At 37.9% G+C, this 72,089-nt stretch overlaps 1 protein-coding gene across 1 annotated transcript; it reads left to right on the top strand.

The window, feature by feature from the left end:
• Positions 1 to 20,361: 20,361 nt before the first annotated feature.
• Positions 20,362 to 42,359, top strand: LOC133857676 (uncharacterized protein At1g10890-like). The gene is made up of 4 exons (XM_062292972.1): positions 20,362 to 20,629; positions 21,201 to 21,416; positions 40,602 to 40,821; positions 41,989 to 42,359. The coding sequence occupies exons 1-4, from the start codon at positions 20,484 to 20,486 to the stop codon at positions 42,250 to 42,252; spliced, it is 846 nt and encodes a 281-aa protein (XP_062148956.1). The 5' UTR covers positions 20,362 to 20,483; the 3' UTR covers positions 42,253 to 42,359.
• The last annotated feature ends 29,730 nt before the right edge of the window (positions 42,360 to 72,089 follow it).

The following is a 72,089-nucleotide window of genomic DNA, read 5'->3' as shown; positions in this document are numbered from 1 at the left end:
GGGTTATATCAATTAGCCACGCATATAATTTTGTGTTTTCAATTGTTACACATGACTGATTGTGTTTTGTTTTGTCTTTTTTTTTTTTAAGGGTTCAATTATTGTCAACATGTTATTTTGATACACGACATGCATACATGTTACTTTTGGTTCAAAGCAGGCATACCAAATATACCAAATATTATTTGTGTATAGAATACCATTTATGATATTATTACAAAACTAAAGTACCATTTCTGGTACTTATTAAAACCACATGGGGCACATCATGAAATGTATAAAACCACAGGGGTATATATTGGAAAAAAAAAAATTGTAGTTTCTAATTTTAAGGTTTTTTTTAAAAAAAAATAAATAAAATAATTATAGCGGTGGCTCAGCCACCCCTTTGGGCCACTTGGCGTGGCCGAATCACCCCTTGACCAAAATGTGGGTGGCCGACCACCCCTAAGGGCCAAAGTGAAAAAATAAATAAATAAATAAAATAAATAAAAATTAAGTTTTGGTCCTTGGGGGTAGCCGAACCACCCCCATGGGCCACAACCAGCCCCAGACCCCCAGGCCAAATGGGGGTGGGTCGGCCACCCCCAAGGGCCAAAACCTATTTTTTTTTTTTTTTTTTTTCACTTTGGCCCTTGGGGGTGGCCAGCCACCCAAATTTTGGCCAAAGGGGTGATTCGGCCACCCCATGTGGCCCAAAGGGGTGGCTCGCTATAATTTTTTTTTTTTCAAAAAATTAAAAAAAAAACTTAAAATTAAAATCTACAATTTTTTTTTCCAATATATACCCCTATGGTTTTATACATTTCATGATGTGCCCCATGTGGTTTTAATTGGTACTCTATACACAAATAATATTTGGTATGCCTGTTTTGAACAAAAAGTAATATGTATGCCTGTCGTGTATCAAAATAACATGTTGACAAGAATTGAACCCTTCAAAAAAAAAAAAAAGACAAAACAAAATATAATCACTCATGTGTAACAATTGGAAACACAAAATTATATGCGTGGCCAATTGATATAACCCAAAAAATGGCTAAATGTTTGTTACTTAAACACGAATTTTTTTTCCCATATATACCCCTGTGGTTTTATAAATTTCATGATGTACCCATGTGGTTTGAATAAGTATCAGAAATGGTACCTTGAGGGTGGCTCAGCCACCCCCTTGGCCAAAATGGGGGAGGCAGCCACCCCATATTTTTTTATTTTATTTTTTTATTTTATATTGTTATTATTATTATTATTATATATAAAAAATCATTAAAATAATAATAAAAATGGTAACCACGTCAGCGCTGAGGTATGCCATGGGGACAAGTGTCACGCATGTACGCCGACACCTATAGGATGACGTGGCTGGACGTTAGTTTTGGACGGAGGTACCATTTCCGTCTTTTCCTATACCACAAGTATCAATTTTGATACAAAACAAAACTGAGAAGGCAAAAAATAAAGTTCGTAAAGCACAGGGGGTAAATATGTATTTAACCCTAAATATTAATCATAAATTCATAATTAGTAATTACACATTAACACAAATTACAATTAATCATAATTCATTAATTCATAGGCTCACAGCTCAAGAGTAAAACCCTTATTATTATTAATTATATTTAAACTAAAATAATAATAACTAGATACTTGATTATTATAATTTATATTAGTAACTTGGTGTGAATTGCATACTTTTGAGTTGTGACTTATATAGTTATGTAACTATGTCATTATGTGGCTATAAAAATTTATTGATATAGTTTAATTTTTAATTATATATAGTTATGATTTATGATTCACAGATTATTTATAATATAACATGAAAATTATGAATCATAATTCATTACTTATACCAACTTCTTTAGTATCTAATAATAACATGCATATGATATAATATTATTAATATGATTATTACATTATATATTATGTCATATGACATAAGATTTAATATCATATAAATTGTTAGATCATACTTAAATTAAATCAAATGAATTGTTAGATCATATACCTAACTATTGTTATTAGATCATAGTACATTATTAAAACTTGGATCACACTTAATTATACAATGATACAAATAAGTATTGTTGATATGATTAATTATTATATTGTACATTGTGTCATATGACATGAGATTTAATATCATATAAATTGTTAGATCATACTTAAATTAAATTAAATGAATTGTTAGATCATATCACTTAACTATTGTTGTTGAATCATAGTACATTGTTAGAACTTGTATCACACTTAATCATACAATGATACAAATAAGTATTTTTTATATGATTATTACATTGTATAATAAAAGATATAATGTACTATATCACATAAGATTTAATATTATATAAATTGTTAGATAATATGCATTTCATATAAATTCCTAGTGATAATACATATGATCATATGTATTTACAGAGCAAGCCTTTTCTAGATGATTTTATAAAAGATTTATAATTTATCAAAAAAAATAATAATATATATATATATATATATATATATATATATATATATATATATATATATATATATATATAATCTAATTATATGAATTCAAATAATTATACTTAATTTGTGATTATAAGAAACACACTGTTAATTTTAAGAGTAATGCTACACATCATCCCCTTGTCCTCCTTTTGTCCTCCCAAATTTGATGTGGCTCTTAAAATCACCATTGAATTTATGATAGATCATTATTGAATTTTGATCCAATGGTGATTTTAAGAGCCACATCAATTTTGGGAGGATGAAAGGTGGACAAGAGGATGATGTGTAGCATTACTCTAATTTTAATGCTAATCAATTGATTTAGGATTATACCAATTACAATGTCATTGTATATGATATGATTATTTGAATAATACGATTAAGTATCAAGATTTTCATTAAATCATATGATTAACAATTTATTGTTAATTCAACAATCTTTAGATATTAATTATCTTTTATAATTAAATTGTATATTATATAGATACTTATAAATACTAATAGATATAACGAATAATTATATATATTGTATAACAATAATTATATATTGTTAATTCATAAGTGATGTCCTAAATAAGTTATTTTTATCAATATATATACATATATTTATTAATAAACATGTATATTAATAAATATATACGAGTCGAGCTAATAAGCGAGCCGAGCCTTTTTACGAGTATGTTCGCGAACTTTAAACGAGCGAGCCGGGTTTTATTCGGGTATGTATCATTTAATAATCGAGTTTAGTTTTGTGTCCGCGAGTAGCTCATTTAATAACCGAGTCGCGCACGAGCCGAGTCTTATCGAGCCGAGCCCGAGCGAGCTCACGGGTAGCTTTGCTTCGTTTACATCCCTAAGTTTGGGGGAGCATTTTGCTACGTTACACTCGACTTGCGTCACCCAATTGGTATTGTATTTATAGTCACATTGGGGACAATGTGTCATTTTAGTCTGGGGGTGAAGTAGACATTTCTGTTTTTGTCTGTTATTTTGTTGTTTTTATGTAAATTAAAAAAAAAAAATTGCTATGTTGTTGATTGAGCGTGATTACATCTTACTATGGTTTGCATATCATTGGTTTGCTTAACATCCTGAACATTGCATATCATTAGAAATCTGAATATGTTGACTCACTTGCTGGATTAGAGAGACCTCACTTGTTTTAATTGAAATTCACAAGCACATTTGCATTGGTTCTGTGAGGTATAAAATTTGAATTGAGGAATGCGTATCATAAGATTTGTAGGATGATTTATTGATGAAACCTTGGCTGTTAAAAAAAAAAAAAAATTCATCAATTTGAGTTCTTATTGAGTAACCGAGCCTATTTCCTCACTAAGCATTGAGTGTTTGCGTAAAAAGATGTGGAATTTAAATTTGATTGATTGTATGGCTAATTTGGTTTCGTAGCCTTTTTTACTTGAGTAATTAAGCCCTTAGGATGTTTCTACATCTAGTGTCCTAAAACCATCTGGTTTGGGAGTCACTAGCCCAACACTTGCTACATAGGTCAATTAGAAAGCTTAAGGAAGTCAAGCATTGAACAGCTAATACACAAAAAAAAAAAAAAAAAAAAAAAAAAAAAAAAAGTTAACACATTTTAATTTAAGCCTTGGTTGTTTTCATCTGATAAAATTCCTATGAATTTTGGGGTACACAAACTTTGAGAAAAATTGAAACCTCTTGAGTATTTGTTACTCTCACTTTGCACTTATTGGAGTATGCATTGTCTCAATTTTCCAGCTATGAGTTAAATGATTTGTGATTGTGATGTTCACCTTGTTAAGCCTACTCATGATATAAGCACCATGTGTTTGTGTGGAAGTTTTTGTTTTGACAACAACATAGTGCTTTGAAATGTTTGTGGGTATCATTCTTGGCAAACCCTCACGAGACTTCACTCGTCCTCTTGGGAGTCCTGGGGGTTTAAAAGGCTTGTTGCATACGTTAAATACAATCGTCTCTCCCACGAAAGTGGATTTATGTTTCTTGCTTTGATTTTATTTTTTCATTTTGTTTTTCTAAAGGACTAGCAAAATGTAAGTTTGAGGGTATTTGATGAGTGCCAAATATTGTATATTTGTACCCCTTAATTTGCATTTGTTAAACCTTTAGCTTTGTTATTTTTTGATTTCTTGGTTAGTTTTGGTGTTTCAGTGTTTTGCAAGACTTTGAGATAAATTGCAGTATTTCTATGAGAATTGCAAAGAAACAGGAGAAGAAGTCTTTAGAGCCATTCAACGCACGAGTGTTAGGGCTGACGTGGCAGCATCTTTGGAGAATCAAGCACCTGGAAGGGGCACAAGTACTCGGGCACGATGTCGCTCGAGCGACCCAGATAATCGCTTGAGCGCAATGTCACTCGATCGACCCATATAGTTGCTCGAGCAATTATCAAGGCTGACGTGGGATGCACGAAATTTCAATGCTTTGATGACTACTGACACTCGTATTAGGGTTATTTAGGGGTAGAGGTGCCATTTTGAAAATATGGCCCTAGACCCTAGCATTCTTTTCTCCTATTAGGATTTTGAGGGGTAGAGATACCATTTTGTAAAAATTGGGTTTAACCTAATTTTCTACTATAAATACCCCATGCTAGTTACCACTCAGAGCATCAATTTTCTTCAGAGCATTTGTTTTAGTTATTGTCTTGTTCTTTTATAAGTTGATATTTCTTTTAATTTAAAGTTATTTAGTTTCTGTTCTTCGTCATTTTAATTTATCGCTTTAATTTATTTACAGTTATTTAGTTTCTGTTCTTCTTTCTTTTCTTCGTCATTTTAATTTATCGCTTTCATTTTTATTTCAAGATTGTTTGGTATTTTTAGTCATGAGAGGCTAAAATCCTCAATTAAGGTTGAGGATGAAACCTCATCAATGATAACACCTACATTCTTGTCATGATATTCGTAGATTCGATGTTTTTATTTTATATTCAAGTTCTATTTCAATTTATTGAATTATTTCTTTAGATTGAGAATTTTTATTTTAAGTGGATATTTGTTGTGTTTCAACCGATGGATACATCGATTGATTTCTTTGAGATTGGGATATCCATTGTGATTTGTTTGACAAATGGATACAATGGATGATTTCTACTCTAAGGGATAATCATTCTGATTTGTTTTGGAGTTGGGTTCATCAATTGTTTTCACGCTTTGTTATTTAAGAACTTGAATATGGAGCTCCTTTGAATCGAAATTATGAATAAAATGTAAGAGTAGGGTGTTTGATTTGATTTGGTGGATTCTGATACCTTAATGTTTTTCTTCTTTGCATTATTTACTCTTTTCCTCTTCTTTTTTTTTTTTTAATTTCTTTGTTCTTAAAAGAAATCCAAAAAACGTGAGTCTAGGTTAAAATAGAATTAATTTAAATAGAAATTAATTTATTTTTACACACACTTCCTAGTGGATACGATCCCGCACTTGCATGCACTATGCTACATACGATTTGTGCGCTTGTGAGTAAAATTTGCACATCAGCAGCTAGAGTAGTGAGTGTCACTCTCACTTTTAACTTTAATGTTGATTTTGTGATTTGTCTGACATCCAATGGACTTTGAATTCAGCTGACATCTTCTTATAGAAAAGCCTCAGAAAGTAATATTTTTGTCTAAATAGGTTTGTACTTAGCATATCAACTTGCTATTTTTCTTTTTGGGTTTAATATGATGCATTAATTTAGGTGAGTGAACGAGATGATAAACTACTTGTTGAGTACATGGCTAAGCTACGTGAAAAATAAATAAAATATGACTTTTAATTTACCGTGTGTGTGTGCACAATATGTAACAAAATATTGTAAATGCAGAATTTAAAGAACATACATATTTTGTTAACGAAGTGGAAACTTAATTAAGAGAAAAATCACTTTGGGACAGCCAAACCCAAGAAATCTACTACCAGAAGACAAAGGTAGTACAAAGACAGTAACACTCACATACCCGATGCAATGATCGTATCTTGCACTCTGACACGTAACCCAACGTGAACGCCTCTCAACTAAGTCTCCTACTTGAATGTGTTTTCTATGGATTCCTTTATCTTAGGGCTCCTCCCTAAGATAGACCTCAATTACAAGTGAAAATTAAAATGACTTCTAATTTAAAACAAGTGTGTGCAATTGTGCAACGGCACCAAAAACTTGATGTGAATTTTAATTGTACTCGCAAGTGCACGAATCGTTTGCAATAAAGGGTTTTGCAAGTGCGAGGCCGATCCCACAGGGAATTGTGTTTTTGAAAACAAATTTATGACTAAATTAATCAAATCCTAACCTAGTTCCAAAAATTAAGAGATTTTGATTTTTAATAAATAAAAAAAAAACATAAACTAAATAAAGTAAAATAAAACAAAAGAAAAGGTACTAAGGTTTTGGAATCCACACCCACCAAATCATAGCAACATATTATCATGTTCATCAATACACTTCCGAAGTTCTCACCATAAAAATCTTATGTATGCTTTACTATGCTTAAAAAAAATCATTAAATCATTCAATGAATCCGTTCTTTGCACAAATCACAAAAGATATCTGGTTTAAACCAAATCATCAAATGTATCCGTAGAACGAAACACAATGAATATTCAACGTTTTGATAAATAAAAACCCAAGCAATCAATTCAATGAAACTATCTCAAATCATCACATGTATCTGTAAATCACAATAGATATCCAAGAATCATTCCACAAATTGAAAAGAAGTAAAACATTGGAAAAATTAAACTAAATAAAATCGGATAGTATAAACTTACATGAAAATATTGTTGCTCTTCAATGGTGAGGCTTCATCCTCAACCTTAATTGAAAAATTAACTACACATGACTATGAAAAATAAATTCTAAACTAAAGAAAAACTAAACTAAAAAGAAAAGAATAGATTTGGTCTCTAGCTTCTTACCCTTTTTCTTGAGCCTTAGAGGTCTATTTATAGGGAGAAAACAAATCTTAGAAGCCCTAGAATTCCTAGAAAAATTGGAGGTTAGTCTCCTAGTTTGAGTAGGAAACTCAAAACACAATCCAAGAAGGAAAAGGACTCCAAATTCGTCTAGATTTGTAGCCTTTTATTGCGGGGTACTTTTGACATAGCAGACGTCCGAAATAGGAAAATCATATTTCACAATGATTTGTATAAAATTGAGTTATCTTTCCAACGCCACTTGATTCACCTTAATCTGATACTTGAGCTGAAAGTTATGGCTAAAATACTGTGACATATGCTGAATTTAAAATTTAGTCCAATCCGATTTTGACTCCAATTAGAGAAATTCCGATTTAGTCCTCTTCTTGATTTGGTTGAACATAATCACATCATCTAGGTCTTCTCAAAGTGTGCTTTCTTTCACCTTAAATCTATTGTTTTCTCTCAATGACCTGTAAAATACTAAAATACCAAAACTAACCAAAAACATTAGAAAATAACAAAACTAAAGGTTTAGTAAATGCAAATTAAGGGGTCCACATATGCAATATTTGGCACTCATCATGCAACAAAATATCATAATAAGAAAATTAAAGAGACAGATATTTTGTTGGTGAAGTGGAAACTTAGTTAAGAGAAAAACCACTCTGGGCAGCCAAACCTAGGATATCCACTATTCAAAAGACAAGACTAGTTACAAAGCAGTAGCACTCACATAACCTTATGCAATGGTCGTACCTTGAACTCTAACGTGCAACCCAACACGAACGCCTCCCAACCAAGTCTCCTACTTGAAGGGGTTTTCAATGGAATCCTTTACCCTAGGGCCAACTCCTAACATAGACTTCAATTCAGCGCAGCAACAACACACAACTGCAACGGCTTGAGAGAGACTAACTCAACATAGCAACTCCAAAATATAACTCTCTAAGCACTAAGGAATTCAAAACCGAATTCTTGCAGTTCTCAAGCCAAGGGACCTCTATTTATAGGCTACAGGTTCAAATGAGCGTCTGGCTTGAAAAACCTAGGTGTCGTCCGGACGGTAGACATAAGGCATTCGGATGGACAACTGTGCGGTCAGCTTTATGAAATTTCGCTGAAATTCTTTCCTGATTTAAGCCGCGTCCGGACGGTGTTGCCTTGTCGTCCAGACGGTCACACCTTCGCTGCACGCAATTTTCATATTAAGGCTTCGCGCATCCAGACCATATGAATGATCCTCCGGATGGTTGATCTGATGCATGCAATTTCCATTTATGTAGCTCACGCATCCGGACCATGAAGACTGGCATCAGGACATCTGAATTTTGAATGCACGACTTGCCTTATGGATGAGCGCATCCAGACGGGAATTTACATCGTCCAGACGATTGCAGCTGTCTTCCCATATCTGTGTTTTGGAAAGAAATCCATAGCTGGTCGAACACTGAGTGGCGTCAGGACGTGCTGCTCGACACAAAGGAAGGTCCAGACAGAAAGTTCTCGTTGTCCAGACGAATGATGCTTTGGACAATTGGGGGTCCGAACTGTATATCATGTCGTCCGGATGGTTGCAAGGGATCTGATTTCTTTGACTTGTAGACTGTGCAGAATCTTCTAGAAGACTTATGAATAGTTGAATCCCTATTTAAATGCATCATTACATAGAAGTAATTTTGTCCAACAGAATGTAGCCAATTACAAACTAATAAACTCCCCCTTTGGACATTCTGGGACAAAAATCACTTGACCGGTTAAAAATACAATCCCGGTCCAAATCAAAAATTACTCCCCGTTTTTGTCACAAAATGACAAAGGGTAAAATAGTGTAATGAGAAAAACTACACATCAATTACTCCCCTTAAATGTCTCAGAAGGACCAGGGCAAACAGAGTAATAAAATATCGAAGAGTTTTAAAAGTGTAACATAACATCCAAAACCAAATATCATAATGTCTTAAAAACAGCAAAGCAAAAAAAAAAAAAAATCAAGACGCATCAGCCATCGGCGCATCAACCTCATCATCACTGCTGGACATATGATGATGCCTGAGACATTCCTGGATGTCCAACTGGCTCTGTTCCACCCGGAGATTGATCAAGAGAACCTCCTGCTGCAAAGATGAAAGTGTCAGCAGCATAGCTCTTATGCCGCTCTGAAGTGCAGCTAAAGCCTCCAAAATCTGAGCATAGCTGGCATCCTGATGTGGAGGAGTAGTCTGTGAAGAGGATGCCATTTCAGGGACTGCTACATGGATGGGAGGGGGTTGTGGAGCATCATCTAGATCATCACGCCTTAGTTGGGCGTTAGACTTCATCAGCGTCTGCTTGTTGATGGGATCTTGAATCTTCATTTTCAGCTCTCCAGTGACGCCGATGCCTGACTGTAAAATAATCTGAGTGAGCAGGAAACCAAAAGGGAGACCAGTATTGCTCTCATCATGAGCCTCCAAAATAACTCCCAAAATATGCTTGCACAGACAGAAAGGCAAGTGAAGACAGATGGCATATACGAACTGGGCCCTCTTCAATATCAGATCACTGCGCCTAACAACTGGCCAGAGGTTGTACTGGACAATCTTGGCAAGCATGCGATGAGGGGCAGATAGGGCACCGATCCTGATGGTAATGGTGCATGAAAAACTTCTTGAGTGTTATTTTTTACTTCTATTAAAATGTCTCAAACTCTTAATACAGTTCCAACCTTTGACGGTACGAACTATGGCTATTGGAAGGCACGTATGCGGTTCTTTTTGAAATCTATAGGCTGTTGGAGTATTGTTGACACTGGTTGGACTAAACCAGCGAATGCAACCCTCGAACTAGTCCCTTAGAAAACTGCACGCCTTTCAAATGATAAATCCCTCCATGCTCTGTGCCAAGCACTTTCACCATCTGAATTTGCAAAAATTTCGAATTGCGAATCAGCTCAAGAAGCATGGTGAATCTTGGAAACAACATATGAAGGCACTAAACTTGTAAAATCTGCCAAACTTCAAATGTTGATTTCCAGATTTGAAGAAATTAAGATGTTGGAAGAAGAGACATTTGGAGAGTTTTACTCTAAGATGAATGACCTGAGAAACTCCATGGTGAGTCTTGGGAAGCCTGTCTCGGATGTAAAACTCATCCGAAAAATTCTAAGATCTTTTCCTGAGCGTTCCAGGATCAAAGTGATAAAGATTGAGGAAAGCAATGATCTTGAAGAAATGAAGATTGAAGAGTTGGTGGGATCTCTTCAAACTTACGAGCTGTCCCTGCGCCCGGTCAAGAATCTAAAGACCATTGCCCTGAAAGTTTCCAAGAAAAGGGTAGAAGCTTCATCTGAAGATGACTCTGAGGAGGAAGAAAAAGTTGTGGCTATGTTGGCCAAGAACTTTAGAAGACTAATGAGAGATGACCGATTCAAGAAGAAGTTTTCTGAAAAGATAAAGAAAGCTTCTAGAGAAGCTGAACTTGAGGAAGAAGAAAAGAAGGATCCCAAAGGCCCTAGACGTTATGAATGCTCAGGCTTTGGGCATATCCGAGCTGATTGTTGCAACCTTAAGAAGGGTAAGAGGAAGGCTTACAATGTGACTCTTAGTGATGAGTTAGAAGAAGAAGCTCCTGAGTCTGAGAAATTTTTGGCCTTTGTAGCTCCACTTGTTGAGGAAGAGGACTCATATTACTCAGAGCATAGTAATGATGGGGAAGAGCTTAAGGAGGTTTACAAAACTCTCTATGTAGAGTATGAAAACTGAGGGAAGGTCGCAAGCAGCATATTCATGATCTGAACAGTTTGCAGACTGAGAAGAGTTCAATGATGCATAGAATACAAGAGCTCGAGGAAAAGCTACTAGAGACGCAGCTCCAATTAGAAAGAGTCATTGATGAAAAGCTGACTCGCATGCTGTCCATTCAGAAGAGCCCAACCGACAAGTCTAGTCTCGGGTATGTAGCTTCCTCCTCTGATATTCCCTCTACCTCCAAGACCGTCCTTGTTAAGTCTGCAGTCCCAGAGCCTCCCCCCACTGTTGAAGATAAAGGGAAGGACAAGATTGATGGAGATGTTCCGGGCACTCAGAAGCCACTTTCAATAAGAAGATCTCATGTATGCCATCACTGCGGTCTAAGTGGGCATGTTCGTCCTCAGTGTTCCCTTTTGAAAGCAAAGAAAGCAAAGGCTAAGAAAGAAGTGCCCAGACAAGCTAATCATGGCACTAGACCTATGACTCAGCATCAGACTCCATGGTATCAGGCTCCTCAATATCGAGCTCCTTGGTCTCATGCACCACGATACCAGGCATCTCAGCATCAGCGGCCTCAACAACGATTTGTACCAGCCATCATAGTGGCACATCCAAGACCAAATCTAAGTAGTTTAGAAGGCCACAGAAGGTGGAAAATGATCAATACTTCAGAGAGCCACCTATTTGGATGCAGAGCATGATGGAGTGGATGGGTCAGCAAATGAAGTCCTGCTAGCAACCACCCACAAGAAGGCAGGCTTGGGTCAAGAAGAAGAAGGACAGTCACCCCATGAGGAGAAATGGACGCACCTAGCAGGAGAAGGTGTTCATGCCTAGGATTTGGTCCCTAATCCTAGGGCATCAGGTTTGATTGCTTGACCATTACTTGTTATCTTTTGTGCATCTAGGGACCAGTTGTGTTTTGCCCCCTATTTCTCTTGATAGAATATTCCAGGTACTATCTAGGGAAGACAGAAAAAGTAGGTCGAGCGATGTTTTTCTGTATTGGCAACATCGAGATTTCATAGGTTTGATCATGACTTTTATGTTATATGATGTCTATTGGTTTGTAATTGGCCACATTTTGTTGGATAAAAATCACTTCATTGTAATGATGTTGTTTAATAGAGATTCTGCTATTCAGAAGTGCTTCCAAAAGATTTTGCACAGTTTGCAAGTCAGAAAATTTGGTTCCTTGTCAGCCGTCCGGACGATGTGTCATCCCGTCAGGACGCCCAACTGTCCAAAGCATCATTCGTCCAGCCGACGTGGATTCCCGTCCCGACGCCCTTCTGTCCAAGCATCATCCGTCCGGACGACGTGGCTTTTCGTCCGGATGCACCACTGTATCGAGAAGCTTCTGTTCCAGCTTGCATCTGTCCGGACGTCTCAGCAGCTCATCCAGACGCTTCTCAGTGATCGATATGCTTCAGATTCTTTCCAAGTTCAATTTAAGGGAAGATTGCTTCAACCATCCAAACGATGTGGATTCCCTTCCGGACGTGCTCATACATAAGGCAAGAATCGAAATTCAAAAATCACCGTCCGGACGACAGTCAGCCTCGGTCCGGACTCGCGTTCATTAGTTAAGGAAATTGCCGATTCGACTTCAACCGTCCGGACGACTACCTATCATGGTCCGGACGCGCGCATAGCAGATATGGAAATTGCGTGTTGAAGATCAGCCGTCCGGACGCTCATCCCCCATGGTCCGGACGCACGAAGCCTTATAAGGAAATTACTTGCAACGAACGTACGACCGTCCGGACGACAGTGTCTCACTGTCCGGACGCGGCTCTTAAACAGGAAAGATTTCTCAGCGAAATTTTCAGAAAAATCTGTCGCACAGTTGTCCATCCGGACGGCCCATGTCCACCGTTTTGACGGCACCCGCATATAATACTACAGTCACCCATTCTGCACATCAGCCTATAAATAGAGGCCCCTGGGCATTGAGAACTGCAAGAATTGGGTATTGAATTTCACAAGTGCTCAGAGAAGTTATTTTGAGAGATCGTTTAGCTTATTAAGTTTCCTCTGAAGCCATTACAAGTGTGCTGTTGTTGCGCTACAACTGAAGTCTATCTTAGGGGTTGGCCCTAAGGTAAAGGATTCCATTGAAGACCCCTTCAGGTAGGAGACCTGGTTGGGAAGCGTTCGTGTTGGGTTACACATTAAAGAGCAAGGTACGACCACTGCATCAGGTATATGTGAGTGTTACTATCTTGTATCTAGCTTTGTCTTTTGAATAGTAGATATCCTGGGTTTGGCTACCCCGGAGTGGTTTTTCTTTTAACTGAGTTTCCACTTCGTTAATAAAAAATTCTTGTGTCTTTTATTTTCCGCATTGTTATTTTTGTTGACACGTTAAGCACACACTTGCTATTTATTTTAGAAGTCAAATTTCATTTTTTCAATTGGTATCAGAGCAGGTACACTATGCTTAGGATTTATTTCCTGAGTGTGATCATCATCTCTTGTGACTTCTATTTTTTTTATTACACCTTTTATTATAGATTTCTCTCAGTTATCTGAAGAAAATCATGATATTGAGCTCTCTAAAGTTTTTGTTAAAATAGATAAAATTGTTTCTCCAAAAGAGCTCAAAAAGGTGAAGCAAGAAAAAGAGTCTTTGATTGTTCAGTTATTTGAATCACATGCTTTGATTGACTCTTTGAGATCTTAGAATACCATGCTATTTAACATTATTGATACACTTGAGAATAAATTAAAAGAATCTGAGGATCTCTTGAAAAAATTCTCAAGTGATAATTTGAAAAGCATGCTTTGTATTCATTTAGATATTTCTAACAAGCTTGCTTCAATTGTTGATGATATGAGTACTTCTACTTCACATGCTTCTGATTCTGAAATAGATTCTATTGATATTAAGCCTGTGATAATAGATACAGCTTGTTTAGAAAACTCTTGCTTAACTAATCATGTGATGCCAAAATCCAAAGATACAGGTACACAAGCTCATAGTAAGTTTGTCCCTACTTGTTATAATTGTGGGAAGATTGGTCATATTAGGACAAATTGTTATTTGTTGAAATCTCACGGGCCTTGGATTAAGCAAGATGCTCTGAGGAAAACTGAAGTTGAAGATTCTTCCTCAACAAAATATGTTCATCCGCATAGGAGACATATAAAAGGTAAGGGCAATGTTATTTGTAAGAATGCTAACCATAATTTTGCAAAGAATGTCAAGAAGCATTCAAACAAAAGAAGCTTGCCCATCTGTCATCACTGCGGCATCACCGGTCACATCCGATCCAAATGTCCACAGCTCCAGAAGTTGAAGGTTCAAAGGAAGCTGCCAACAAGAGCTACATCAGGAACTCTACCTCCTACGACACTTTAAGCTTCACGGCATCAGCAGTAGTTTGTTCCTGCCTATCAGAGTGGCAAATCAAAGAAGAACAAACCAAGGCGCTACAAGAGGAAGCCGTAGAAGCTCACTAGCAACCATGACTATGAAGGGTTTCAGAGTCTGATGCAATGTATGCTAAGGAGAATGGACAACATGGAGAAGACCTGCAAGCCACCGCCACGAGTCAAGCAGGTATGGGTCAAGAAGGATGGGACCATTCACCCCTTGAGGGGGAGTGGACTCACCTAGTAAAGGTGAAGTCTCCCATGCCTAGGACTTTGGTTCCTAAATCCTAGTGCATGTCAGGTATGTTTGCATTGCATTGTTTATCTTGTCATATCTTATTCATGCCTTGCATTTTGTTTGAGGAACCATTTATTCTATCCTCATATTTTCTCTTGTTGTCTTGAGAAATATCTGCAGATATTTTTTTTGGGGATGACAGTTAAAGCACGTCGGGCCGCTACTTTTCTGTCTTGGTATTTCTAAACCTCTCTCCATGAGGATAGGTTTAGCTTTACCTTACATGCTGGGATTAGATGTCATCTCCTTTTCCATAAGCATGTCTTTGTTGTTTTTCTGTTTATTGGTTTTCAACAAAACAAAAAAAATTAGGGAGAAGATGCGGAATTTTATTTTTCTCTTGATAGCTTTTCAGATATTGCATGTGTTTTTGCTTGATATCTCAGTTCATTATGCATTGATTAAATATGCTTATATATGATTGAGAGTTTATGCATGATATCTGTTAAGTTTTCCTGTTGCATCTTAATGATAGATAGTTACTTTCCTCATGCGATGAAAATGTGCACTATCTAAGACTCCCCTAAGGTACATCTTTTCCTTCTCTGACTTGTTGCTTCTAGAAATTCTAAATAAGAAGAGAGGTTTTTGATAAGATGGCCAAATTGACCAAATGCTAGTTGAACCTAGAACCTAAAAATTCAGGCATTCTCTCTAGGTTGCAGCACCATAAGAATCAAGCAGTAAGACTTATGAATTATGTGCTCTCATATGTGTATTCACTGCGTATGTGCTAAATTTGTAATATGCCTTGCCCTCTACGTGCAAGTAAAAAAAAAAAAAAATTACTTTGTCCTTCATTGTACAAGTAAAACAAATTGTGTGCTGCACCTTAAGGGGAATTTATCAGATGAGGGTGGCTAGGCCCTAGTAAGTTATAAGGTTTGACTTTTGACTAATCTTTCACTGATTTTCTCTCTTGTCTAGAAAATCTGGTTGCTTTTTGTCATATCAGTTAAAAGGCATACCTTATGGGAAAAGTCTTCACACACACACACATGCATCACATGAGTTGAGTAATCTATTTAAAATTTCTAGTTGCAGGGAAATTTGTGCTTATTGAATACTTAACTCTCATTTATATCTTTGCATATTTTTGCAATGCTATTTGACTGTTTTATCAGTTGATTATACTTGCGTATTCTGAAGCTAACTTTAGGGAAAAATATTTTCTGCAAATTTTTCTCCAGCTTCAGATTTTCAATGTGAAGCATTCGGATGGACCTATTCTTACGTCCAGACGAGAGCAGTCTTGCCATATGCTGACCTAGCAGTTGCACATTCGGACAGGATCTCTATAGGTTTAAGACTTGCTTCTCTTTCTCTGCCATACACACATCTTTGCATTTTTATTGATTTATCATGTCATGTTGTGTGTTTTTCTCGTGGATTTCTCCCGCAATTTTGGCATTCTTTGCACATCCCTTCTCATCCTACGATCTTCAATGTGTCTTCCGTTATTCTTTTAAGTTTTTGTGCTTTTAGAATATTGGAATATTTGTTGGGATATTTTCTTGAGATCATGTGCATGAAAATCCTATTCTGTCTATGTGTTGGGTTGATATTGATATATCTAGGTCATTTGGATTGCGATCTTTGTTTTTGTAGTTCTTGGGCATCCAATTGACAGCTGTCTTAAATACCACATTATTTTTGGAACTAACAGGATCTAATGGTATTTTTGGAGATATTTCTGGTTGGTTTTGGTTCAGGAATACGACATCCAGCGGCTCCCAGCACAGTGTTTGACAGATGCATCCTTTGGAGAATTAATTTTGTTTGAGGTCATGTGTTCAAAATTTCCAAGGGTCTCAGGATTTAAGATGAGCTTTTTCCCCCCAGCTCATGCAGAGCCTTCCGTAGCGTTCCCTCAGATTTGTATCAGTTAGAGGTTCAGTGGTGAAATCTCCTCTCTCATCTAGCAAACCAGTTGCTTAGAGGATGTCAATCTGCAGATAATCAGTTTCAGGCCTTGCAAAATCAAGCGACTGAAGGTTTTTCAGCCCATGATTCCTGACTTCCTGAGCTAGAAGCCGAAGTAGTACAAATCCAGCTTGTTATACGGATTTCTCTCCGTTACTTGATTTCAGTGGATCAGTAGGATTTGGTACTTGGAGGATTTTTGTTCCTCTCTTTTGGGCCACTTGCTGACTTTTCTCTATTTTCTAATTGTTTTGGATTTTAGAACGTTTTTGTCTGTGGATATTATTACTTTGTTTACCCTTGTCCTTCTGAGACATTTAGGGGAAGTATTTTTTTCATTACTCTATTTTACCCTTTGTCCCTTTGTGACAAAAAGGGAGAGTAATTTTTGATTTGGACCGGCATTGTATTTTTAACTGGTCAAGTGATTTTTGTCCCAGAATGGCCAAAGTGGGAGTTTGTTGGTTTGTAATTGGCCACATTCTGTTGGACAACAATCACTTCATTGTAATGATGATGTTTAACATGGATTCCGCTATTCAGAAGTGCTTCTAGAAGATTCTGCACAGTTTGCAAGTCAGAAAATTCGGTTCCCTGTCATTCATCCGGATGACGTGTCATCCCATCCGGACGCCCAACTATCCAAAGTATCATTCGTCCAGACTTAGTGAAAACTTAGAGAGTTTTATAATGCTGAGTTTGTGAACTCATACTTCCACCTATGCGGGCGTGGTTATCACCACGGCCGTGTAGATGTTGATGCTTTGGCAGCAGGTACCGTTGATGTCGACGATGAGTCGGTGGCATTATATCTGAGATACTACGACTGAGATTCTTCACATTTAGTCGTATGTATGTCGGACTCGGATAGTTCGTATTTTTGTACAGACATTTTGTATATGTCTTGTCTCGTATGTGACACTTATTTTGTATAGCCATTTTTAATGTAAATAATATTTGATTTTAGCCTTAAATAATAAACAAATGTATGTCTTTGATGCTGTATTTACACTTTTGAGTTAATGAATTTAGTTTCGTTGCTATAGGCTTATCTCTAATATATTATGCATATATTATGAGATTTATTAGGTTGATGTTGGCTTAATGACTAATTGTCATGCCACTGTGATGATTCCATTTTGCATATATATATATATATAAATTGGGTCGTCACATTGTGGTTGTGATTTCTATGTGGTTTATGCTTATTTAGCAATTTTTCTCTTCGTATAATTATTGTTTTATTATTCTTGTTGCCATTGTTGAGTTGTATCCGGTCATTTCAATGAGAAAACACGGGCTTTTCCCTATAAAAAGGCTAGGAACCTAGGGAAACTCATTTGCTCGACCACTCAGCCACCTGGAGAGAGAAAGTGAGAGTGAAGAGAAAGAGAGAGCGAGAAAGAGAGTGAGTGAAAGGAACCATTTTTAGGGTTTATGTGGTTGAGGAGGAAATCTACACCCACTTGAGGCATAATCCGAAACCCTAACCTCCATTTTCTATTTGTGAAGTTGCTTAAATGTGTAGATCAAGTTAGGTTTTGATTTGTTTTCAAAGAAAGGTTGAAATTTTATGTGTTGCTTGTAATTTAGTGGCTTAATAGTGTAAGATTCGGTCTGGAACAACGCTTTAACACACATAACTCATTTTCATTGGTTAATGTTATTTTAGAGCTAAGTGGGTTAAAAATGTGACATATTTAAGAGATTTGTGTTATAGATTGAATCTTTAAGACCTAAATATGTTCTAGGTCTGTAAAGTGGCTACCTTTAGGACCTTCAGACACTCTAAGACAAGTAATTTTTGGTAAGTTGAGAGTTGAGACATGAAAATGACCCAAAATAGATTATGGACACTGAGTGATCGATCAACAATTGATAGTGATTGATCACTGCTCAATGAGTGAGTGATCGATCACCCTCTGTCAGTGATCGATCACTGCAGCCCATAAATAAGGTTTTAGGGTTTTTAAGCTTAATTAGGGTTGTGCTTTAGAAGAGTGGCTAATATTAGAGTATGGATTTGTAGAAAATGGGAAGTTCGAATTTGGATTTTAGCATGTACTAGGTAAGTGATCGCCCGTGAGAACGCCAAAATAATTAATATTTTAGCATGAATAATTTCACCTAGGAAATTGTGCTTTGATGTACATGTTTCTCCTGAAAATATGTGGCGAGCAATAATATTTTAGAAATGTTGATTAAAAGATGCATCGTTACTCATTGTATTATCCATGAAATAAATTATTTTTTCATATCTGTAATTTATAATATTATGTGGCGTTTCGCTATTGAAAAAATAAGTGAAGAGTTTGGGGTACATGCACATTAGTATATAGACTTGACCCTATAACCCACGTTATTTTTAATGTTTTTTTGTTTTGGAATTGAGTGTTACTATGGTCGGCACAATGTCCCGCGGATGGCGATCACACTTGAGGCATTACTAGTTTCATGCACATTGGGGTATCGATTCGGTCAAGCGATTAGATTGTGGCTGACTATTGTACTATATTGGCTTATTGGGGCATCGGTATTGTACCTGATATTCCACAAGATGCCCAAACCTCACCGCAAGAGGTTATGAGTACGAATAGACAATGTGGAGTATGATTATGGATTGTAGTATAATTATTGTTATTATTTTGCACATTTCATCAATATGATTTTATATCATAAAATTGCAGTATGTTTTCTCCGGATTATGCCTTGAACTGCCTTCTAAATGTTATATTTTCCATATTGGCATAATTACTATGATAATTGTTATCGAGCATAATTTGTCCCAAACCTCATGCTAAGCATTAATGATATTTTGATGACACTCACTCGAAACATTTATGAAAACGTTAATCTTTTTGCGTTATTTTCAACCAGAATAGTTTTATGTGTTTATTATTCCATTTGTAAAAAATTATTGATTTACAATCAATCAACTGGTCAGTTCCTAGGGGTGCAAATTAGAGTTATTCGTAAGGATTTGCGTTGCTGAGCGAAGTCTTGTAAATGCAAATTTATGTGTGTTTTTGGTGTAATGTTGTATTTATGCGAGAATATATTTTCACATGTTAATCTATTTTGGAGTCTCTAGTTTGCATTGTCGAGAAAGAAAAAGATATCAAATAAATAGCTTTTTAACTCAGATAAAAATTTATTTTTTCTACTGCATTTATTATGATATTTTTTAACACAAGTGGCACTTTAAGTTAATTAATTTTGGGGTTCCATGAGTGGCGCTTCGAGTTGATTTTTAATCTATTAATATCGGGAGTGTTACAATATTAAATATAGGATCATTTTTCGGTTTACAATTTTAAAATTTGTTATTTAAAAATAGAAATTTTAAAACATACAATTGAAAAATGTGATTTTTAACTATGTAATTAAACTAACGATAAAATTATAGTATGACCTTTAAAATTATGGTTTTAAAAATATGCCTCATTGCCTGTAATTAAAAAATTTAAACCTTTTATGTTTTTATATGGTAATTTTTTTTTTTTAAAAATATACATTCTCAAACTATATATATTTTCTTTTCTTATTCTAATATATATATATATATATATATATATATATATCAGTTTAAACCATAATTTTCTTCGATTTGATTTAAACCAAACATCAGTTTCAAATGCAGTCGGACTGTATTTGACAATATTAATTCTAGAAAGAAGAAAATGAAAAAAGCAAAGGGGTTTTGGTGTTGAAGTTACTTTGGTGTGGACGAGGCTTCGAAACATTGAAAAAGGAAAGATGCCTCGAAGTCTGTCGCGCTCGCCGTCTCACCGAAGGAGATACTCACCGGCGTCCCCAGTGCCTCACAACCGCCACAACCGAAGGAGCCGAAGGGATCGAAGCCGAAGCCGAAGTCGCTCTCCCTATTCCAATTCTCACTCCAGGTACTATCTCATTCAAATTTATATTTAATTGTTTTGGCTTTGTATTTAATCGACAGTGCGAGATACATTCACCCCACTGCTCTTCGCTTTGTTCAGCGCGATGGTTCTTTAAAACACGTCTCTTAGATTAGATGCGTAGTTTTTTTTTTTTTTTTTTTCAATTCACTGTACAATCTGACTGCCTTCTTCTTCTTCTTCTTCTTCTTAAAGGAAAATTTGTCATTTGCACTCTAATTTAGAAGTAATTCATCACCAATTCTAAGAATATAACATCTAGAAGCATGTTAAAAGCGAAAATGTTGGCATATATGTTTATGTTAGTAAGGGTAGCAACTCAGGTTTTTTTTTTTTTTTTTTTTTTTTTTTTTTTTTTTTTTTTTTTTTTTTATGTCACTGGAAATACTTCTTGTGGCTGGATGTTGATTGAGTCTTGTGGTCGTTTAATGGGTTTTTTTTTTATTTTTTTTTTTTAGGGTTCTTCTTATGGGATGTTTGTTTTCCATGTCTGAGCTGTTTTGACTCGGGTTGGTGGTTGAGGTGTTATATGATAGAGTTGTAATCTTTGGGGCAGGCGAAGAAGTCATTCTAGTTCCTCACGTCGCCATAGAAGCCGATCACCATCCTACAGGCACCGGTATCAGTCTCCAGCACCTAGGCGGCACAGAAAACAAAGAAGTAGGAGTACCTCTTTGTCTCCTTTATCCAAGTCTCGGAGTCCAAGTATTGCTTCTGCTGAACGCAAAAGTGCCACTGAAAAACTCAAAAGAGAGGAGGAAGAAAAGAAGAGGTAAATATGTGTTGACTCTCACACATCTTCACATTATACTTTTTTTTTTTCCCTGAACCTTCACACTATACTTTCATTCTTTGGTACACCTCTCTATCATGAAATTTAAATTCTGTCTCTTTCTGGCATTACTTATTGGATGATTTATCAAAAATAGGAGCGTCAACAGTGCATAAACTAGAAATCTTAGCAAGCAATTGAAGAAGTGGATGATTTGAAAAGTTTCATTTATATATCGGTCATTTTATGTATTGAAGTTAGAATTTTTTTTTTAATTTTTTTTTTGATGAATTAGATTTATAAATTTTATATCTAGTTTTACAAGCTCTTTTCTGTGAGTTTATTTACCGCTTTAGCTAAGGCTTAATTGAGTCGAGTTAATTTGTGGTCCTAGAATATATTGGTACAAGATTGGGGTCTTTTTGCTGTTTTGAGTACTCTTGTATTTCTATGAAAGAGCTTTAGCTCTTTTCGGTTTCCCTCTCATCTTCCAGTATCATCTCTTATGTTAATTTTTAGTGTTTCTTTGAAGTAATCAAGCCCCTCGCCCCCTCCTCAATGTTTCCTGCAGCCATCTATGCTGTTCACTTCTGTTGTGGACTGTATAGATGTGCTTTAAAGCTTCAGTGTGATAGAGAGGTCAAGAATCTAGAATGCTCGATCAATTTTGATGCTAGGGGTGTAGGTTCTACCAGGGTTAGAGGCAAGAGATTGGGGGTTTAATGTAGCCTTTCTTGGGTTTTTGTGGGTTTCTTTTTTTTTTTTTTTTTTTAAATTTTTTTTAAGTCCTTTTTGTATACTCATTGTATACTTAGGGGCGCCTTTACGCTTTTTTAATGCTATTTCGTTTATTACCTATATAAAAAAAAAAGAGATGATCCTTGATTTGGATCCCTAAGTAAGCCAATTCCCTTGGTTGATTCTTGTCCAGTCTCAACCAAATCTCTGGGTGATTCAAAAAATCCGCTCTTAGTGAATATTGGCTTGCCTTGAGAGCAGCCTAGAGTTAAGAGAAGGGATGCCCTTGTTATAATATGTTAGCTTTGGGCACGTGTCGTTTTTCTTGTTGGTAGTTCATAATCGTTACCAGTGATAAGCCTAAACATTGCTATTTATTCATTTATTTATTTTTATGAGAGCATGTGGGTTCTATCTCTTCGCTTGAAGCAATGCATCTTTGTTCTGGTTCGCTAGTTAATTTGGCAGGGATTACATTTTCCAAAAATGTTTAGACAAGCGAATGAGATTGTTGTAGTTTGCATAAAAGGTTTAAAGATGTTACGTAACCTACCTCACACATCTTATTATATAGGTTTTGAGAAATATAACAATGATCAAAATACCCACAAATCCTAATAACTCTTCTAACACTCCCCCTCAAGTTGGAGCATATATATCATAGCAGCCCATCTTGGAAGAAACAAGCAAACAAAAAATGTACTTTAATACTCCCCCTCAAGTTGGAACAGCTTGGAGCACACAATACAAAGACTTCCAAAAAAAAAAAAAAAAAATGCACTAAACCAAATACAAATAAGTTGAAATTCCACAAAAAGGCACCAAACAAAAATTCACCAAAAACTTTAACGCTGGTTGAAAACTTGCCTGAAAACTGCAACAAGTGGTTGGATCTCGCTGGAAAACACCAGTAACAGGTCGGAAACGACCACAAAACATCAAGGCCGGTTGGATTTTGTTGCAAAACACCAAGAGTTGATCGAATCTCACCGGTAAACACCAAGAATCGGTCAGAACCCACCGCAAAACACCAAGGCCGGTCGGATCTTGACAACCAACTACGACGATCACAATTCCAATGATGAATACCACCAGCAACCAATGACGATCACGATTGATGATCAATAACTAACAACGGACAACCAACAACAACGTTTGATTGATGATCAATACAACTAACAAGGGTCAATCACAACCAATGGAAATGTTTGGTAAGTAATTGTCTAATGGAATATTTATTTGAATAGTAGTAAGAAGTGATTGATGTGATATAAAATCTGAGAATGTTTTATAGAAAAGTGAAAAAGTTTTGTTTTGTAGTGAATTTTTTTATTTGAATAATAATAAAAAATTATTGATGTGATGTAAAAAGTGTAAAAAAGTTAGAATGTTTTTGATTTGATTTTTTTGGGAGAAGTGAAAAATGCGTTGGAATTTTAGGATTGCTTGCCAAATAGCTTCAACGACAATGACAACTTGTAAACACTACACTAGTACTCCCACTGAGCAACAAACCCGATGGCGGCTCCATGATACCCAATCAAGGGATAAACCACCTGAACCAAAGAATAAACCACTTGAACAGGCCGAAAAACAATTGAATCAGCTGAACAACTAACTGAACTAGTCAATAAATAGCAAGAACCGACCAAAGAATGTATGGAATTGAAAAGAAAACCACTGAACTAGACCTGTAATGCATTGAACTGGCAAAAAAGAAGGAAAACCGGCTGAAAACCACTACACTCGGAACAAACTTGAACCAGTTGAGAAACACAAAAAACCGACCAGAACTGGTTGAAGAACACTAAAATTAAACTAAACCGAAGCTATTATTATCGTCAAGAAGGATATCTTATTCCTGATAAGGAATATGAGAACCAAAAACCAAACAAGGTTCCTTGTTTCCAACAACTTGCTGGCAACAATCAAACCTTGCCAAAAATGTTCAGAGTTCGCCGGAGACCCCAACTATGACCACCAAGGAGCTAACCAACAACCACGGATCAAAACCCAACTTGCCACCGTAGCAAAATTTGCAACCGATGAACACTGCAACTCTTCAACCACCGTGTATGTCACCAACCACCGCAAAGAATGCCGATCGACATGAAAGCACCCATTGACGCCACCGACAACCAACAATGGCAATGACCATTGAACGATAGCCATCCACCAAGAACCATTGTGAAACTGCATGGTTTCAAGATTTTTTTGTTTCTTTTCCACCAGAATTCCGGTCACCATGAACAACTCTTTTAGAGCTTCATCAAGGCATTGCTTGTGTGGGCTTTCTAAAGCCCACACGGGTGGTGCTACCACCAAAGCGAGACTCACCAACAGTAGGAAGAGGCTTGTTACTGTTATGTAGCCTACCTCACACATCTTATTATCTAGGTTTTGAGAATTATAAAAATGACCAAAATATCCACAAAGCCTAATAACTCTCACAAACCCTAATAAGTCTTCTAACAGAGAGAAAGAGAGAGAGAGAGAGATAAATTTGGACTTCCTTGGATGGTATTCTATGTTGTTAGCTTCATTAACATTAGTACTATTTCTACCAAGGTTGATCTAAGTTGAAAAAATAATTAGCCAATTTTTCTGAATATCCCTTGATACCATACTTCAGGTGGTGAGGCTATGGGTATGATTTACAACCATACTTACTGACTGATGCATGCTTTTAAGGAGCACCAGTTTTCATACTGCTTTGGTGCTGTGCCCAAATTTAGCCTCTACAATTGGCCTAGGGACCTGGATGCACCCGAATTTGTTTATGTGACAGCATTGGATATGGCTAACAGTAAACTTGTGGTAAATACCATATTGTTAGTATTGAAATATGAATCACTATCCATAACAGAAAAAGTAAGTCAAGATATTGATTATTAGGAGTAAATCATTTGATTGCAGCAATCAATTAGATAGATTTGATATTCAAATGTGACAAATTGATAGTTAACTTTCTATTTTGAAATAGTTGAAGTCCTAATATAAGTATGGGTTCCTTGTAATGTGTTATGTATCCAAATTAATAATAAAGATGTAGTTTCTTGGGTCTTGTGTATGGTGGATTTAGACTTTTTACTTAATTCTTTCTGCTTCTTTTTTTTTTTTTTTTTTTTTTTTTTTTTTTTTTCTTTTTGTTTTTAAAATCTATCTTCATTTTTTATACTATTTCAAATTTTGATATAATATCATAGCAGGTTGATTGGACCTTGTTTCAATCTCTTCACTCACTTTATTTTTCTCTTGTTGGCAATTTCTATCATCATTTTGTCAACAAAATATTGTTATCTACCTCTTTCTTTTTTCTTTTTTCTTTTCTTTTATTCAATTGAAAACATCTTCTTTTTTATTTTTTATATTTTTTTTTTATTATTATGCGTATTAGTTATTGCCTATGTATTTTTTTTTTCTCTTAACGCCTTGCATCAGAGCAAAGGATTTTGTCAGATTAATATTGTTGTAATATTTTTAGGATAGCATCTCTTGCAAATTGTTCATTGAGGGGATGTTTTCATTATAGTGGCATTTACTTTTATGTGTCCTTGAAGGACATCCAATTTGGTTTGTAAATTGAGTTTCAGCTTTATTGGCTATATTTCTTGCATGTCAAAAGTGCTAATTATTTCAGAAGACAAATACAAGCTCTTGAATTCAAATTCTGCAAGTTGTGCATTTCATCATGGATTTTGTCCAGGTGTTGAAATATGATTCACTTTCCATGGAAGGAGTAAATTAAAGGACTGGTTGTTAGGAGTGAATTATATAATTATAAACATTATTTTGATCTTTAAATGTGATAAATTGGTAGTTGACCTTTTATTTTAAAATGGTTGAGATCCAATTATAAATATGGGTTTCTTGTTATGTGTTATGTGTCAAAATCAATAATAAAGATGCAATCCTTGGGCGTTGTGTATGGTAGACTTGGACCTTTAAGGCTGAACCACTTTATTTCTGCGTGTTCTTTCTTTCTTTATCTTTATTTTCATTTCGTTATTATTTCAAATTTTAATGGTTAGCAAATTGAGAGATAATGTTACTAATTTATGTTCCAGCAACTTAAGTTTCTTTCTGAACTTTATTTGGTCCACCTAAATGATTGTGTCTGCTAAGAGCTTTTGGAAACATATAGCCTTTCCCAATATCATGGCATTTTTGAGCCCTTTTGATGTTCACCATCATGGATGCTGGTTTATCTCATTGAAGCTCTGGAGCTAATTTTTGTGATTAGTTTTAGGGAAGGAAAGGAACAAAAAATACCAAGTTCTAGACTGCCATTCTTTTTGTCCCCCCTCCCCCTTTCTCCCTCTCTCCCTTTGCTACAATAAAATCTAAAATCAATTTGGGAAAATTTTGGACTATAGATTAATTAGAAGATTGCATTTTTCTTAAGCATGAGGAATGTTCAGAGCATTAGTTCTGCTAGGAAATATCCGATACGTTTATGTTTCAGGGTGTAAATCTATCGACTTTAAATAGTTGTGATTATTCATAACCTTTGGCATTTCTTTAATGCTATTGCTAGGAATACAGTGTTGTGAGGAAAAAAGAGAAAATATTATTGTGTGGCCTATGCCTATATTGTGCAGCTTGGGCATTATGGTATTGTGTAATTGACACTCTTATTATTTAAAATTTTATAGGATTAAAGTAGTGCTGTGTCGGTCGATTGTTGATGGAGGAGAAAGGGGTAGAGCGAGACTGAAAATAATGTGAATAGAGATGCTGAAGAAGGATGTCATAGATAAAGAGTTACAACTAGTATGATCTTTCATAGGATACCATGAGAGAAAAAGATGCATGTACATCTCCAGTTAGTGGGAAACAGGATCCACAGAGCCGAGTTTAATTGGGATTAAGGCTTAATTATGTTGGTTTTTATCAGTTATAGAAAATCAACAGACAGCTCGTAGTGACAAAGATCTTGAAGCTATCGCTAGATCCATTTAGGCTCTGTTTGTTTTCAATAGAAAATGTTATTTGCTAAAATAATCTATTTTCTATTGTTGGTTGAAACCTAAATTTGATTAGAAGTGGCGCGTGCAGGCGCGTCACTGTAGGGTACCACTCTCTCAAGTGCTTTTGGGGATGTCTATGGAGAGGTGTTTCTCCATGGAGGCCAAAACCTTCCTCTTCTTGGTAGAGGAAGGTAAGTGTGGGGTAAGAATGGAGGAGAGAAGGAAAGGTTTCTTAGGGGTTGTGCGATTGGGCTTGCAGTGTACTGCGTGGGTTTTAGTAGCAGTGAAGGAGGTGTTGTTGTCTCAAGGGACCGAGGATTTTGTCAAATCCTTACGAGAAGAAGCGAAGGCTTGGATCGCTAGGATAGGTAGCAATAAGGATGGTCAATTTTTGGAGCTGGCGGTTTATGGAAAGGGTGGCCGGTGAGGACTCATTTTGTTCCTAGAGGAAAGAGGAGGGCGGGGGTGGAACAGAGTGGCCAAGGAGCTGGGCAAGGTGTTGGTTTTCCTGGATACATCGTCTGGGTCTTCTCCCGTTGGTGTGTTGTCTTCGGTGGAGAGGGAAGGATGGGATGGAGGGCTCGGGTGGGGCGTGGCTCTCTTTGGGTGGTGCATTCCCATCATTCGCGGAGGTGGTGAGGTCGGAGGGTCCTGTAAAGATGCGGTGTCCGCCGGTTGAGAGGCGTGAGATTGAATTTATCCTGGCAGTGAGACTGGTAGATTTGGAGGAGGCGAGGCTTGCTTTGGATTGCTCGGAGTTGGACAAGGAACTGTTGGGTAAGGACTGGTTGCTGATTCTACAGAGGCAACAGAGCAAAGGACGTCCAACACGTCTCTCCTCTGCTCAAGGCATACCAGAATCAGTGAGGAAGATGTTGCCTCATTTGAAATTGCGGACGTGGAGGAACCTTTTTTTTTGATAAGTAATTGAGAGTTTTATTAAAAGCGTTAGACGCCCCTAAGTACACTGGTAGTATACAAAGAAAACACCTAGCTAAAAGGAAAAACAAACAAGCCCAAAAGAACACCCAAGAAGCAGACCACAAAAAAAAAAAAAAAAACCCAACTAAACCCGAAAGGAAATATACCCAAAGCCCAAGAACAAAACACCTCAAGACCCATAAAGGCTCCCTCTAGCCTTTGGACGTTTGGCGAGCCATCATCTCATCAATGATAGCCAAGAACTTCTCGCGTCGACCCACATCCTTCGGCCGCTCAACGGGCAACCCGTCCCAAAACTCAAGAACCTTCTCCCGAGCATGATCGCTCAAAGCGGAAGGGGCTGTCGCAGTATTGACAGATTTCTTACCATGAGGAGCTGCTGAGAGGTTCTTGGCAGACTTCTTCTCTTCTACTTTTGCTTTCTGCCTAGATTGATCAGGTGCCACAGCAGCAGCACCTGATCTGGACGGAGCTACCAGAGCCACCGGAAGCAGCAACTCCGGTGCCGACGAGGGGGGAGAACCGAACGACTTGGAGGCAGGTTCTCGGTTTGGAGCCACTGGAGCCACCTGCAAACTGCTTGACTCTCTCCCGGAAGAAGACAGAACCGGAACCTCCCCAGAAACCGTCGGCGACGTGGACTCCGGCCTAGGAGGATACCTTAGAAAGACCGACGACGCTTGACCCGCACCCTCTGTGTGTTTCTTCGACATGAAAGAAGCAATGGGTATGGGTTTTGGCAAAAAACGACCCAGCCTATCCCCTCTGCGCTTAGAGCCCATACCGGACCCAGCAGCCCGGCCCAATAACTTCCCAACAGCCCGGCCCAAAACCCTGTTAAAACTGACGTACAACTTGATCCACGCCCGCAGATTTGAATTCGAATGAGCTGGACCAGCTGGTTTTGCGCCTCGAGCAGAGTGAGAAACATGTGTCTCCTTCTTACCCAGCGGTCGGTGAAGCAATCCCAAGTCCATTGGAACAAACGGAGAGTCTCGGGAACAAGGGAGGAGCACTGACAACTCTGTCGACCCATGAGGTTGTTTCTCCAACTCAAAACAATTCACCGCCACACGCCCGTCGTCGACCTCCCTACACCACGACTCTGGGAATAGATCCAACCCACGAAGGTCGACGTGCGAAACCCGTAACCCAGAATCGAACCCATACTTGACGTGAGAAACCACATCCCCCCTAACCACAGCCGCATAGGAAGGAGGAGAACCGCCCATTCGACTGGAAGACCCACCCAAACAGTCCGAAGAAGACGCCTCAGAGCCCAACGTTCGATCTTTAGGGCCCGGGAAGGAGATCAACTTCCGCATCTCATCCGCAACCCGCGCCCAGCCGCCACCTTTGCGGCCTTCAGGGAGCCAAATAGTCCCTTTTCAACCACCCTCAGCGAAAACAACCACCTCAATGTAGCGACCGGACTTGTTCTCACCCCCTCGAACCATCAAGGCTTTGACGTCCTCCCGGAAGTACTTTAGGAGACCCCTCCCAGAAGCCTTCATAGCCTCTTCGATGGTAGCCAGCAGCCATGCAGAAGCTTGAACGCCCAAAAAAATGACCCCGCAGAACCCCTTTCTCCTCTCCTCCAAACGGAGATCCGACCCTTTTGACTTCACCGAGAAAGAAAAGTATTTGGCTTCCACAGAGAAGCTCCGTTCCATCCTTAGCAAGCTTAGAGAGCTAGGAGAGCAAAAACCCTGGAGACATACCCACGGAACGAACCCTTTGAACCGCCGACCAAAACCCAGCACCAAACGAATGGTTCGGGTCGTTGGTTCGTTGTTGGGTTGCTTGTCTGGGCTCGGGCTGGGTTTTAGACCCAATTTCAGATGTAAAGGTTTCTGTATGGACCGGGTTTTGGCGAAGTCCAAAGCAAAGAAGTGGATTGAGGATAAGGGTCAAGGGTACCCTTCGATTTCTGAAGTGGGCTTTGAGCCATCCAAGGGCTGTGGGTCTACTTCGGGTCTTAAATAGCCAGAGGCGACGAAGATGGTCGAGTTGGGTGGTGGGTTGTCTGCTCTGACCAATGTTGGGCTGTCTGCTCCAACCAGATCTAGGGTGTCTTGTCCGACCTGTGTTGTGTTCTCTTTTCTTCCCGAAGACGCCAGTCCTTGTTTGATGGTCGTTGATCAATCTGGTTCAGAGGGATATGCAAATCTCTCAGGGCCGATTTCTTCTGATCCTGCGTCTACCTCTGGGTCTCCAAGTGTGGCGTTGCCGGTGATCTCTTCCCCTTCTTCGGCACTTTCTAGGTCCATTGCGATTAATTCTTCTTCCAAAGAACAACTCCTAGGTCATTCAAGAAGAATGCAGGGATATAACAAGCAGCAAGCGGTGCCAAGAGGACATAAATCGAAGGAAGAACTCCTCAAATCAAGACAGAAAGTAACAGTAGAAGAGAAGAAGTCTGCCAAGAACCTCTTTGCAGCTCCTGGGAAGAAGTATGCCAATATTGCAATAGCCCCTTCCGCTTCGAGCAATCGTGCCTGGGAGAAGGTTCTTGAGTTTTGGAATGGGTTGCCTCTTGAGCAGGCGGAGGATGCGGGTCGCCGCGAGAAGTTCTTGGCTAAATTGGACGAGATGATGGCTCGCCAATAGGCCAAAGGCTAGGTAGAACCTTTGTGGGTCTTGAGGTGTTTTGTTCTCGGGTTTTGGGTTTGTTTCCTTGTGGGTTTAGTTGGGTTTATTTTGTGGTTTGCTTCTTTGGTGTTCTTTTCGGGTTTTGGGGTTTTGCTTTTTTGGGCTTGTTTGTTTTCTTTGGTTGTTCCTTTGTATACTCTCAGTGAACTTATGGGCGCGTTACGTGTTTTAATAAAACTTCTCTTATTTATCAAAAAAAAAAAATTCTTTTGTTTGCTTGCATTGAAAACCTTTATGTAAAAATTCCAAAATCTAAAGCAACAAAAACCCTCATAATCAAAATGCAAAAATCTTTGTTCGATTATTTTAGTCCTGTTCTTTTGTAGAATCCTGAGTATATCTTCTCTTGTATACTTGTCTACTTGGTGGCACCCTATGCTTTTAATGATACTTCAATTAATTATAAATAAAAAATAAAAAAAATCATGAGTAGATATGAAAAACCAGGGGGCAGAGGGTGGCTAACATTTTTTTTTTTTTCACTAGGTTAACTCTTCAGCAGATCTTGTGAAACTTGCTTGAAACTTTAATTCCATGCATGATCTTTGGTGTGGGGACAAGCCTCTCAAGCTCTGTTTTCCAGCTTTGTACTCTATTGCGCGTTCTGCTAATGCTTGGGTGGTGGATAATTTGTCTGTGGTTGGAGGCGTGGTTCATTGGAATGTTCTCTTTTCGCGCTATGCTCAGGATTGGGAGGTGGAGATGGTGATGTCCTTCTTTGATCAGTTATACTCTACTCGGGGTTCAGCATGGGGAGGTTGATAGGGTGGTGTGGAATCCTTCCAAGAGGAGGAATTTTGAAGTGAAGACTTTCTACAAAGCTTTAGTTTGTCACGAGGCGGCCTCTTTTTCTTGGAAGGGTATATGGCGTGTTAAAGCTCCAAAGCGGGTGGCGTTCTTTGTTTGGACAGTGGCTTTAGGAAAGATCTTAACTCATGACAATTTACGTAGTCGTGGTATTGTGGTGGTTGAGTGGTGTGTTATGTGTAAAAAGCATGGGGAGTCTGTTGATCACCTTCTTCTTCATTGTGATGTGGCACGGGTTGTTTGGAGTTTTTTTTATAGCTTGTTTGGGGTGGAGTGGGTTATGCCTAGTAGTGTTGTGGATTTATTGAGTGGTTGGGGCACTTTGCTGGGTCGTGGTCCTGTTTTTCGTATTTGGAAGCAGGTTTCTTTATGTGTTTTGTGGTGCTTGTGGCGTGAGAGAAATTCTAGGCTTTTTGAGGATGTGGAGGTTTCGGTTGGGGCTATTTGTAGAAAAGTGCTTAATTTGTTATATCTTTGGGCAGGGGCGGAGCCAAAAATTAGTTTGTGGGGGGGCCAAACCTAAATAAATAAATAAATATATATAGTCCAATGTGCGCCCGCTTGTAAAATAATAATAAAAAAAACAAGTCTTAATAAACAGTTAAACTTAATTTCATAGTAAACCATAAGTTATAACTGTATACAAAAGTTACATGTCTATAAAATCATATTTAAAAATAATTTTTCTTCCGAATACAAAAGCGTTCTAGTTTGCTATAGACATGTACAAAAAAAAATAAAATTCATAAAAGAACTTCATATCTCCTTCGAATTGTGCTCAACGTCGGCGGTCTTTCATGGAATAAAACTCATCCATTATCATCTCTGTAGTGAAATCCTTAGCAATTTCTTTCTCGATATAAACTACCAAATTATCTGCTAGAAACTCATCTTCCATTCTACTACGTAATCTAGTTTTTACTAGTTTCATGGTAGAAAATGCTAGTTCAGTAGTAGCGGTAGATATAGGGAGAGTCAACACTAGACGAATCAACCTGTCAATCAAATTATAAATCTTTGATTTTCCTGAAATTGCTAATCCTCTGCACAACTTAGATAAAGTGGACATTTTCTAAAAATCTGAATGTTTTGGCACATCAAGCTTATAATGATCCAATTGAAATCTCAAAATGATTTTCTCTTGTTCGGTAAAATCTTGAGGATAGAACTTCTCAACTAAGCTGCATATATTATCGATCTTAAATGATTTGTATGCATCTTGAGGGCTTAAAGCGGCACTAAGACGAAGAAGTTCCACTGCATGCTCACTAAATCTATTATCCAGTTATTGCAATTGGAAGTCTATTGCAGCAATAAATACATCAATTCTAAAATGATGCTAAATTGTCATGAAAGATTCTTCATTTTGGCGACATGGTCTACCTCGAGCTCTAGTGTAACGAGCATTCATATCATGAACATCAATTTCATTTTTTTCACAAAATGATTTAACAGTATCAAGGAAATGCTCCCACTTTTCATTTCTCAAATTCTGAAGAAGTGATTTTGTAGTTGAAATCAATTTCATGGCATTTAAAATGTCTTGAGAATTTTGTTGCAAAGCTTGACAAAGACAATGAGTAAATCCCATAATCTCTTTCATCAAATGCAATATCAAAACAAATTCAAATGATGTTAATACCATATAAGCCGCTTCAGCATCACCGTGTTGAGAATAGTTGGTTCCCTCTTTTGAGATAGTGTCGAGAACTGAACAAGTAGCATGAAACATTTTTATCAAGCTACAAACAGAATTAAAATGAGAAGACCATCGAGTATCTCCAGGTCGTTGGAAAGTGCCAATTTGGTTGGCCCCCCTTCCAGTCTCAATTTCATTAGAAGCAATCATACTTTCAATCTCAGGAACTTGAGCAGATTGCAATTCATCATTGCGTTTTGAAGAACCAACAACAATGTTGATAATAAAATTCAAATTCTCAAAGAATTGATGAACAGATTTTGCTTCTCTAAACGCTGCAACCAAAGCTAATTGTAACTTATGAGCAAAGCAATGCACATAATATGCATATGGACATTCTCTAAGAAATAAAGCTTGTAGTCCATTCCATTCACCACACATATTACTACCTCCATCATACCCTGACCTCGAATATTCTGAATCTTGAGGTCGTTACAAGAAAGGACATCACATATCTTCTTTTTTAAAATTAATGCAGTAGTATCTTTGACATGGACAATATGAAAGAATCTCTCTCGAATAAAACCATCTTTATCAACAAATCTCAAAATGATTGTCATTTGCTCCCTTTTTGACTCATCTCGAGCTTCATCAACAAGAATGCAAAATTTAGCATCCCCAATTTCTTTGCGAATCACATCTCGTACTTTAGTTGCAAAGATATGCAAAATTTCTTTTTGAATTTGGGGTGATGTATATTTGGCATTCCGTGGAGCATTTGTCAACACAACTTCTTCAACTTTATCATTAAAAGTTGCTACAAACTTTATCAATTCAATGAAGTTACCTTGATTTTTTGAGTTTGAGCTTTCATCATGACCTCTGAATGCACATGCTTGGAATGCTAGCCATCGAACACTATCTATTGAGGTTTTGAGCCGCAATCGATTATTCTCTATTTCTTGTGATGACTGTTTTTCAATCAACTTGCCAATATGCTGTGAATAATTCTTCAGATCTTCACAACATTTCACAGCAATTTTATGTGGTGAATTTGGATCTGTCCCCACATGCCCCAGTAAAGGACAATTCATTCCATTGTTCACCTTTTTCCAATTCTTAAAACCTTTCACTGTAAATGCATCTGATCCTGGACGGCCTATTGATTTTTTCGCAAAAATGTAACATGGATGACAAAAGATAGCATCCTTTGATTCCGAATACTCCAACCAAGTTGAGTATGTTTGAAACCAAGAAGCTTGAAATCGACGACGATGATTCTCCGGTCCTGAAACTGGGTATTTTGTAGGTTTAAGAATAGGTTGACATGGGCTAGCTCTAAGATAAGCATGTCGCATTTCATCTTGTAAGTTTATAGGAAATTCTCATATTTGCGGACGTTTTCCTGGATCACGTTGCAAAGAGGTGGCATCAATTTCTTCAGGAATGATTCTTGGACATTTGGAAGGCCGCTCATCAGTCACTGAAGCATTAAGATCCGTTGCTAACGGTCTATTTAATGGTGTATCACTATTAACTTCTGAATGACTCGCATATTTTTTCTTAAAGAATGAATCGATTGTTTTTGGTCTGCTCATATTTTTCTAAGCTGTAAGAAAAATTTATAGATTAATAAATTAACCAAAAAGTACCTAAAAATATAAGATTTTTATTAGAATTTTTTACTTATAATAGTTTTTATTAGCATCAACAACCAAAAAAGCAACGCAAAATTAACTATACCAAAAAACTCATCAAATTAGAAGAAAAAAAAAAAAAAATTCAATAATCAAAGCAACTATTAAAAATCTTAATCTAGCCAAAATAGTAAACACAAAAAAATATAAACTACTTGACAAATAAACTAAGTACAATTAATAGGGTACGAGAAAAATGAGTACCTTTCAGTGAAGCAATGTTATCTTGAGCTTAAGGAGTTTCTTGAAAATAAATCAAAGACAATAATGTGCTAGTTGAATGCTGCAAACCAATAATAATAATAAAAAATAAATTAGAAAAATAAATTATGGAACACAATAAAAGAAAAAAAGGCATACTTAATTTTTTTTTTTTTTTTTGTAAGCTTCTTAAGAATTTTATCTAGACTAAATACTGAAAAAAAATTAAATAATAAAAACAAATATAAATTTTTTTTTTATCATTCAAAGATAAATATTAACAAAGCATTTTTTATTAATTGATTATTTTCTTACATTAATCACATAATCATATTTGAAATTTTAATCATTTGATTCCTAAAAAAAAATAAATAAATCTCAAATCTAAAATCAAAACGTTCCAGAACTTCTAACAAGTTCATTGGTCTCTTTTGAAAAAAAGTCCATTGGTCTCATTTGAAAAGAATGAATCTTTTCATAAAAAAAAAAAAGAAAAAAAAATATTCCACCACACGTCCACAACAAACAAAAGACATTACCATTTGGGCCATTTGGCATTTACAACCGGTCTCCCTAGTCCCCACGGTCCCACGCATGGTCTGATAGTTCCACATGGCCACACATCGAACATTGAAGTCAATTAGTCAAAGTTTCTAGGACCTTCTAAGGTCTATCCTGCTGTGCTGGCTTCCACAAATGAGTCAAATGACAATATTCCTTAATGGCTAAATCCTAATTTCATCATCTTCCTTTCCTCAATTTTATTTCTCCCCTCACGCCTCCCTCAAAGTCTCAGACTCTCAGCCTCAGTGTCAATCAAAAAAATTTGTCATCTCACACCTCTCTCAAACACTACACAGCATAGAAAAAAAAGGGCATAGATCGAGCAGAATAAAAATGGCATAGTCGCATAGAGCAGAATAGCAGATATGAGATAACTCACGTTCAGTGTCTCACGGTGACAGAAGCCAGTATCTCGAGGCTAGATGGACAGCCTGGGCCGGACGCTGGTGGTGGTGCGATGGTGGATGCACAGCCTCTCAGATCTCAGTTCTCTCCCCTCTGAGTCTCTGACCTCTCGGTATTTTTAGGACTGAACTATTTCATTTCTTTTTCTTTTTCTTGGAGTTTAGGTGACACTTGACAGAGAGTGAGTGAGAAAAATTTGAGTGAGTTGAAAACTGAAAAGCAGATAAATTTGCCCCCTTTTCTCTTGTGAAGTGTGAATTTTTTTGATTGACATTTCAGTGATTTCATTTGCCGTGTGGAGAGGATTTGATTGCTGTCTCATGTCTGCTGTGTCTGTTGATATTATTTTTTTTTCCTAGGACCTATCTGTTGCAAACTGCGTAGCTGTGGGGTTTTTTTTTTTTTTTTTTTTTTTTTTTTTTTTTTTTTCCCTTGTTTTTGGTATGGTTTGCTGCTGTTGTTGGGTTTTCTTTTAAGAAAAAAAAATTAGGGGGGGTTGAATTATTTTTTGCAGGGGCCATTGGTGTATTAACCAAAAAAAAATAAAAAATTTAGAAGTCAATTTTTTTTTTGGGGGGGCCATGGCCCCCCCACCCTCCAACGTGCCTCCACCCCTGTCTTTGGGTGTCGGTGCATAGCCCGGGTAGTTTGTTGTTCGCTGACTTTTTACTTTCTTGTTCTTTACTTTCCTCTGTTTAGGGGCACTTTTGTATACTTCATGTGTACTAGGGTTGCGCCCCTCTGCGCTTTTTAATGAATTCTTACTTATAAAAAAAAAACTTTAATTCCATGACTCCAATGCTTTCTCTATGGAGCTTCGTCATTTGTTACTCTAGCACCTAGAGACCTCAAAGGAGATAGCATCTTAGCTTTTGCTGGGGAGGGAGGGAGGTGGTTGAGGTGGTTTTGCTTTTACCAGAAAAATATTTTATGTAGAGTGGTTTTCAATGGTGCCAAACCCAGGAAAACGTGGAAGATCCGAAGCAAAGGGTGCCTTAGTTATTCCTTTAAGATCGGTTAAGGTTATGACTTATATCAAATATCTTTGTTTGAATTGTTTTCTTACTTGGAACTTGACTATAATATACTGAGGATCCATTAGAGTGTTATGTTTTATGTGATCTATAAAAATGTGTTGCACTATAGATCCTGTGCCCTCTTGCTCATCTTTAGAATTGAGTGTCCCAGTCTTTGGTTTTCAATAGATCCAATTGTTTTTGTGCATGAGATCCATGATCAGTCTTGAATGGTTACTTTTACATTCTTTTCTACTAGTTTTGCTGAAGCTATTGTATAGTTCAACTTGTTGCATTTGATGAAAATCTGATCCTCTGTTATCTTCTGTTCCACTTGAAACTCGTTTTTCATGCTTAGAAACATGTTTGAGAGGTATGCCTTAGTGCAAAAGCTTGTATTTACCATGCTAACAGATAAGATGCATTTTTTTTTTTTCCAAGCCGGTGAGAGTAATCAGACTCTTTCACCCCAGCAGTGGCGCGTGTAGGCGCGTCCCGCTAGGGTTCCTTTCTCTTGAGCTCGCTAGGGAATGGCTTTGGAGAGGCGATTTTTCGTGGAGGCCAAAACCTTCCTCTTCTCGGTGGAGGAAGGTAAGCCTGTGTTGAAGATTGGAGGAGAGAAGGAAAGGCTTCTTTGGGGTTGTGCGTTTGGGTTTGCAGTGTACTGCTTGGGTTATTGCAGTGGTGAAGGAGGCTTTGCAATCTCTGGGGGTCGAGGATTTTGTCAAATCCTTCTGGGTAGATTCGAAGGCTTGGATTGTTTGGAAAGGCTACAATAAGGATGGCTGTTTCTTGGAGCTGGCAATTTTTGCAGTGGGTGGCCGGAGTGGGTTCATCTTATTCTCGGAGGGACGTGGAGGGCGGGGATGGAACAAAGTGGCTGATGAGTTGGGCAAGGTGTTGGTTTTCCTAGATTCCACGTCTAGGTCTCCTCTCGTTGGTGCGCTGTCTCCGGTGAAGAAGAAGGATGGGAATGAGATTTTGGGTTTGAAGGCCTCCTTACCAAGCTTGGGTGGAGCTTGGCCCCCTTTGGGTGGTGCTATTCCGTCGTTCACGGAGGTGGTGAGGTCTCAGAGCCCTGTTATGTTGTGGATTCCGCCGGTTGAGAGGCGTGAGCTTGATCTTCTCCTGGTAGTGAGGTTGGCCATGGATTGCTCTGTTTTGGAGAAGGAACCGCTGGGCAAGGGGTTGAATCTGTAGAGCAAGGGTCTTCCAGTACATCTTCCCTCTGCCCAAGGCCCAACATGATCAACGAGAAAGCCGTTGCCTCGTTTGAAAATGCGGATGTGGAGGAACCTTCTAGTGAGATTGGTGGGTCGGGTCATTGGGTTGTTGATGGGTCGCTTGGTTGGTTTCGGGTTGGGCCTTAAACCCAATCTCAGATTTTTAGGCTTCCATCTAGGCCGGGTTTTGGTGAAGCCCAAATCTAAGATTTGAATTGAGGGAATGGGTCAAGTGATCCCTTTGGATTCTGAAGCGGGTTTTGAGGTCTCCATGGGTTGTGTGTCTTCATCGGGTCTTCTACGGCCAGAGGTGATGTCAACAATCGACTTGGGTGGTGGGTTATCTGCTCCGACCAATGCAGGGTCCTCAATGGGTCTTCTACGGCCAGAGGTGATGTCGACGATCTACTTTGGTGGCGGGTTGTTTGCTCCGACCAGTTCTGGGTTGTCTGCTCCGACCAGTGTTGGGTTGCCTGCTCTGGCCGGTTCTGAGTTCTCCTTGTAGGCGTCGATTCTTACTTGATGGATGCTAATCTTTATGTTTTCGAGGGATCTGCAAACTCTGGGCCGGTTTCTTCTAATCCGAAGTCTGGATCTGCGTCTCCAGGTGTGTCACTGTCGGCGATCTCTTCCCCTTGTTTGGCGTTTTCTGGGTCCCCTACGATTGCCTTTTCTTCCAATGTGAGTGCTCCCTTTAGGTGCTCAATCCTGGATTCAAAGGGGTTCTCTGAGGGGTTTTCTCCGACTCCTGAGTTCTCTAAAGTTGGGTCAGATTTCAGGGTCTCTTCTTTGGGGGTGATTGTGTTGGGAGATAGGCTCCGCTTTTCTCTTCCGATTATGTCGGAGAGTGGTGCTCCCATCTACCCGTCCAATTCCAAATCGGTTTTGAGATATCATTGGAGATCAAAGGCAAAACTGCTAAGATGGATACCTCTCTGTTTGACGAGGGTCATATAGCTCTCAGTGCTCCAATGACACTGTTATTCGATGCTTCTTCTCAGGCCTTAGGCGGGACCGTAGTCCAATCTTCACCAAAGCTAGGTGGGCGAGCGGGTAAGTCTCCTTCGTCTAGCTTTCTTCGACATGGCTTCCTTCTCCCGAGTGTTTCCTCCCCTCTAAGTGGTTGCGCTTCTCCTATCGCTGAAAAGGAGGTGAACTTCAAGTTGAATGGCTTGATCCAATCTTAGCAGTGGCCAGTAGGTTTTTGCCTATCTGAGGAGATTGTTGTGTGAGATCAGGGAAATGATGTTTGGGTTGGGGTGGAAGGAGACTCCCCTTACCCTTGGGTATCTGTCCTCCCGACGTGCCCTTGGATTGAGCGCCGGATGATGTTGAGGATGAAGATCCATCCTTCGCGATTTTGGATGCCATTGAAGAGGATTTCCATCGAGTTAAAAAGGGTATGCGTCTTTAGATTAAAGGGAGGAGAGGGGTGCTGAATCTGGGAAGCTCCATTAACTACGGTGATGCAACCATGCCCTCTAGGAGAAGGAAAGGAAAGGCTCTGGTGCTGTAGCGTTGAGTGCTCCTTGTGGGTTTCAGGTCTTAGGGTAGGTCTTTGTGGGTTTGTTTGGGCTTTTCTTTTGTTGCTTTGAATGTTCTTTGTAGGTTTTGTGCTTAAGGGCTTAGGTCTTTGTGGGTTTGTTTGGGTTTCTTTTTGTGGGCTGGTTCGTGTTTGAGGTCTTTTGGTTTTGAGGGTTTGGTGGGTTTTTTTCTTTTTTCGGGCTCTTTCTTTTTTTCTTTCTAGTTAGGTGCCTCCTCTTTGTATACTTCTGGTGTACTTAGGAGTGCCTTACGCTTTTAATAAGACCAGTTTATTACTTATAAAAAAAAACAGATAAGATGCCTAACAAAACCCATAGCCATTGCAATATAGAAGTTTGGAGGATGGTTCCCCTGTGTTTAATGTGGTGTATTTTGTGAGAACGCAATGTTTGAAATTTCGTAGATTGTGAGAGAACGGTGATAGAGTTGGAAGCTATCATGTTCAAGTCTCATTATGTTTGGATGGCTGCTTACAATGGTGCTCGCTTTTCTAATTTTCTAGTATTTTTAGATTTGTGTTCTTTTACATAGTTGGGTGTCTCTCTTGTATACTGTCTGTTTTGTTGGCTTTGCCCCTTTGCACTTTTTAGAAGATTGAATTACTTGTAATAATAATAATAAAAACACCCACAGTACAGTGTAAAAATGAAGCTTGCAACTGTACTTTACGGTTTGATTTGCTACTCTGGCATTAAATAGTATATTCGGCTTTCCTTTGTTTTTCCTTTTTTTTTTTTTTTTTTTTCAATGCTCATTCTAGGCTTTACTTTTTGCATATGCTTGTAGGCTTCAACATGAGGAAGAACTAAAACTATTAGAAGAAGCAACTGCAAGAAGGCTGGAGGATGCAATTCGGCAAAATGTTGAGGAGAGGTTGAATTCTGAGGAAGTCAGGTTAGAAATAGAGAGGCGAATAGAGGAAGGTCGAAAGAAATTGTTTGATGATGTTGCAACTCAACTTGACAAAGAAAAGGAAGCTGCTCTTATTGAAGCAAGACAGAAAGAGGTAAGTATCTTAAACAGAGGCGGCCTCTGGTAGGCTAAATAAGCACAATATGGAGTAGGATAAAACTGTTTATTGCAATGTTTGGTAGAGTGTCAATTTTCCACTTAATGTATCGTAATCATTGGTTTTGGAGCTGAAAATTAAATAGCTTATTATCTAGATGTCTTTTAGAGTCTTATTTGCAGTAATAATCTGCCGGAGCTCTTGAATGTGTTACCCCCCTTAAACATGTTTAAATTTGGCAGGATGATATGATGTTTGTGTTTTGGGCTATAATTTTATTATTTAACTTATATCATAAATTTTTTTTCTTAAAAGGAATGTTCAAATAGTTTTATAAAATGGATAAAAATCATTCGATAATAATAATTGTTGGCATTGACTATCACCTAACTGGAAACTGCGTGAGACTACTTGCAGTGAGTTCCGTTCTTGTAAACACGTGGCATGCTGTGTAAATGTGATTTTGGAACTTTTGCTGTGGGTTTTAAGGGTTTCAGCAGGGACTGTCACTTTGAACACATAAATTACATCATCATCACTGACATTTACTGGAAATCCAGGAAATCTGAGGCAACTTTCCTGTCCGGCTATGCGGAAGTGATTTCTTGGTTTTGGTGAGATTGGGTACTTGTTAGTGATTGAGAAGGAGAAACCTAGTGTATCCTGTTATATCTATTCATCCTGCCTCTAATGTATCCCAAAACATATTTCCATGGCTAAATGTTGTTGCATGCATTTCAGTAAACTAGAGATATTAAATTCTTTTTCCTTTGTAAAACGAAGAGGAATTCTGTACACACAACTAATCATAAGATTACAGCGTGCTAAAGCCCGGACAAACCTGGAGCATTTGAGTTGTCCTACACTGAAGCACTAGTTTAGTCAGATGAGTCGAACCTCGACCAACAATGTGGGGAGCATGCCACTTGCTAGTTGAGGGGGCCAAATGGGACTTCAATTAATATTCTAACACTATCTAATGTGGGGGTTTAAATTCTCCTGATCAACTTATTGCTTGGGTGTGGGATAACTCAAGTGCTTGGGGTTTACCTGTTGTGAGCATAGTATAATCCTGTGATTATATGTTGTAAACATCTCTTCTTTTTCTTCTCTTCTGTCATTATATTCAAATGAGCATTTAGATATGATCACAAAATGTTACAGGAACAGGCTCGTAAAGAGAGAGAAGAGCTGGATAAGATGCTAGAAGAGAATAGGAGGAGAGTGGAAGAGGCTCAAAGAAGAGAGGCTTTAGAGCTGCAGCGGAAAGAGGAGGAACGGTACCGTGAGTTGGAGCTCATTCAAAGACAGAAAGAGGAGACTGCTTGGAGGAAAAAGCTAGAAGAGGAAGAAGAGCGATCAAACCAGATGAAATTGTTGGGTAAGAGTAAACCCAAGTCGAAGCCTTCTGGTATTGGTTTACAATGATGATTTACCTTGCGCCAATGCTGTACCCCTTACCACAGAAACTGTTTATTAGAACTTCAATATTTGAATAATATTTGGTAAAATAGCTTTGGTTTTGCCACTTGTCACTTTTAGCTTTTCTTTGATGGTTAGAGGGCTCTCTTCTACAGAGGTCTTGGATTCTTCTTTGGCTAGTTGCCGATACTTTGAGTTGCAAAGTTTTGAATGCATACTAGCCAAACAGGGTCTATAATTGTGTACCTTGTTTTCCTCAAGAAGCATTCTCCAGGAAAGGGATAAAAAAGAGGAATGGAGGTCATTATAATAGGTAGGCAACACATGAATAATGACACCTTCAAGGCATCAATCACACATTCGGATGTACAATGTTCATATTAGCATTCAAGTGCTTGGTAGAAGGGTGCATAGAAGGTTGAAGAGGGGAGGGCGGGAGGGAGAAGTGAGGGGCGTCTACCTCTCTTGTTATTGTTGGTACATGGGCTGGTTGTGTTACACGGTCAACATACTGACAGGAATAAGAGTGGGACATAAAAATAAGGGTTAAATTCATTTTTAGTACATGTGGTTTAAAAACTTTATTTTTTGGTACTTCAGTTTCATTTTTCTTCACAGATGGTACCTGGGTTTTGGAAAAATACGAAATTGGTACCTCTGTTTATTTTTCTGTCAAAATTTAACAGACATGCCACATCAGCTCCACGTAACATACCTAATATCGTCACATTTGTCCGTTCGCCACATCATTTCTCCTACGTGTAAAAACAATTCCATACAAATGAGAAAAAAAAGATCAAGTAAATTATCCCTGACGCGTCTTCATCAGCCATTCCCCTCAAAATATAGAACCAACACTAACCTACTCCGGTCGACCATTCTTTCCCAACCCGAACTCAGAATCAGCAACAGATCATGTCGAATTTAGCTTCCCCTGGACGATACTAGCTGTTCTTCCGTCGACATTTGCCCAAAATGTCGAAAATTGTCGAATCCTAACCAATCCCGATACGACTGTTTCTCTCCCCAAACCAACCGCCGAATTTGCAGCAAATAAAGCTGATTTTAGCTCCCCGTAGACGATACCAGACGAGATGGCATCAAGTCGCCTACGAGATTCTAGAGGGAATGAAGTTTCCTGTGGTTTAGAGAAGGTTGGTTCTTAACCCATGTTTAAATTTGTTTCATTTGAAGTTAGATAATAAATAATTTGTTCTTTTTTATACGAAGATATCAATTTTAGGGTTTGTCATGTTATCTATGTAGCAAATCCATTCTTTCAATGAACGTAGATCTACCCAATTTTATACGGAGATATCCATTTTTTGTCAACCAAGATTAATTTTTGGTTTGTGAAAACACTCAATGAAATGAGTATGGCCCTTCGAATTAGATTAATTTAGGGTTTGTTCTTTCTTCTTTGAAGTCATTATTTGCATCTTCGTCGGTGGGCCGTGTTGAGATGTCCTATGTATGTTTATGAGATTTACCTGCACCATTGAAGACCTCCTGGACTATGGAAAACCTTAGAAGAAGATTTTGGGGTTGCGCCACATACAATTCAAAAGTGAGTAGTTTTGGGTGACTTCTTACTGAGTATTTTTGGGTGAGTTCTTATTGATTGCCTTGTTATACTTCTCAATACAGACAAAAGCTGCATGTCGATTTTTTAGATGGCTGGACAAACCTACTTGTGCAAGGGGTGTGGAGGTCTTAAATGAGATGAAGAAGGTTAATTTTCTGGATGGTGAAAATGACAAGTGCATGGAAAGAATTAAAGAGCTAGAGAACATCAATGACAGTTGTATGCAAAGGGTTAATCAATTGCAGAAGGAGGATTATAAACACATGGAAACCATTAAGTGTCTAAAGAAGGAAAATGACAGCTACAGGGGAAGAGAGAAATTTTTTATGTATGCTCTGTTGTTGTCATGATTTACCATACTGTTGATTGCTTGTGTTACACTTTTGAAATGAATTATAGTTTGAGATATGTATATGTGTATGGGAATTATGTAACTTTGGTGGCACTATGATTTTAATGAATGTATGTTTTTTTGGCACCTGTGTTTAGTTAAGTACCACAAATGATACCTGTGTACACCAATGGTACCTTCGTGTGTCATTGACATCCAAAAATAATCTGATTAACAATTGACATGTGTTGTATGTCAAGAAATGTCTACTATCAAATATTTGACTTATTTGGCTTATTTGGTATACCAGAAATTAGTTATATGAGGTTTAAATAAGTACATCTAAGTTTTGTAGTTTTACCACACTTGGTACCTTAGTTTTGTAGTTTTTCCACAATTGGTACATCAGTTTTGTATTTTTACCACAGTTGGCACCTCAGTTTTATGGTTTTTTCACAATTGGTACCTGTATTACTATTTGGCTTAGTTGGTAAGCCAGACATGTCCAAACATTTAGGTGGTGCACTGATTTATTCTCCTGCGTATATACCCTTGTTTTTAATGTAAGTTACATGTGGTTTACATAAGTACCACAATTGGTACCTCTGTTTCGTACTTTTATCATAGTTGGTACCTCAGTTTTATGGTTTTTTCACAATTGGTACTTGTATTACTATTTGGCTAATTTGGCAGGCCAGACATGTCCAAACATTTAGGTTGTGCACTGATTTATTCCCCTGCGTATATACCAGTGTTTTTAATGTAAATTATATGCGGTTTACATAATTACCACAATTAGTACCTAAGTTTTTGAAGTTTTATCACAATTGGTACCTCAGTTTTGTACTTTTATCACAGTTGGTACCTCAGTTTTGTGGTTATTTCACAATTGGTACCTGTATACACTATCAAATATTTGGCTTATTTGGTATGCTAGTTTTTATCCAAGTAACCTGTATGCATGTGTATTGAAACCAACCAAATCATAAATTAAAATTGACCAAAACTCAAAATGACAAGCAAATCATATTGGTATATCAACTTGGTATCACAACAACCCAGTTTTGTATCCAAGTAACCTGTATGCTATCCAAACTTGGTATCACAACAACCCAAATTACAACAATTTGTTTAACAAAGTAACTGGCAAGGTGTCATGTTCAAAAAAATAACTAACAATTGACAACCATCCAACCCTATTTACACCATCACAAAACACATTACATTAAGGATGTTTTAATATATCAAAAAAATTATGACTGGATCCCTACTAAGTTGTACTCGGCTGTTCTGGCTGTGATCCCCCAGACTACAACAACCATCAAGAAATAAACAACAGGTATTAAAATATGATAACCAGGACAGTAGGTCAATTACAAAGTTAATGTCAGGCTCACCTTTGAATTCATCTTGTATACCGAAGTGACTCGCCTTTGTCTCGGTCTTCTTGATTCGCTTGCTGACTGTGTGATGTTAATCGATTATTGACCAATTGTATCTGTAGCTTTGATTGTCCTAGGAGGTGACACTGTCCCTGATGGTCCACCCTGTCACATATTTAGCAAACACAACAATGTACCAAAATGTTAACAATCAACCATAAATTAAATTATGGTTATTCATTAAACTCACAATATTTGCCTTCGGCTTCCTAACCCTTTTGGAATACTTCTTCCTATTGGGATTTTCAGGTTGGCAGCAACTCCTAGCATTGTGGCCCTTTTGACCACAGTTTCCGCAGCGTACATCATACCCCTTGCGACAAACCTTAGCACTCTCATATGGCTCTTGCTCATCGACTCCTCTTTTTCTCTGTTGTTTTGGCCTCCCGCATTGTTTCCTTGGCTGAGGTGGCTTTATAGGATCCACCTCACGATCAACAGGCCACTCTTCCAGTCCAGGCATAGGATTAATACCGGCGGCATAAGACTATCTGTATGTGTCCATTAGGAACCATTTACTGACATATTCCTCTAGGACTCATTTATTTAGGTATATTGCACATACTACATGGGGGCATTGAATTCCATTAAGTTGCCACTTCCCACATCCACATGTTCTTTGAGTAAGATCTACGACCCTCCGAGCCTCGTGGCTATGGTCAACCTCAAACCGCATTTCATTGCTCCAGTGACAAATGTAGTTCTTTGCCTCTAACTTATTTCTTTCTAACTTTTTTACAATTATAGGGCAAATTACATATATTGAAGTTGCTGCTCCAACCCTTTCCTGATTGTACCGGTTCATAATTTGCTGTCTTATAGTCTCCAAACAAGTCCATATCGGCTACTCTCTTGCTTCCAACACCCATGCATTAAAGCTCTCAGCAATGTTGCTTAATAAGATGTCACTGCAGTTGCTGGTTCGGAATGCATGTCGTGACCACATGCAAGGGTCTACTTTCTCAATGTAATTGTCTGCTGCTCCGTCCATACCTCAGATCATAGAGAGGTAGTACTTGAACTGAATTTTATTGGGTGCTTTAGCTGCACTCCACAAGGCGTCCTTGAACTCCTTCCCCTTAAATCCCTTTTTCTTGAAATTTGCATGCAAGTGCTTGACACAATATCGATGCTCGAGACCAGGCATTAGATACTCCAAAGCATCGAGGAGCCCCTGTTTTTTTTTTTTTTTTTTTTTTTTTTTTTTTTTTTTTTTTTTCAAAAAAAAGATACAAGTTCAATAAATGTTTGTAATATGTAAATGTTCATAGGACAATTGCATTAAGTTCTTTACCTTCTATCTGTCGTACATAAATGACCACATATGTTCACGCGGATAACCAATATCATCCAACAGTAGTCCAAAAAACAAGGTCCATGTGTCCCTGTTTTCGGTCTCGCATATCGCATATGATAGAGGGTAAATATCATCGTTACAATCCCGAGCGATGGCTACATGCAAATGGCCACTCCATCTTCCCTTCATGAAATAGGCATCCACACATATCATCAGCCTACATCCTACCAAGAAACCTTGTTTACATGCTACCAACGAAACGTACATCCACTGGAAGAACACTCCATCCATCTGAATGTAGGCTGAGCTACCCGAATTCCACTTAAGTATTGCATTGGCATACTCTCTGATGTGCCTATATTGCTTACCATCCATTCCATCGTGAAGTTGGTTTGCCATCGTCTTCACACGATGGCAACTCAACAATGATAGCTCTATATTATAATCCCTCCGTGTCATTTCCTTCAACACCTTCGCTTTGAAATCTCTTTGGTCCCGAAAAATATCAACATATCTATGTGCAACCCAACTTATATTTGCCCTCTTGTTGTGGTAGTGGCTGCCACAGTTATGCTTTGACTCGAAAGTCTTGATCTGAAAATATTTTCAGCAATTAGACCAAGATGCATGTATTTTCCATCCACATTGTTTCTTGTAGTAGACGGATACCCGTTTTTTCTCGATGTGCAGATACTTATAATCGAAGGAATTTTGCATTGCGAATACTTGTAACGCTTCCTCAAAGTTAGTTGGGTTGGCAAACCTCAACCCTACTTCCAAAACCACTGTCTCACTCAAGTCCCACTTTTTCCTCCATTCCGGATATCTTCTCCTAGGTCGTCTACATGACCCTTCACCTTCATTGCCTTCTTCTTCGCTGTCTAAACTGATAAAGTTCTCACTGTTATTAGACTCCTCATCCGGGTCATTTGCTTCATCAACTCCAATATTCGATTTATAATCTTTATCCCACAAGTTAAACCATTTTTTTATTTTTTATTATCCCTAAGTTTGCGCACTTCGTGTAGAACATCATCAAATTTACCTAAGAAGATGTCCTCCTCCTCGCCGTCAGTCACTTCAAAATCACTCAACTCGATGTCCTCCTCATCCCTTTGCTCGTCAACCTGTTGTGATGGCAGTCGCGGTTGCTGCTGTGGTGGCTGCTAGGGTTGCTACACTGCTGGCTGTTCTTCTTGCTGTTGGGGTTGTTGCATTGCTGGCTATTCTTCTTGTTGCTGTGACACATTGATTTCCTCATAGTTTATCTTAATTTCTGAAGGAGTATGAGATAAAAGCAACACTGGCTGGACCACTTCAATGGGAACTGGTTCATTCGGTACTTCTTCATCTGCAAATACATGCAGCTTCTTCTTGCCAAAATTTAATACCCTCTCAGCATATTCATGAAATCTCTATCATTAGTAAGACCACGTATCTGCTCGTTGCTCTCGTCATCATAGGTGTAATAGATAGAAGGAATACCATTGTACTGGTACCCACAGTGACATTCAAGTATATTGGTGAGGTTCCAAAAGCACCACTGGTTTGCATCTAGACAGGCTACTGCCATAGTCTCTCTCCTCCAACATATGCCATCCTGGGTCTAGATAGTGACCCATGGTGGACAGTGAAAATCACCATTGCTTACTTCTTTGATGTTAATTACCATTAGATTTTGGACAAATTAATGTTGGTTTTTACTACCACATCAAGGAGTAAACACTTGGAAGTACATTGTTATAGTTGCTTAGTGGTATATTGTTATGGTTATTCTTATATTTGATGAATTAAATTTCAAAGGTATTGATTTTGATTTAATAAAGAAAGTATGATTAGGATGGAATTGTAATTTGTTAACACTTATGTTAGTGAGCCAAGGTGGATTTAATTCTTGGGCTTTGGCTAAATAAATAGGAGTTATAATTGTTAAGGCTTGTATTGTTGGGCTTTTAATAATGTTGAAAAGTAGAAGGATGGACTAATGGGTTGAATTAGGTGTTTAAGCCGAAGGGAAAGCCCACCAATGGCCGGCCACTTGTTGGCAAATATGGAATGAGAGTTTTAAAAGCAAGCTCATTTTGGTAATTTTGAGAGAGTGAGAAAGAGAGAAAGAGAAGAAGAGAATGAGAGAAAACCATCAGGGGCATTCGCCCAAGTAAAAATTTGATTTAGGCAAGGAGCTTTCTTTCATTTCTCTAAGGATCTGTGATGAACATTTGGAATTTTAGATAAAATGGTTTGATCTACAGTGTTTAGTATGATACAAGTTTTTGTTGGATATGATTTTGTGAGTTTCGGGTAGGTTGTTTTTTTTTTTTTTTGAATCAAAATGAGAAGATGCATTAACAAGGGTGTTGGGACATCAATAATGCTTCCAAGTGGAGGATTGTTGCGAAGTAACAATTCGATGAAACTAAGGTTGAATTCATGGGGAAGGGTGTTGATTAGCAATCCAAAAGTCAAAATTAGAGTAAAACACTAAAATTTAATTAAAGAGAAAATTTGCCAATATTGATTTTTTGATTGGTGAAAGCAAATTAAATATGAGAATAACAATATTATTAAAAAAATTAAAGCTTAAGGATCCACGCAAAACATAATTATTGATAGTTTTAACAATCATATATTATAACTCAACTAAAATTCATACGAAGGATGATCTTAGTCGGATGATTTATAAAGCACGAGAATTACTTTTCCCAAAGGTAAATTTATGAATCTAATTATTTTTTTGTATGACAAAACTAGTTAATTAATTTGCAGGGAATTCTAAGTGTTTAACGTGTTTGGAGTCTACGCCAAATCAAAGAATTATACAAAATAAAATGTCTTTCCAAAGAAGTAATTAAAGACATTGTTGGGAATAAATCTACTCAGATCGGCCCATCTGAAGAAACATGGGCCTCCAGGTCCATACCAGCCCAAGGAGAATCAACGACCCTAAAGCCAAGACAGCAACACTCCCTGGTAGGCATATCCTGGGAGATAGACAGCCAAATTAGTCATCCCTGAAAAAGCTATTCCCGAGAATACGCGATAGGAAGTACATCCAGATTGAGTTCCAAGAATGCAAATGTCCAAGGATTGAGAGTCAACTCATTCAACCAAGGCTCGGGACAAGCAAGTCCCAGGAACTTAGATATTATCCGCACCCCAGGAAATTCGGATTAGAAGTCACAATCCAAGTCCAATTAAGACTCCTCGAAGAATCTGGTCACAGTCCTACTTCAAGTTGAATTGGGATAGGACTCCTGGTCTAAGTCTAATCCCTGAAAATCCAGGATTAGAATCATACTACAAAACGAATTGGGAAAGAATCACAATCCAAGTTTAGTAAGGAATACAAGTCCAAATGAGACTCTGATGGTGCTCCTAGGTTAAGTGGGAGCTGGAAACCTAAGTCAAGTTGACCTCTACCTCTTTTCCTATAAATAGGCCCATACCCCAGGAATAAATATATACTAATTATTTTATACATTGAACATACTTTTCTCTCAGAGACTATTGACTTAGGCATCAGAGTGAGACCCCCGAAAGGGTCTCTTAATTTTTGTTGTTTTGCATTATTCTTGGGAAGGGTGAAGAATATCAAAGAATGTCCCATCCACATCGTACAGAAAACTGTCCCAACAGACATAAACTTTAAGCATTAAACCATTGAGGATTGTTAAGAACATACCAACGAAAAGGTTGGAGTTCACTCCTTTCCTTAGCATGGCTTCTAACAAGCCATTACACCAAACAAAACTCTAAAAATTAGGAAGAAAGCCTAAATTAACTATAAAAAAAATATGGCCTAATGAGGCCTTTAAATAAACATAGAAACCCTAATCCTAGTCAAATACACACTTCAATCCCATCTTATTAAATAGATTTGCTCAAGTGAAGATCGAGCACACTTTGTGTCTAACAATTAGTCGCAATCTCGCTCGAGCAAGGGTTGAGCAAAAATTCTATCATAAGCTCTCTCGAGCAAACGTTGGCCAAAGGTCTAATGAGATTTCTAAACCAAACGTTAAGGTTTTTGTTGATAGTCATTTTTGGCCTAGTAAACATTGGCATTGAAAATTATTAGTGAAACACAAAATTGTGTCCCTCTAAATCAAATATCCATTGCCACCGAGTTTGCCTTCATCAGATATCAAAATCAAAAGTTATGTTAGTTTTACTCTAACTGGTATGCTTGCTTTCGTGATTATCAATTTGCAAGTGCACCAACTCGTGTAGTTTTGACAAGCTGAGAAGCTAAGCTGAGAAGTGGCGCTCAATCTACATGAAATAGCGCTCGATCACCTAGAAATGGCGATCGATTGACACGGAGCTCGATCGATCAACATGGCGCTCGATAGCCCAGAAATGGAGATTGGCGATCGAGCGCCATAGAATTTTGCAGATTGTAGATGAGCCGAACAGCTGTCCGATTTTTGGGAAAAAAAAAATCTCATCTCCAATCTCTCCCAGCCATTAGGTGCGATCAAAATAGATCCACCTAGGCCGTCCAAATCTATATAAATAGAATGCATCACCCCTCTTCAATTGCATGCCAATCCCTTTCTTCTTCTTCCTTATTTCTCTGTTTTTCTTCTCCCTTGCAAAAACTCTCTGCAACCTTTCTTCTTCTTTTGTTTCTCTGTTGCAGTAGTAGCAGAAAGCTTCCTCTCTTCCTTCTCCATCTCACTCGGTCAGTGGCTCTAGAAAGAAAAGAAAACAGCAAAACTCAGCCTCTCTCTCTCAGTTTGCAGCACCATTCGCTTTCTATTTCTCTCTCAAAGTTTTCCTCTCTTCTTTCTCTCTGGTTTTTCAAGGCCAAACACTCTCCCTTTACTGTTTTTTTTTTTCTCTTACGTGGCTAAATCAGCGACAAGAATTCTTCTTCTTGTTCTCTCGAGCCTGCAGCAGGAAAAATAAGAAAGGAAAAGAAAAAATTAAAAGGAAGTATTTCTCATCTCTCTCGACCAATTCTCTGTTGAAGTATTGAGTTTCTACAAAAATATCCCACTTGTGATATTTTTGGTTAGTCTTATTTAATGTATTTTATAGCTTCCATTATTTTAGTATTTAATGTATTTGATATGTCTTTTTAAACAGGTTATTTCAAATAAGCGTATTTAAATAATAAAACACGCCGTTGTAATGCCCGAGTAAAAAGAAATGTTCTATAAAAGCGCTGTTACACTGCCCAAAATCCTAAAAGTATTTTTAGGCATTAGTAACACTAATGCCATTATTTTGCCCATATTTTATAAAAATTAAAATAAGGATTATTTATATTTATGTTGTTGTGTTATCAAGTTGTTTTAAAAATATAAAACCCATTGTTTATATTAATGGAGTTATTATATTTGATATGAAAATATATAAGCTTTTAATACTAATGCTATTATGATGTTTTAATTAAAGAGTATTTTTGGTATTAATTAATAAATGCTATAATAATGTCTGCAAAAAAATATGTGGACATATAATAGATATATATTTTATATGCCGTCATAATATCTAAACGACATCAGAAATTGGGTTAAGTGGTTTAGAAGTCGAAAGTGAGAAAAGTGTCAAAATAAGTTCTTAGTATTCTATACTAATATATTTTCACATGTATATAACTGTGCAGTCATTATTTCTGTGGATCTCTCTTTGAAGAAGAAAACTGTAAGTATTTCTAGAATATTTACTGAGAGTGATACTGGATTCCATAATATGATGATTTATGCTTATTTAATGATATGCATTTATATGCTTTATTTGATTATATGGCGATATTGATTTCTATGGTTTGTGATCTCCGCTATAGTTAATTATATGTGATTTGTTTAGGACTCTGCATATTTTACTGCTATGAATCATGAGCCTGCTAATGAAATGGCATCGCATATTTTATTGTCATGAGATATGAACTTGCTAATAAGTAAGACCGACGGTTTAAGTCCCAAGGCACTAATTAATCAGAAGACCATAGGTTAAAGTCCCATGGATAAGACCGGTTTGGTTAGAGACCCACGACACCAATGAAGGGAAAACATGTGGTAAAATACCCATGACATCTAAATGATAAGACCGTATCATGTGTTAAAGTCTTATGGCATCTATCTATCCATCTATTTATGGTAAGACCGGAGATGATAAAATACCCACGGCAATGATAATTCCATATCATGTGTTAAAGTCTCACAACATCTAACTATCCATCTATACATGATAAGACCGTATTATGAGTTAGAGTCTCATGTGTTAGTTTGTGATTGACTGCATTCTATTGGACAAAATCACTTCTATGTAATGTTGCTTATTAATCAGGGATGCTGTTTATATTCAAAGTCTACATGTTAGATATGTACTTCAAGAAGATTCTGTGTGAATTTCAAGACAGTGAAGTCAGATCCCTTGCATTGGTCTGAACCTCCCTGCCAGTCGTCCAAACGCTCATCAGTCAAGCAACATCCATCCGGACGACGTGGTTTTCCGTCCGGACTCCTATTAGTGTCTAGAAGCTTCGAACTGTTCAAGGTTGCATTCGTTCATACGTCTTAGCAACACGTTCGGACACCATTCGGTGTTCGACAAGTAAAAATATTTCCTTCGCAGACACAGATATGGGAAGACAGCTGCAACCATTCGGACGATAGGTCTACAGTGTTCGGATGCTTTTCTTGATAAGGCCAGACGTGGATCAGATTTGCAACAGCTGGATGCCAAGGCAACACTGTCCGGACGCCAGTCCTTATTATGGAAATTGTGTGCAGCTGAAGTGCAACCGTCCAGACGAGGCCCTATTCAGGAAAGAATATTAGCGATTTTGAAAAGCTGGTTCCACAGTTGGCTGTTCGGACGCTCTCAGCAACCGTCCGGATGCCGCCTAGAGAAAATCATTCCAGACTCGATTTAGGTCTTCTTTAGCCTATAAATAGAGGCTTCTAGGCATGTAATTTGGAAGAATTCAATATTGAATTCCTTAGAGTTTAGAGAGTATAATTTAGAAGTTATTGTGCTGATCAGTTTGCTCTCAAGCCATTGCCGAAGTGCTGTTGCTTTGCTCGTGTTGAAGTCTATCTTAGGGAGGAGCCCTAAGGTAAAGGATTCCATTAAAGACCCCTTCAAGTAGGTAACTTGGTTAGGAGGCGTTCGCATTGAGTTATGCGTCAGAGTTCAAGGTACGGCCACTACATCAGGGGAATGTGAGTGCTTGATGTAAATTTTAATTGTACTTGTAAGTGCACGAATCGTTTGCAATAAAATATTTTGCAAGTGCGAGGTCGATCCCATATGGAATTGTGTTTTTAAAAACAATTTTTGTTTCTAAACTAATTAAATCTTAACCTAGTTCCAAAAAAAGATTTGATTTTGATAAATAAAAGAAAATAAACATAAATAAAATAACACCAAAAGAAAACAAAAGGAAAATACTAAGGATTTGGAATCCACACTCACCGAATCATAACAACATACTCCATGTTCATCAATATTAATCCGAAGTTCTCACAATTAAAATCTTATATATGTTTTACTATGCTTCAAACAGTTAATCAAAATCATCCCATGTATCCATTTTTTACACAAATCACAAAAGAAATCCAATTTGAATCAAATCATCAAGTGTATCCGTAAATCACAACAAGATATCCAATTTAAATCAAAACATCAATTGTATCCCTAGAATAAATCAAAAGGGATATCCAATTGTTTTATAAATAAAAACCAAGCAATCAATTATGTGAAATTATCTCAAATCATCAAATGTATCCTTGAATCACGAAAGATATCTAAGAATCATTCCACACATTGAAAAGAAGTAAAACAATTGAAATATAGTACCCAATAAAATCGGATAATAAAAACTTACATGAAAGTGCTGTTGTTCTTCATTGATGAGGCTTCATCCTCAACCTTAGTTGAAAATCTAGCTACACATGATTATTGAAAAATAAATCCTAAACTAAAAAGAAAAGAATATATTTGGTCTCTACCTTCTCACCATTTTTCTTGAGGCTTAGAGGTCTATTTATAGGGAGAAACAAATCCTAGAAGCCCTAGAATTTCTAGTAAAATCAGAGATTAGTCTTCTAGTTTGAGTAGGAAGCAGAAAACTCAATCGAAGAAGGAAAATGATTCCAAATTCGTCTAGATTTGCAGGCTTTTATTGCGGGGAGATTTTGGCATAGCAGATATCCGAATTAGGGAAATTGTTTTTCACAATGATTTGTAGTACTACGAGTTAGCTTTCCAACACCGCTTGATTCATCTTAATCCGATACTTGAACTGAAAGTTATGGCCACAATACTATGACATATGCAGAATCTAAATTCTAATCCAATCCGATTTTGACTCCAATTAGATAAATTTCGATTTAGTCCTCTCCTTGATTTGGTTGAACATAACCACATCATCTAGGTCTTCTCAAAGTGTGCTTTCTTTCACCTTAAAGCTATTGTTTTCTCTTGTTCCCAAGGGGTAGTTCAACCGGCTTGGGATCACGCCTCATGAAGCGGAGGTCACTAGTTCGAATCCCCATCCCCCCTCTTGTGTGGACATGTCAAAAAAAAGCTATTATTTTCTCTCACGGTTTAGTAAATGCAAATTAAGGGGTCCAGATATGAAATATTTGGCACTCATCAAATACCCCAAAACTTATATTTTGCTAGTCCCTTAGCAAAACAAAATAAAAAAATAAAATGAAAGCATGAAACATAAATCCTCTTTCGTGATAGAGATGATTGCATTTAGCATATGCAACAAGCCTTTTAAACCTCTAGGACTCCCTAGAGGACGAGTGAAGTCTCGTGAGGGTTTTCCAAGAATGATACCCACAAACATTTTAACGCACCATGTCATTGACAAACAATGACTTCCACAAAAACAAATGGTTCACACATCATGAGCAAATTTAACAAGATGAACATCACACACATCATTATGACATAAAAAATCATTCAATTTATAGCTGGAAAATTAAGACAACCAGGGATGGAGCCAGAAGTTCTTATAGGCAGGGGCCAATGGCCAAAATTTTTTTTTTGGTAGGGGCCAAGTAAGCTAAATTTTTATTTTTATCTTATATTTTTTAATTTTTTAGAAATTTTTTTTTCCACCTAATAAATTTTTTTTTTAGGAAATTGGGGGGGGGGGGGGGGGGGGGGGGGGGGCCTCCCTCCGTCCCTGGAGACAACTCAGGTTCAAATGAGTGCAAAGTGAGATTAACATAGACTGATGAGGTTTCAATTTTTTTTCTCAAAGTTTGTGTACATCAAAATTCATAGGAATTTCATCATATGAAAATAACCAAAGCTTAAATCAAAATGTGCATTTTTTTTCTCTTTTTATTTTTTATTTTTTTTAGGCTATGCAATGTTTGACTCTCTTAAGCTTACTAATTGACCTATGTAACGAGTGTTGGGCCAGTGACTCCCAAACCAGATGGTTTTAGGGCACCAGATGTAGAAACATCCCTAATGGCTTAAATACTCAAGTCAAAAAGGCTACGAAGTCAAACTAGCCATATGATCAATCAAATTGAATTTCTCATCTTTTGACGCGAACACTCAATGCTTAGTGAGGCAAGAGGCCCGGTTACTTAATGAGAAGTCAAACTGATGATATTATTAATTTTTTTTTTTTTAAAAAAAAAAAATTTAAGCCAAGGTTTCATCAACAAATTATTATACAAATCTCAAGACACACATTCCTCAATTCAAATCTCATACCTCACAGAACCAATGCTAATGTGCTTGTGTGAAATAATTCAAACAACTGAAGTCTCTCTAATCCAGCAGGTAAGTCAAAAGATTTAGATTTCTAATGATTTACAATGTTCAACATGTTAAACAAACTAATGATATACAAATCACAGTTGTGATGTAATCAAGCTTAATCAACAACACAACACAATTTTTTTTTTCTTAAACAAAAGGACAAATAAACAAACAAACAAATAGACATAGTGTTTTTCCATACCCCCAAACTTGAATTACACATTTCCCTCAATGCGTAGTATAGAAATACATTACCAGAAGTAAGGAAACATTAAGGTATGAAAAAGGCTAGGGCGTCCCCCAAACTTAAACATCAAAACACCTGTCAACTAACAGCAATATATTTTTTTTCCCTTATAGAAACAACATCAAAAGATTAATTGCTATCATAAACAAAAATAAAATAACAAGAAATTAAATGAAAAAGGAAAAACAACTCATAAATTAAATGCATAAAATAAAATAAAATAAAAAATTACCATACCTGCCCTGATCATGTAGACGTCCAACCAATCCCTTCCACCCTTTCTTCTTTAATCTTGTGTAGCACTCTGGGAGAATGTTTTGCCATCTGAGGAAGCCAATTTGCTTGCTTGGAAATATTTTCTTGGGACGATGATTCCTAGATTTGTGCACTTGTCTGCATAAATCCTTGAGAATCTTGGCAAACAATGGCTCTTTGAGACATTGAAGAATTGAAGCTTTGGATTCATGTTGTGTCTCAAGAGGGACAATGATGAAGGAATGAGCTTCAGTACTCACTTCCTTATCATTGGACAAACTTGTATCTGCTGAGGGCTCAATTTTCTCTTTATGCTCATCTTCCTCAACTTGCTCTATTTGCTGCTCTTTGTGCTCAACTTGCTCCTCTTTTTCTTCCTCCTCATTGTTATCCACAATTTCCTTACTCTCGAGTATGGTGGTGTCAGGGATATGCTCACGACAAGAATGTCTAGCATCATCCTCATCAATCATGTAGTGCCTTTGAGCCATCAGCTGACTTTGAAGCTTTTCTTCCTCTATTCGGTTGAATTCAGCAACCAAATAATCAATTTCTCCTTCCATCTTGACAATAGCTTGATGCGTGAATTGATTTGAATCCCTGATCTCATTTGTAAGCTCTTGCATATTCTGGCTATCTCTCAAAGTAGCGGTCTTAAGCTCTTGTATAGCCTGGCTACTTTCCTGTATGAATGCTTTGAGAGTGTCTTCCAAGGATGATTGTGGTTCCTGATATTTGTAGGATGAAGGATTGGAAGATTGGTGATCGAATCGCGGATATTTAGGAAGGTGCAGTTCATGGTATTGGGGAGCATACTTTCTCGTGGCTTGAGTTTGCCACGAAAAATCAGAATGGTTGCTCCAGTCCGGGTTGTAAAATTTAGAATTTGAATCAAACCCAGGTTGGAGAAATTTGTGTTCATTTGTTCAAAAGATAAATTTGTCTAGATTCTAAACAATCACTAACATGATGATAAGGTTTGAAACAATATGAACATGGCTCATGTGGGTAGAAATTGTGAGTGTAGTTAGTAGGAGCAGGTGTCCTATCACTAGGCGAAGCATGTTCTACAGAAAAATTACTATAATTGTCAAAATAAAAATCCATACTTCACTCACATCCTATAACATGCAAAAATCCCACATAAAATATGTACCAAGTTTTTTTTTTTTTTTTTTCAACTAAAAAAAATATGCAAGTGGGGTAGACAGAATCCTCCAAGAACCCAGGTTCGTTCCTAGGAAAGTGAGGGGGTCACACAGACACTCTTAAGTCCCAAGACTTTCCTAGCCAAAACTTGCCTAGACACTTGGATAGTGTCGTAAGACCACACTAGCAATATATATATATATATATATATATATATATTGGTTCTTTTTTTTTTGTTAGAAAAAGAAATAGCAAAAAGAAATTGCAAATAAAAAACAAATCCTAATAATAACTAGTAGAAAGATAAAATCAAACAATTCCCCGGCAACGGCACAAAAAACTTGATGTGAATTTTAATTATACTCGCAAGTGCATGAATCGTTTGCAATAAAGTGTTTTGCAAGTGCGAGGTCGATCCCACAGGGAATTGTGTTTTTGAAGAACAATTTTTGTTTCTAACCTAATTAAATCTTAACCTAGTTCCAAAAAAGATTTGATTTTTGAAAAATTGAAATGACTTCTAAAAGTAAAGTGTGTGCGTAAGTGTCAACAAAAATTAAAGCACAGTGGAAAGTAAATGACACAGGTATTTTTGTTGACGAAGTGGAAACTCAGTTAAGAGAAAAACCACTCCGGGGCAGCCAAACCCAGGAATTCCACTATTTAGAAAACAAAGCTAGATACAAGATAGTAACACTCACATGTACCGATGCAGTGGTCGTACCTTTATCTCTGACGTGTAACCCAACACGAACGCTTCCCAACCAGGTTCACCTACCTGAAGGGGTCTTCAATGGAACTCCTTACCTTAGAGCCGACCTCTAAGATAGACTTTGGTTTACAACATAGCACACTTGAAAAACGGCTTCAAAGGAGATATCACGTCTCTGAGCTCTAATGAAATTCACACCGAATTCTTGCAGCTCTAAGTGCCCAGGGGCCCCTATTTATAGGCTGGGGGTCAGAATGGGCGTCAGGCAAAATAAGCCTGCGAGCCGTCCGGACGGTGGACCATGACCGTCCGGATGGACAACTGTGCGATAGGATTTTCTGAAATTTTCGCGGAGAAATCTTTCCTGTATAAGAACATCGTCCAGACGGACGCACGTCCGTTGCAAGTAATTTCCATAACAGGCTTCGCGCGTCCGGACCAAGGGGCAAGAGCGTCCTGACGGCTAAACTTCAACACGCAATTTCCATATCTGATACGAATGTGTTCGGACCATAAGGGGGAGACGTCCGGACGGTTGAAGTCGAATCGTCAGTTACCATATACGATGCACCAGCGTCCGGACCACAGCTGTCAGATGTCCAGACGGTTCATTTTGAACTGCGATTCTTGCCTTACGAAGATACGCGTCCGGACGGGATACCACATCGTCCGAATGGTTGATTGATCTTCCCTTTCTTGAACTTGGAAAGAATCAGTGAACCGTTCGAGAATTGATAAGCGTCCGGATGTACTGCTGAAACGTCCGGACGGAGCAAGCTGGCACAGAAGTTTCTCGATACGATGTAGGTGTCCAGACGGAAGAAACACGTCATCCGGACAAATGATGCATGTCTGTTTGACAACCAGACGGAAAGACACCTCGTCCGGACGGATGGAACAAGACAGATGGTCGTCCGGACGGGATGACACAGCATCCGGACGGCTGACAGGGAACTTTGAAATTCTTCTGACTTCACTCTGAACAGTGGAATCCTTGTTTGCAGCATCCTTACATATAAGTGATTTTGTCCAAACACAGAATGAGGCCAAAATACTAACAATTTTGATAAATAAAAAAAAAAACATAAACAAAATAACACAAAAAAAAAACAAAAGGAAAATACTAAGGTTTTGGAATCCACACTCACCGAAACATAACAACATACTCCATGTTCATTAATATTAATCCGAAGTTCTCACAATTAAAATCTTAGATATGTTTTACTCTGCTTCAAACAGTTAATCAAAACCATCCCATGTATCCATTCTTTACACAATTCACAAAAGAAATCCAATTTAAATTAAATCAAGTGTATCCGTAAATCACAACAAGATATCCAATTTAAATCAAAACATCAATTGTATCTGTAGAATAAATCACAAGGGACATCCAATTGTTTTATAAATAAAAACCAAACAATCAATTATGTCAAATTATCTCAAATCATCAAATGTATCCTTGAATCACAAAAGATATCCAAGAATCATTCTACACATTGAAAAGAAGTAAAACAATTGAAATATAAAACCCAATAAAATCGGATAATAAAAACTTACATGAAAGTGCTGTTGTTCTTCATTGATGAGGCTTCATCCTCAACCTTAGTTAAAAACTAGCTACACATAATAATTGAAAAATAAATCCTAAACTAAAGAAAAACTAAACTAAAAAGAAAAGAATATATTTGGTCTCTAGCTTCTCACCATTTTTCTTGGGGCTTAGAGGTCTATTTATAGGGAGAAAACAAATCCTAGAAGCCCTAGAATTTCTACTAAAATCAGAGATTAGTCTTCTAGTTTGAGTAGGAGACTGAAAACTCAATTGAAGAAGGAAAATGATTCCAAATTTGTCCAGATTTATAGGCTTTTATTACCGGAAAATTTTGGCATAGCAGACTTCCAAATTAGGAAAATTGTATTTCACAATGATTTGTTGTACTTTGAGTTATCTTTCCAGCGCCACTTGATTCATCTTAATCCGATACTTGAACTGAATGTTATGGCCAAAATACTATTGCATATGCAGAATCTAAATTCTAATCCAATTCGATTTTTGACTCCAATTAGAGAAATTCCGATTTAGTCATAACCTTGATTTGATTGAACATAACCACATCATCTAGGTCTTCTCAAAGTGTGCTTTCTCTCACCTTAAAGCTATTGTTTTTTCTCAATGACTTGCAAAATACTAAAATACCAAAACTAACAAAAAAAATCAGAAAATAACAAAACTAAAGGTTTAGTAAATGCAAATTAAGGGGTCCACATATGCAATATTTGGCACTCATCAGTGCTACTGCTTTGTAACTAGCTTTGTCTTCTGAATAGTGGATATCTAGGGTTTGGCTGCCCCAGAGTGGTTTTTCTCTTAATTGAGTTTTCACTTCGTTAACAAAATATTTGTGTCATTTAAATTCAGCATTTACAATATTTTGTTACACATTGCACATGCACACAGTTAAATTAAAAGTCACTTTATTTTTCATTTGGTATCAGAGCTTAGTACACTCTGTCTAGATTTAATTCTTGAGTGTTATCCTTTGACTTCTATTTTATTGTATCATGTCTCAAAATCTTATGACCGTTCCTGCCTTTGATGGCACGAACTATGGTTATTGGAAAGCTCGTATGCGTTTCTTTTTAAAAACCATTGATTGTTGGAAAACTGTTGAAACTGGTTGGACTGGGCTAGTAGATACAAATATTGAGCTTGTAACTGAAAAGAATGCTCTACTTGCCAATGGCAAAGCCCTCCATGCTCTATGTCAAGCTCTTTCATTGTCTGGATTTTCTAAAATTTCAAACTGTGGAACTTCTTAAGAAGCATGGCAAATCTTAGAAATAACATATGAAGGTACTAAACTTGTTAAATCTGTCAAACTTCAAATGTTGATTTCTAGATTTGAAGGATTAATATGCTAGAAGATGAGACATTCAGAGAGTTTTACTCTAAGGTGAGCGGCCTAAGGAACTCAATGGTGAGTCTTGGAAAGTCTGTCTTGGATGTAAAGCTCATCCGTAAAATTCTAAGATCTTTGCCTGAGTGTTTCAAAATCAAGGTGACTACCATTGAAGAAAGCAAAGACTTAGAATAGATGAAGATTGAAGAGTTGGTGGGATCAAACCTATGAGCTTTTCCTGCCCCTAGTAAAGAAGGTGAAGACTATTGCCCTCAAGGCATCTAAAAAGAAAGCTAAAGTCTTATCTGAAGAGGACTCTAAGAAAGAAGAAGATGTAGTGGCAATGCTGGCCAAGAATTTTGGAAGATTGATGAAGAATGATAAGTTCAAGAAGAAATTCTCTGAAAGACTGAAGAAGGCCCTCAAAGAGTCTGAACCTGAAGAAGCTGAGAAGAAAGACCCAAGAGGCCCTAGATGTTTTAAATGCTCAGGCATTGGGTATATCCGGGCTGACTGTGGGAATCTCATGCAAGGAAAATGGAAGGTTACAATGCGACTCTTAGTGATGAGTCTGAAGAAGAAGAAACTTCTGCTCGAGATCAGTTTCTAGCCTTTGTGGCTACATATGAAGAAGAGGAGGATTCTTAGTACTCTGAGCACAGTGATGAAGACGGGGAATAACTCAAAATGGCCTATAAAATCCTCTATGTAGAGTTTGAGAAATTGAAGAAGAATCGCAAGCAACACATTCATGAGCTGAATAGTTTACAGACTGAGAAGAGTTCGGTGCTGCTCAAGATACAAGACCTAGAGGAGAAGCTACTGGAGACACAACTACAGTTGGAGAGGGTCACTGATGAGAAGCTGACCCATATGCTGTCAATCCGAAAGAGCCCAACAGACAAGACTGGACTCGGGTATGTAGCTCCTCCCTCTGACATTCCTTATACTTTTAGGACTATATTTGTCAAGCCCACCAGTCCTCGAGTCTCCACTCACAGTCATGGACAAAGGAAAGGACGCAATTAGTGGTGATATTCCGGTCACTCAGAAGCCCCCCACTATTAGACGACCTCCTATATGACACCATTGTAGCCTAAGCGGGCACATCCGACCCTGGTGTTCTCTTCTCAAAGCTCAGAGATCAAAGGTCAAGAAAGAGGTGCCAAGACAAGCTAATTTCAACACTAGACCTCTGGCCCAGCATCAGGCTCCCCAGTATCAGAATCCATGGCATCAGGTTCCAAGGCACTAGGCCCCACGGCATCAAGCTCCTCATTATTAGTGGCATCAACAGAGATTTGTTCCTGCCAATCAGAATGGCAAACCCAAGACAAACAAATCAAGGCAATTCATGAAGAAGACGCAGAAGATGGAGGATGATCAATTCTATTGGGAGCTGGCTATATGGATGTAGAGTATGATACAGTGGATGGATCATTAGATGAAGTCTTGTCAACAACCACTTTAAGGAACGCAGGCATGGGTCAGAAAGGAGGCAGACATTCACCTCTTGAGGGGGAATGGACTCACCTAATTAGTAAGGATACACATGCCTAGGATTTGGTTCTTAATCCTAGAGCATTAGATTTGATTGCATTACATTATTCTCTACATGTCATATCTTTGTTTGCCTTGCAATTTAGGAACCGTTGTTATTTGCCCCCAATTTCTCTTGTTGCTCTTGAGAAAATTTTGCAGGTACTATTTGGGGATGACAGAAAAAGCACGTTGGGTGACTTTTTTCTGTATTGGTAATTTTGTTTCCTTCTCTTTGAAGACAGGTTTGATCTTACCACATGCTAGGTTATGATTGTCTATTCACCTTTGCAGCATGTTTTTATTGTTTTTCATAAAAAAAAAAAAAATTAAAAAAAAATGGGGGAGAAGATGCGGAATTTTTTTTCTTTTTCTTTTCTTGGCGTTTCAGATGCTGCATATGTTTTTGCCTAATATCTTAGTTCATTGTGCATTAATTGACTATGCTTATATATGATTGGGAGTTTATGCCTAATATCTGCCAAGTTTACCTATGCATCTTAATGCTAGATAGTTACTTTTTTTATGCGATGATTTTGTGCACTATCCAAGGCTCTCCTAAGGTACATTTTTTTTTTCTCTCTAACATTTTGCTTTTGGAAATTCTGATGACAGAGATTTTTTTGTAAGATGGTCAAATTGACCAACTCGCTAGTTGAACCTAGAACCTAAAAATTCTAGCATTCTTTCTAGGTTGCAGCACCAAGTGATAAAAATCATTCAAAAAATCAGTATATATGGATAAATAAAAAGATCCACTGCTTATTGTGCTATGGATCTGTTCTTGAACTTGTCCCTAAAGAAATAGTCAGCAACCAAATCATTGAGGAAATAGACGGTCACTAAAGGACTAAGTAAAAGAAAAGTGCTGCATCTTAGGGGGAGTGTATCAGATGAAGGTTGTTAGGCCCTAGTAAAATAAGGTTTGACTTTTGACTGATCTCTCATTAATTTTCTCTCATGTTTAGAAAATTCAGTTGCTTTAAAGTCATATCAGTAAACTTAATACCTTATTGAGAAAGTCTTCACACACACACGCTTTGCATGAGTTGAGTAAATTACTTAAAATTTCTATCTATTGGGAATTTTGTGCTAATTGAAATTTGAACTCTTAATTATATCTCTGCATATTTTTGAAATGCTATCTGACTGATATATTAGTTGATTATACATGCGTGTTCTGAAGCTAACTTTAGGAAAAATGATTTTTTTGCAAATTTTCCTTTAGTTTTTGTTTTTCAGTGTGAAGCGTCTGGACGGTCTCCTCTTGTGTTCGGACTGGTGCGGCTCAGACGGCCGGACGGTCTGGTGACACGTCTGGACACGCATGGTTCTGTCAAATGTTTATGTGGCATCCCATGTCCGGACATGTTAGTGATGCGTCCAGACTGTTACTCTACAGGTTTAAGTACCGATTTTTTGCCCTAGCCGCCGCATCCCCTCACTTTTTCTCTCGGTTTCTCTTGATTTTTTACACTTTTTGGTGTACTTTTTCTCGTGTTGTCTCACGAGTTCTCATCCTCTTTTGTCCTTTTCTGCATTTTATCTAATTTGAAGGTATTTTGTTCTATCCTTTACCTTATTTTCAGTTCTTTTAACTGTTAGGATATATTTGAGATAAAGATTGCATAAATTTGTTTGTGATGTTTGCTGCTGAGTTATATGTTCTGGCATTTATTTGGACCATTTTAAGGATATTAGTGTATTTGTAATTTTTGGGAAGTCCATTTTACTACTGTTATAATGCCGAATTATTTTTTTGGACTAACGGAATCTAATATCATTGGTATTATTTTTGGCAATTTTTTTTTTGGTTATTCTTTGCAGAATCATGTCTGCCAACAACTCTCAACACAGGGTCAGCCAGAGGACAGAGGAAGGTGTTGCAGCTTCCAAAGCCAGAATAGCAAACAGGCCAGTCATTCCAGAGAGGAATGTCGTCAGGGCTGATGTTATGGTAGCACCCCTTGATGTCATCAATGTGATCATTCAAACATATAACTGGGGCTACCTCTACAATTGTGCCTTGATCATGTTCACCAGTTTTGTCAGAGAGTTCTACACGCATCTAGAGGTTGTTCAAGATGAGGATAGTGGCATTGTCCTTCAGTCTACTATTGAGGGGCTTGTGATTCAGATTGATCCACAGGTCATCAGCAGGATCATTGGAGTTTGTTAGTATTTTGGCCTCATTCTGGACAAAATCACCTGTGTGTGTAAAGATGCTGTAAACAAGGATTCCACTATTCAGAGCACTCTCAGAAGACTTTGCACTGCGTGAAAGATCGAAGATTTTGGTTCCCTGTCAGCCGTCCGGACGATCGAGCCATCGCATCCAGACGCCCATCTGACCACTGTTCCATCCGTCCGGACGAAGTGCCATACCGTTTGGACAACGTGCATTTCCGTTAGGACCTTCCACTGTGTCGAGAAGTTTCTATCCAGCTTGCATCCGTCTGGACAACTCAGCAGCACGTCCGGACGCCTATCATACTCGAATAGCTTCAGATTCTTTCCAAGTTCAAATATGGGAAGACTGATTCAACCGTCTGGACGATGTGGTATCCCGTCTGGATGCGCGTCTCCTTAAGGCGAGAATCGCAATTCAAATATCACCGTCCGGACGCGCGTGCAACTAATATGGAAATTGCTGATTCGACTTCAACCGTCCAGACGACTGCCTATCATGGTCCGGAAGCGCGCATAGCAGATATGGAAATTGCGTGTTGAAGTTCAGCCGTCTGGACGCTCATCCCCCATGGTCCGGACAAGCGAAGCCTTATAAGAAAATTACTTGCAGCGGACGTGCGACCGTCTGGACGATGAGCCATCCCGTTCGGACGCGGCTCTTAAACAGGAAAGATTTCTCAGCAAAATTTTTGGAAAATCCTGTCGTACAGTTGTCCGTCCGGACGGCCATGACCACCGTCCGGACGGTGCCCAGCTTTATTTTGCCTGGCGCTCATTTGAGCCCCCAGCCTATAAATAGAGGCCCCTGGGCATTAAGAACTGCAAGAATTCGGTATTGAATTCCACAAGTGCTTAGAGAAGTTATTTTGAGAGATTGTCGTGCTGTTCAAGTTTCCTCTGAAGACATTACAAGTGTGTTGTTCCTGGGCCCTAAACTGAAGTCTATCTTAGCGGTTGGCCCTAAGGTAAACGATTCCATTGAAGACCCCTTCAGGTAGGAGACCTGGTTGGGAAGCGTTCATGTTGGGTTACACATTAGAGAGCAAGGTACGACCACTGCATCGGGTATATGTGAGTGCTACTATCTTGTATCTAGCTTTGTCTTCTGAATAGTAGAATTCCTGGGTTTGGCTGCCCCGGAGTAGTTTTTCTCTTGATTGAGTTTCCACTTCGTTAGGAAAAATCCTTGTGTCATTTATTTTCCGCTGTGCTTATTTTTGTTAACACTTGTGCACACACTTGCCTTTTATTTAGAAGTCAATTTCAATTTTCAATTGGTATCAGAGCTTGGTACACTATGTGTAGATTTAATTCTTGAGTGTTATTTTTGTTGACTTCTATATTATGTCTCAAACTCTTAATTCTGTTCCTGCCTTTGATGGTACGAACTATGGCTAGTGGAAGGCACTATGCGTTTCTTTTTGAAATCTATTGACTGTTGGAGTATTGTTGAATATGGTTGGACTAAACCAGAGGATGCAACACTTGAACTAGTCCCTCAAAAGAACGCACGCCTTTCAAATGATAAAGCCCTCCATGCTCTATGCCAGGCACTTTCTCCATCTGAATTCGCAAAAATTTCAAATTGTGAATCAGCCCAAGAAGCATGGCAAATCTTGGAAACAACATATCAATGCATGAAACTTGTTAAATCTGCCAAACTTCAAATGTTGATTTCGAGATTTGAAGAAATTAAGATGTTGGAAGAAGAGACTTTTGGAGAGTTTTACTCCAAGATAAGTGACCTGAGGAACTCCATGGTGAGTCTTGGGAAACCTATCTCGGATGTAAGACTCATCCGAAAGATTCTAAGATCTTTGCCTGAGCGTTTCAGGATCAAGGTAACCACCATTGAGGAAAGCAAGGATCTTGAGGAAATAAAGATTGAAGACCTGGTAGGATCTCTTCAAACATATGAGCTATCTCTACCCCCGGTCAAGAAGTTGAAGACCATTGCCCTAAAGGCTTCCAAGAAGAAGGTAGAAGCCTCATCTGAAGATGACTCTGAGGATGAAGAAAAAGCTGTGGCTATGTTAGCCAAGAATTTCAGAAGACTAATGAAAGATGATCGGTTCAAGAAGAAGTTTTCTGAAAGAGTAAAGAAACCTCCGAGAGAAGCTGAACCTGAGGAAGAAGAGAAGAAAGGCCCTAGAGGACCCCGATGTTTTGAATGCTCAGGCTTTGGGCATATCTAGGCTGATTGTGGGAATCTTAAGAAGGGTAATGGGAAGGCATACAACGTGACTCTCAGTGATGAGTCAGAAAAAGACGCTCCAGAGTCTGAAATATTTATGGCCTTTGTAGCCCTACATGTTGAAGAAGAAAACTTGTATTACTCAGAGCATAGTGATAATGGGGAAGAGCTCAAGGAAGCCTACATGACACTCTACTTAGAGTATGAGAAGCTGAGGGAAGGTCGTAAACAGCACCTCTATGATCTGAACAGTTTGCAGACTGAAAAGAGTTCATTGCTGCTTAGAATACAAGAGCTCGAGGAAAAGCTACTAGAGACACAGCTCCAGCTAGAGAGAGTCACTGATGAGAAGCTGACTCGTATGCTGTCTATCCAGAAGAGCCCAACTGACAAGACTGGTCTCGGGTATGTAGCTCCCTCTTCTGATGCTCCCTTTTCCTCAAAGACTGTGTTTGTGAAGCCTACAGTCCCAGAGCCTCCTCCCACTGTTGAAGATAAAGGGAAGGACAAGGTCAACGATGATGTTCCAGGCACTCAGGAGCCTCATTCCATCAGAAGACCTCCTATATGCCATCACTGCAGTCTGAGTGGGCATGTTGATCCTCAGTGCTCCCTCCTGAAAGTACAAAAGGCTAAAGCCAAGAAAGAAGTGCCTAGACAAGCTCATCATGGCACTAGATGTAGCACCCCAGATTTTAGGACATAAATTATAATGGTTTAAATTAATTTTAAAACATTTTTATAAGGAAAAAGAATAACTACGATTATTTATGAAAATAAATATGTATTTTTGTTGCAATTTGATAAAAACTCAAAACAGACCTTAAACTTTGGAATAACGGAAACAGGGTCAAACGAACTCCGTTTTAGTCGATTCAAAAATTGAGACGCTCATCTTGAAGTCCTCTAGCTACCCTCCAAATTTCATAATTTTTGGACTCCATTTGATACCCGAAAACATCCGTGAAAAATAGGACCCCTGTTCTGGACGGAAATTCACATTATTCTTTAATGGACTATCTTTGGACTTAACCCAACCCATTCCATTTGCTATCTACAAACCCAACCCACCTTTGAGATAATAGTAATTTCCTTGAGTGAGAAACTAGGCATAGTAGATTGGTCTAGCAATGAGAATGGTTAAAAATATAATAATAATAAGAATAATAATAATAATGTTAGAATAATATATTAAGATTTGAGTGCATTGTGGTAGGTAAGTTTGAGTGCATTTTTGAGTGCATTGTGGTAGGTAAGTTTGAGTGCATTTTTGAGTGCATTTTTGAGTGCATTTTTGAGTGCATTGTGGTAGGTAAGTTTGAGTGCATTTTTGAGTGCATTGAGGTAGGTAAGGTTAATTCCCATCCATTGGATCAAAATGTGTCTACTTGATCCTAACCATTCATTCTCTTATAAATAGAACCCAAAATGGAAGACACAATACCCATCAAGCTTCACTCACACACACACCTAAGGCCAAGACAGAAAATTGTGAGATTTGTGTAGTTTTGTGTGGTTTAAGGCTTGAAGTGTGAGCTAGGAAGTATTTTGGTAAAAGCTCGATCCCGATGCTTATGGAAAGTCCAAGTAAGGGATTCTTTACCCCTTCAAAAATCATTTTATTACTTTAAAATATTCTTTATTTGTTTTCAAAATTATTATATTATTTTAAGTATTCCTTTATTTTCAAAACTTCGATTTGATTCGGTATTTCAAATTATTTTACTTTATTTGCAAAATTTCGATTTGACTATTTTTGATTCGGTATTTCAAACTATTTTGTTTATATAAAGGATTTGTTGGTTTTGATGGGAAAATTTTTGAGTAAAAATGATATTTTTGGAAATCGTGATTTTGAGAAAAACCAGAAATACATTTGAGAAACCCTCCAACACGTTACCCCTGGATATACAAGTAAAGAATGAGAAAGTAGAGTGGGAAGACTCTATGAGATATATAAAGGAGAAATTTTTGAAAGGGGCACGTGTGTGGAGGAGTTTTGACAATTGTTTTTGGAGATTTATAAAATGAATTTAACTCAACTGTTTTATGGTTGAGGATTTCTTTACTGAGCACGTTTTTTTGTGCTCATATTCTTTTTTTGTTTTCAGGTTATGAACAGAGAGACGTAGGTGGCCGGGATGGGATCTAGGAATGCATTAGGACATTGCATTTATGTTACCCTAAATTTTCAGTTATTGTATTTTTTACAATTAAATGACCGTTTCCGCATTTATTAAAAACTCTGAGTTTCAAAATCATCACTATTTTTATTTATTTAAATCAGCATACTAGTTAAGATATTTGGCAGACCTTACGAATCTTTGCAGTTTTTAAAGAGAAAGTGACGAACCTAACCCTTAGCGGTTTGGGGGCGTTACACTAGACCTGCGGACCAGAATCAGACTCCATGGCATCAGGCACCTTATCAAGCACCAAGGCATCAAGCTCATCAATATCAAGCACCTTGGTCTCATGCTCCTTGGGTCCAGGCATCTCAGCATCAGTGGCCTCGGAAACGGTTTGCACCGGCCAAGCACCTTAGAAGGCCATAGAAGGTGGAAGCAGATCAACACCACAATGAACCACCTATCTGGATACAGAATATGATGGAGTGGATGATGACATCATACCAGCAACCACCCACCGGAAGGCAGGCTTGGATCAAGAAGGACCGTCACCCCATGAGGGGGAACAGACGCACCTAGCAGATTCAGGTGTTCATGCCTAGGATTTGGTTCCTAATCCTATGGCATTAGGTTTGATTACTTATTTGGCTGTTATATTTAATTTACAATCTAGGAACCAGTGGTACTTTGTTTTGCCCCCTATATTTTGTCTGGAGATCTTTGCAGGTGTTTATTGAGGAAGACAGAAAAAGCAGGTCAAGCGACAGTTTTTCTGTATTGGCATCATCAGGTTTGATCTTGCCTTGCATATGATGTTTTTCCATATTACATTTTTTTTAATAATAATAATAATAAAATAAAATAAAAATTTGGGGAGAATTTGCAGGATATTTTTTTTTCCTTGGCTTATCAGATAATTACATGTATTTTCTCTTGATATCTCAATTCTTTGGGTATTAATTTACTTTGCTTAGATATAATTGAGAGGTTCTGACTATAATTTGCCAATGTTTTCCTGTATATGAAAAAATTGGATGGCTTCTTTTCTCATGCGATGAAAAATGTGCACTATCCACGACTCCCCTAAAAGGTACGTCTTTCCTTCTCTGACTTTTTGTTTCTAGAAATTCTGGATAAGAGAAGAAGTTTTTGATAAGATGGCCAAATTGACAACACGCTAGTTGAACCTAGAATCTAAAAACTCTAGCATCCTCTCTAGGTTGCAGCACCATAAGAATCAAGCAGTCAATCATATGAATTCCGTGCTTAAATTGTATGTTCACTGCTTATGTGCTGATTTTGCTATATGCCTTGCCCTCTACATGCAAGCAAAACATTTACTTTGTCCTTCATGGTACAAGTAAAACTTTTTGGTGCTGCATCTGAGGGGGAGTGTATCAGATGAGGGTGACTAGGCCCTAGTAATATATAAGGTTTGACTTTTGACTAATCTGTCACTGATTTTCTCTCTTGTCTAGGAAATATGGTTACTCTTTGTCATGTCATCAAAAGTCTTACCTTGAGGGTTTTTGTCTTCACACACACACGAATTGCATGAGTTGAGTTGGCTGGTTGAATTTTGCATGTTTAGGAACTTATTTGTGTTGATTGATTTCTCAACTCTCTTTTATATCTCTGTTTAGTATTGAGATACTCTCTGATTGTGTTATTAGTGGTTTATACATGCGTGTACTGAAACTGACTTGGGAAAAATTTGATTTCTATGAATTTTCCTCAGTCTTCTGATGTTTCAGTGTGGAGCATCCGGATAGTCTCTCTTGGCGTCCGGACGAATCAGCAGTCTGGACGGTACTCTCTTGGGGTCCGAACGTGAATGGAGCCCAATCGTCTGGACGGGACCTACTTCCGTCCGGACGCTTGCAGCAACCTTAGGCCGGACGGTGATGTTACCCATCCGGACGTGTGCGACCTGTCTGCATGTTCCCAATGCAGCGCGCATCAGGACGACGTTATTGCACAGTCCGGAAAGGGACCCCACAGAGGCTATTTATACCCCTAGCTGCTGTATTCCTTCTCATACCCCACAAAAACTTCTCTTTGGCATTTTGTGAGTAATTTCTTTGGTGTTTTTGGAGTGATCTAATCCCTACTTGTCTTTTTGTGCA

The sequence above is a fragment of the Alnus glutinosa genome, chromosome 14 (genome assembly GCF_958979055.1).
Source record: "Alnus glutinosa chromosome 14, dhAlnGlut1.1, whole genome shotgun sequence".
Taxonomy (NCBI): domain Eukaryota; kingdom Viridiplantae; phylum Streptophyta; class Magnoliopsida; order Fagales; family Betulaceae; genus Alnus; species Alnus glutinosa.
The sequence above is the reverse complement of the archived record's forward strand: the minus strand, read 5'-3'. Positions and strand labels throughout refer to the sequence as shown.

What these genes read in the sequence shown, in the direction of transcription:
- LOC133857676 (XM_062292972.1), top strand. Translation starts at nt 20,484, where the DNA reads ATGCCTCGAAGTCTGTCGCGCTCGCCGTCTCACCGAAGGAGATACTCA. An exon ending in TATTCCAATTCTCACTCCAG is followed by an intron (nt 20,630 to 21,200) that starts GTACTATCTCAT and finishes TCTTTGGGGCAG; the next exon opens with GCGAAGAAGTCATTCTAGTT. An exon ending in GAGGAGGAAGAAAAGAAGAG is followed by an intron (nt 21,417 to 40,601) that starts GTAAATATGTGT and finishes ATATGCTTGTAG; the next exon opens with GCTTCAACATGAGGAAGAAC.